The following is a 72089-nucleotide window of genomic DNA, read 5'->3' on the forward strand; positions in this document are numbered from 1 at the left end:
AGAAACTTCCTTCCAAGAAGACTCAAAAGTCTTTTACAAGACTTGTAATGATGATAATTAACACCAATTATTATAAGAGTGAAAGATTATGATTTACAACTGATACTTCTTATAATGTGATGTTATAAGCTATATTACTTATAAATAAAATAGAGTATCAAAACTATTTTAGATATATTGATGAGATTAATGCCAAGATGATCTCTACTATATATTAGATCTGCACTTCTATGATAACAATATGAATTATGTGAAGTCTCTTTCTAATTGATGCTATTTGTTTCTAATATATGAATATAGGATATATGACAATTATTCTCAATGTGTTGATAGCCAACTCTAATATGACACTAATATGCTGAAGTCTACTTTTATTGCTTATAAAAAAAATGTATCTTGTTGTTCCTAATCTATCTTATAAGTACACTAATATCTCAATATCACTTATAGCATTGATATAGTTGTTTCTTATTTTTACTTGTCTCCAACATCACTTATAGCTATGATATTGATAATTCTGATCTATACCTTATATGTATGCAATTGTCATCAATATTGCTTATAGTAATGATATTGTTATGTCTACCTTGTGTTTGAAAATATACAAGATAGTGAGCTCTTCATGATTATTTTCCTTCAGTATTTGCAAACTAATTTTTCAAAGGCAAGTACTCCCTTGAGAAATCCAATAAGGATAAATGGATGATAATAAATAATTGATAATGTCTTTGACAATGTGATTGATTCTTATAATAGATCTCATTGTTATGGGATACTTGCACCCATGGGTTGTGATAGCACCTTTCTTTTTTAGAAATGGGAATTTAATGGTCAATCATAATCATTGCATAGTTCTGAATAATCACTACTGACTAGTTTGTTTTGTTCACTTGTCATTATTTGATTAATCTTCCATATGTTGTGATAAATTCCATATCATGTTGATTATTGATAATGTGACTATCTGTATGTTGCTAGGGAACTACATATATATGTACACACACACACACACACACACACACACACAACTATGGATACATTTATGTTGTTTGATGTCAACATGGGAACACTTGAATGGTGTGACAAAATTTTTCCTTTGATGTTCAATCTTCCTAATCAATACCTCTTGTAATGGTTATAATTGATGGATGATTATGATGATCATTTGAGAAATACATAAGGTAATAATCTTGATATGCTTGCTAACTGATATGTCATGGATAACATTACCATATATTGTAGATTGGTTTGGTAATTTATGCTCTATTTGGTTATCTCCTTAGTGATAATAATTGTTGGATGATTATGTTCCTTGATAAACTTTGTTGGATAATGAAAGAACACTATTTTAAGTAATTATCTACAAATGTTGCATATTAATATTGATATTTATGTCATGTTAATGAATATTATTATTTATTAATTAAGTCTTGGTTAGTATTATGCATAAATAAATTTTATATCATATTAATGAATGTTATGCAATTGTATTGATTGAATGTTATAGTTTATAATTGGATGAATGAATTAATGAAGTATGTAATTAGATGTTAATGGGGAATTTAGATTAATATTAGGGTGGGGGGTGAGGCCAAATGAGCTTTCACCTTCATGTGGTTAGCCTTGTTAAGTAGAGAATATTAAAGTGTTCTTGAAACAAAGTGAAGCTCAAACTAACATACCTTCATTAATTAATCAATTTCATTCATTGTAGGTCTAGAATAATGAGATTATACTCTATGGTATAGGTATGAATCTTCTAGAGGAAGATAAGGTACTCGATCTTCTAGCTTCAACAACTTTAGTACTTGCCTCATTTTGGGTCTTGCAACTAGATCTTGATGGGAGCACCACAACCCTATCCCTACTAATTGTTTCATTTTAGCCTTCTCAAATTCCACATTTAAGTGTATATCAGCAAAATCCAGAACTTAGCCTTGACCATAGGTCTACTTCTCTCATTCAAAATGCTTAAGTGGATTCAAATTGTATCTATAATTTCCAAGATTTCCTTCTTTAAGATGGTTTAATTAGTTTCCAAAAGAAAACTAGAACTCAAAATGATATCTATTCTATTTATAATATCTTAGCTTTCCTCACAACTTTAAAAGCCAAAACATTTTCTACTTTTTCTTAGAATTTTTGGATGATAGCTTTTCAATGTGAGATATGATTTAATTTCATGTGGATTATCTATCACAACATGGCATGGAAGTTTGTTGGGTATAATAAATACCCAGAGAGGCTTGTAGAGAGGTAGAAATAAATGTTGTTCATTTACACATTTATTTTATTATCATAAAAAGTGGAGGTCATATATGTTTATCTATCTATCAGTGAAGGTTTTATATGTTTATCTATCTATGAGTGAAGGTCTTATATGTTTATTCCTCTTTGCAAAACTACAAAAACTTGGGTGTTGTGTTATGTTTTTATGTTGTAAATATAGTTGAGAATTTGTTTCCAAGCTTCTTGTTGTGGATGTTATCATCACTACAACAAATCCATTCAAGGAGCCCACATTGATAAATGCTAGTAGAATTATTTTTGTTCTTGCACTTGATTATCCAGTAGAAAAATTTGCTTGTTATATCTCAAATGATGGTGCATCTTCCATTAATTTCTACTCTCTTGTAGAAAATTTGAGCTTTGCCAAAAAATGGGTACCATTCTACAGAAAGTTCAAAATAAAGAATAGGGCAGCCTTTATGTATTTCTCCAAAGAAAATGAGTCATCTAGTCTTGATTTTTTCTGAGAATAGCAAGATATGAAGCTGATGATGATGTGATTAAAATACAAAAATAAATAGTTCTTGTGTTACTAAAACATCATGCCTCCCTAACATTGTTAAATGATATTTTGTAGGATGATTATGAAGGTTTCATAGAACATTGGAAGAAAAACAAGTTTTGCTTGACTTTACATCTCATCATAGTGTCGATGGTTTTGTGTATAGAAGCTCAAATGTTAGAAACCATACAAGTATAGTATAGGTGATAGGGAGAGTATGAAGTTAAATGATTATTTACTATGTTTTTGCATTATAAACTTTAATCAAGATAGTAAAAGTTTCTCTAGAGGATGAATATCTCACACTATTATTTTTTTACATGTACAGGTTATTCATTAAAAAAAATGGTTCATGACAAGAAAAATGATGCTCTACCTCACCTGATATATATTGCTAGACAGAAACACCCCAAGGTTAGCCATGATTATAAGGATGGCATCACAAATGTCATGGTATTTTTTTTTTAGATTAAGTTAAAAGCAGGTTTTGAAGGGGCCCCAAAACCCTTTACAATATAAAGAAATATTTACCATGAAGCTTTAAATAGACCTGAAACCAGTTGAAAAAATAGACCTGAAACTAGCAGAACAATAGAACCAGGTAAAGGACCTGGAACCATCAGACCCAAGTTAGGGACCTAGAAAGATAGATTGGATAAACCAGAGAAACCTCCCAAACCAGAAAAGCAAGGACTAAGATTTCAATTTCACTCCCTTTTTATGAGAATGCAAAATTATATCAAATTGAGGGTGAGACTTTTTAGATATTTTCATTTTTATAGGTATCCATCCCTCCTCAACCAACACAACCTTTGACTACTACTTTTGAGCATCTAGAAAAGTTAGAAAATCATCCACACTATGGCTAGGACTAGCCATCACTACATCCAACAATCTGGAGCAGCAACCACTGGATTGAATACCAGTTCCAGCAACAACATCAAAAGGACATACATCTTTTTGACTAGGGAAAACTACCTTCAAATAATCCACCAATTTGGGACCAATATTCAGAGAACCAACATAATCACATAGATTAGATACTTTCACTTTTTTTCCAAAGTCAACATACACATTATCTCGACCAGATTAAGAAATAGGGGTACCAGAAATAGGTCCATTATCAAAGATAATAGAAATAGAGTGTACCAAGCCCATAGCAACCTTAGAACCAAAGTCTTGACCTAGTTCTAGTATGGGATCCAGAACACTATTAACAAGACTAGAATCTACACCAGGAGGACCAGAACAGCCATCTTGGGCATCCACCATGGAAGCAAAAGCATTCACCAGCACAGAACTAGAATCCCCATCTGTAGGAGAGGATTTGTAAATTGTATAATGCTGATCTAGAACACCCTTCCACTAGGAGGAGGGCCTTTTGTTTTAAGAGTTCCTATACTCACACTTAGTAGCCAAATGACCTGTATTGAAACAATTTTTACATCTAAAAGGGAGGCCCTCATAATCAATCAACTGAGTCCAAGATCCCTTTGAATGATGTAAAAGAATCTTAGCTGGGAGACCCTTAGAGAAATCAATATCAACTAGAACCCTTGCATAATTAGAATGGAAAAGCTCAAAGGATTGGGGATCAACCATACAAAAATCCCCTAAAGCCTCACCAACTTCCTTAAAAATAGATTTCACCCAAAAATGAAGAGGAAGATTAGGTAACCTTACCCAAGTGGGGATTTTGAAAGTCTCCATTTGAGGGTAAAAATTTGCATGCCATGGTTTAACCATTAAAGGATAGTAGTTCTCCCAAAAAAAGACCCTATCACACATAATAGCATTCCTGTCCTTTGGATTAATAAAGGTAGCAATGAAAAAACCTTTAACCAAAGGGTAAATCTCAATAGTATTAGTAACATATGGATCCCAATTCTTAGAAATCCAAGCATGGACCTCTGATAGAGAGGGAAAATAACCTTTAAAATGACATATAATAGAATCCTTGGAAAGATCCCTCGAACGTTCTTCAATTTGTAAAAGTGCCTTTTCCTCTAGAGTAAGAGAAAAAGGCTTACAAGGGATCAAAGGGGATACCAAAGATCTGCTTCCAAAGCCAGCAACATTGCCAGAATTGGATGCCAACCCATCTTTGATTCTAGAAATCCTAGTGGCCTTGCCAGGTTTAGAAGCCACAGAGACCCTAGCACCCAAATACCCACATTTGTTTCCAGCGACCTTTGCAGAAGCATAAGCTACCACACCACCATTTCCAGAAACCCCAACATCATCCTTGTTGTTACCACAACCAACTTCCTTTCCAGAAATGACACCTCTACCCAAGAAACCAAAAGAAGGGATGCCATGGATGAAAATTCTAGGATTTTGATTAGGACCAGGAGCAGATGATCCAAGAGTATGAACAGGACCATGAGCAGAAGATCTAGGAGCTCAAACTGGACTAGAAACGAGGGGTCTAGGAAAATGAACAAGACCAGAAGTAGGAGGTCCAAGATTTCAAATAGGGCCAGAAGCGAGAGAACCAGTATTTTGAATGGGAGCAGCAACCATTCAAATGGCTATTTTTCCTAGAAGCCTACCTTGCCATGTTATTTTTGTTATTTACCTTTCTAGAACTTATTTACAAAGTTTCTAGTATAAATTGTGATTGGAAATTTTTTTGAATAATTGCTTTGAAATTTTAATAGTAATGTTGTTAGGAAATAATAAAATAGAAATGAACTAAAATTAAAGAATTATAAATTAATCCAAGAGAGTTTGTGATGAATATAATTACCATATGTTAAAGAGCTTTCCAAGATCAACAAAAGAATGGAGGCACATATTTTGAAAGGGGAAAGAAAAGAAAACCCCTTGTGAATTATATGAATGAGGCAAATGCCTAAGAATGAAGAAAGAGAGAGAAGGAGACAATGTGGAGCCATAGGGCTCATTGCATGAACTACATCATGATTGTGTGTTTAGAATGAGAGAGAAGCATCTCTTATAAAGAGATGAGAAGAGGAATTATTTGTAACTCCCATGTGAATGATTGCCACATTCATAAGTGTGTGCATGACAAGTGTCATAATCCTCTTAAGGAGGAACAAACTATTTTCCTTAATAAAGGAATTACAAAAAAGACTTTTCCTCACATGTGGACTAGAGGAAAAACAACATAAGGGATACCTTGGTTTATCCCAATTAATAAATACAACCAAGTAAAGATTACCAATTCTAACACTCCCTTTAATCTTTACTTGGGGAAATTACATCAAAGGGTATTAAACCCAATTTTTTAAAGTGAAATTCTAAATAGCAGCAACTTGATCTTTGAGAATGTCTTCAATTATGCAAAAGGTCTCTTATGAGTTTAGGTAGATCTTTGTAGAGCCAACAGAGAAGTGGATAGGTCATTTGAATGTACACAAAATAATATTGTCTTGTATGTGCCTGGATGGATTACCTGGAAAAAAACATAGACACAAGAAACACAACAACTATCCACAAAGAGTATTTCATTTTATATTCAAATTATAAATCCTTTTGAATAAGGATAAAAAAAAATTCATAGAGAAACAAAGAGGAAGATACAACATGTTACCACAAAGGAATGGAGTTAATCTAATATCAAGATAAAGTATATGCTCAAAATATTATCAATAAGTACAAAAAAAGTTTCATTAGTGTTCTCATGAAAACTATATTATACTAATGTACTAATGACCATAGACAAGGCCAACTAATGATACTTGTGTCAACATTGCATCAATCACGTGGATATAGATAGTCCACTTAATGAATCATGCCACTGCAAGTTAATGGGTGATCAATCCATAACATGCATGACTCATGATCTAAGCGATAAATTATGCAGATCATTATCACATTAATATATGAAAATAAAGTAAAAGGAGAGAAATGCTGATCAAATTTGTATTATCATGATTTTTGTTAGGATACTCAAAGGAATGGATTATGAGGATTTAACAATATATTGCCTTCAAATTGGATCAAATCATCTAAATTTGGAGGGAAATAATCCGATAATAACATCCTCTTCACTGAGGAACAAAATGGAACAACATGGAGGGAAACTCCATAAATATCAACCTTTCAAAGTAGAGCATATAGAATCAAATGGAGAGAAACTCCATATAAATATCAATCTTTCAAAGTGAACCAATAGAACCAAATGTAGGGAAAATCCATATAAAATGAGTGCACACCAATATAGGATGGAGGGATACTCCATGGGCCAGATAAGGAAACTATGTATCAGTTATACTGAGGGGACCTACATAGTTAACCTTGAAAAATTGGCTCCCTATGCAACTCAAGAAAAAAATATCATATAAATCATGTAGATCAATGGTATAAAACCATAAAGTGCCAACATGGTCATAGAATGATGCTATAAAAGCATAAAAGTGCGACTATATGCACATCAAAATATCACAATAAAGTTGAAGGCAAATGGATAAGATAACTCATAATCCAAACAAAATTGAGGTAAATATAGAGATCCAAGAAAGATCAATGAGAAATAAACAATATACGGATATCAAGTAGAAAACTCCATTGAGGGTAAAGATGAGTACTTAATCCATTTTCTGAAGGAATATACCAATTTTCAAATCATCATAGTCATAAGAAATTATATATTTATCTAAGCATATATGTGTGCACCCATATATACTCTAATAAATATACCCTTAAAAAGATAAAAACAAATAACACACAATGATTGAAAGAACAATAATTCTAAGTGTAGCCATCATAATATATGGCTCTTTAGATCAATTACCATATTGCAAGAAGGACTTGAATCAAAAAATGTTTACCTTGATGTTTACCTTGAATCAAAAGTGATATGATCTCAAAAAAGTGAAAGCATATTTTAAGGAACTAGAAAAGACATATGTTATAGTATAATCAATTCTAATAATTATTAGTGTTAAAACTATAATGCCTCCAAAGATCTATGAGATATATAACAACATCATTAAGAGGAAAAGAATAATAGGTTGATATTCATCAACCAAGATAAGTGCATATTAAAACATCTTGGATGGAGGGATACTCCACATATCCCAAATGGTTACTAGGTGCAACTAAAGTGTCATCCATAGTTAACCTTGAAAAGAAGGCTCCCTACACACTTACCAAAAGATGCAACTAAAAGCACATATAAATAAATGGTATGAAAACCATAAAAGGTGCAACAATGTGAAAATATATATAGAGAGATCAATGTTAAGCCAAAGTATCATTTAGAGAAATTCATTGTAATCAATCAAATGACACTCATGAAATCCTAGTTGAGAGATAACTCATGACAAACTATAATTTTGCACTAGCAATAACATTAAGTGCATTGGATCAATCATATTCATTACATGCAACATTAAATTTGAATCTATAAATTCAAGAAAAAACTTTCCTCATTTTACCAACTTATCTCAAAATTGAAATCCAAAGCTAAGAGTAAATTGCAATAGATACTGATTTAACTACATAGACATGTAATAATAAATTCCAATGCTATAAATTGGATATCTCAATTCGATACACATAAATGTCTTAAGAAATGGATAAGAAAAAGTCCATAAAAGGATTAATCACTATGATGTGTGAAGCAATGTGTTATGAAAATAGGGAGGGATGACAAAAAAAATAGATTGAAAATTGCTTTAATAATGAACCAATTACCTTCATTAGAATCCAAATAACATAAAAGTACTTAATATAAAATAAGATAGATAAAAGAATTATGTTCATTTTCTTTGTTAAGAGAGACTATTGTGACTTTAAAAACTTTTAATTAAAATCATAAAGAAAAAAATAAAAAATAAAAAAGGAGTTAGATTTTTTAAAAAAAATTCTTAACTCAAACTTAAAAGAGGTGGAAAATTACATTTTAAGAAAACAAAAAAGTTTAAAAGCAACATTTTTGTTTTAAAATAATGAACCATAAAACTTTCGTTTCAAATCTTTCAAAAGAAAGGTTAATATTTTTGAATTAAGCTAGTGCATTATCAGCATACATTGAAATGTTTTCCATTGTATAATATTAAAAAAAAAACATTTAGAAAGCTATATAAAAACTCTATCCACATAGAGGAGTAAAGTACTAAAACAATGAAGGCAAAATTCTTAAAAGAAATGAAATGGTAGAAAGAAAATGTTGAATTTGTCGACCACTCCACTTATATTTAATTCAATATTAGTAAATTTAAATGTTTTTTATACAAATACATAACATGAATGTGTAAGAGGAATTGGATGGAAAAAGAAGAACAAAAGTTTTAAAATAAAGTGAAATTAAAAAAAAAAAGCCTTTGAAAAACGCTGACAGAGATATAATGATTCAATGTTCTAAACGTTACAAGAGAATGATAATGCTAAAAGACACATGTAAAATTATGAATGGATGGTGAATGAGCATAAGAGAGAAGACATCCAAAACATGAACCAAACTAGAAATGCTAAAAAAAATGGCAGAGCTAAACTAAATAAAATAAATGCAGTGTTTGCATTGCTAAATTAGATATTTTTTGCTCTAAATTAAGTGCTAAAAGAAGAAAATGATAAATGAGACGTTACAGACAAGGATACGTAGAAAATAAGAATAAAATAAAAATGTTTCATGAGAAGAAACCCAAATTTCATAAGACGACAGAGGGTTGGTCTGAAACAATGCAACTTAAAAGAAGCATCGGATAATTTGGGTGACTAATAAAAAAAGAAGAAAAATGTCAGAGTCTCAAGCGGATACCCACAGACGTTGATAAGGCAGAGGAGGGGCAGCCATAAGGCAGAAAGCCTTTGCAAGAGGAGGAGGCTCGACTACGAGAGGGAGGGGAGCAACAGCCGCAAGGAGTGAGAGATGGCAGGCAGAAAAAAAAATGCAAGGGGAGAGCAGCATGACATGGAAGGTCACACAAGTACCCAGAAAAAGGCTCAGTAGGGCACAGATTGATCAAACAATATAAATCTCTTTTGACGTGATGCAAAAGATCCAAGATTCATTTCCTTAGGATGTAGGCCATTACATGCATTTAAATCCTCCATATTTGCCCCATGGTTCTGACCTCTAGATCCAAAAGTCTAAAGCTTTAAGAATGGAGATGAGGATTCTACTGCTCGAGGAAAAATATTACTTCTATTCCATTGCCCACTCTGACCTCTTCAGCAGAACAAGCAATGATCACATGCAAGGCATTGTAGACCCTAAGCTGAGCTTTTTCGATTCCTGCCACCCCAGATTCAGACAACATGTAGCCTTTTTTTTAAAGGTCACAAAATAGGAAGATACCATAGAGGGAGGGAGCGATAGCATTACAGATGTGGAGAATATCAATTTTTTGATTAATTTTTTTTTATTTTAAATATTTAATAAAATGTGGAGAATATCCAAGCAAACGCAGAGGCATCAATGGCCAATAGCACTAAGAAGGAGTAGGTTGACAGGTATGTTGAGTACTCCAACAAGATAGTCCAAGCTTCAGCTCCTGTCATCAGGGCATCTATGGACAGTAGCTTATAGAATAATAGAACAAGGACTCATGCAAGCACAAGCTGAAAGATGAATAAGGGAGGCTCACGCAATAGTTAAAAAGAACAAAAGGAAAACAAAATAAGAAGAACAAACAAAATAACAACATGAACATAAGAAGAGTGAAAAAAAAAATACAAAGAAAGAATGGAGGAACGATTTAAATAGCTGAAAAAAAGAGAGATAAATCAAGAGAAAAGAGGAAAGTTTCTAAAAAATTAGAAACTAACAAGAAGGTAAGTCCAGAATAGAAGTTTCTCAAATGACTAAAAAGAATTTTAAAAATGATTAAAATTTTAAAAACAAAAGAAATATTTAAATTTTCAACAATAATATGAATAGGTTTTGATATTGAATAAGAATTTAATCTTAAATAATATTTTTTTAAGTGATCTTTGGAATAAAGAGTTAGGGAAATAATAATTTAATTTAATTTTGTGATTTTAAAATTAATCAAAAAATAATAATAAAGTGTAATTTTTTATTAAATATTTAAAATAAAAAAAAATTGCACACTATATAATTAATTAATTTTTTTTTTGATAAATGCTACTTGTTTTGGTGGCAGGCCTTCCAAAAAAAGAGCAAAAATAAATAAATTTATATTTAATTTTTTTAATAGAGATACCTAGGTAGAAATATGTTGTGCTCTAAAAAATGACAACTTTCATCACCAAACTCAAAACAAGGATTAGTTAGCTCTGATACCATGTTAAGAAATAATAAAATAGAAATGAACTAAAATTAAAGAATTATAAATTAATCCAAGAGAGTTTGTGATGAATATGATTACCATACGTTAAATGTTAAAGAGCTTTCCAAGATCAACAAAAGAATGGAGGCACATATTTTGAAAGGGGAAAGCAAAGAAAACCCCTTGTGAATTATATGAATGAGGCAAATGTCTAAGAATGAAGGAAAAGAGAGAAGGAGATAATGTGGAGCCATAGGGCGCATTATGTTAGCTTAAAGAATAAATTTGACAACTGAGTGTCAATACACTTAACCAAGATCAAGAATAAGTCTCGAGTAATATGAAGTGCCGAGTGTAACAAGTGTCGAGTGTCAATAGGTGCTGAGTGTCAACAGGTGCCGAGTATTAACAAGTGTCGAGTATTAATAGGTGTCGAGTATTAACAAGTGTCGAGTATTAACTGGTGCTGAGTATTTACAAGTGCCAAGAGTAACAAGTCTTGAGTGATACGATTTTGTTTAGGTGCCGAGCTATCCAGAAAATAGTATGTGCTGAGCATCAGTAATTCTTCAGGAGCCGAGTAACACAGAATATTAGCATAAAAGTTTGAAATTGCACAAACTTTGATGCAAATAGTTTTTTTTTTTTTGCAGTCGACATAAAGAAAATCACAAAGGATTTAATGATGAGATCGAATCTTTTATTTTTCCTATGCAATCTACATGCAGCCAATAAGAAAAATGATAAAGGCATGCAACCAATTAGTAAAAGACACGTATTGAGCGGGAAATTGAGACTCAATATGGATCGTAGATCCATATCTAACCTTAAGTCCTTGAAGTCTTTATAAGGAAGATGAAACTTCATTGTAAATATATGAGTGGACACACAAGGGTGCAAAAAGAAAAACTATTTTCAGAAGCGAGGGTTATTAGATCACAAAAGGATCAAGATCAGAGAAAGCAGAACAGGTGCCTACATTCAGCAATCAAGGATTGTAAACTATTAGGTTCATTATACCTAATACTTTCTAGCAATTGTATTAGAATGAAAATCCTATGGTAATAAGTTAGCTTAACAGCTATTTCATCAGATCCTTTAATTAGGTGATTAAATCCTTTAATAGGGTGACACTTCATGTTAAGTGTTTGTAAAGCCTTTAACCAGGTCACTATTGATACAGTGTAAAGTCTTTAACAGGGCAGACCATCAGAAGTGGTTGAACAATATTGATGCAGTAATTTTTGTGGGTATCATCCCCACCCTAGTTTTACCTTCTTATTCCTGGAGGGTTTCTGGGTTACCAAATTCCAGTGTTATGAGTTGTTGATGCATGTGCTTGATTTCATATTTGTTTGATATATTTACATGCATGCAATTTACTTGCAGTTAAAAGTTTTATTGGCTAAAGTGTGATACTTATGATTCACCCCCCCCCCCCCCCCTCTCATAAGTACTCTTTCCATATTTGAATATTCCAACAATTGGTATCAGAGCTTATACAGGTTCTCACAAGGAAAAGCCTAATAGCTTGGAGGAAAAGATCTAAAGATGGAAGCTTTCAAACTTGGAAAGATCATTGAAAATCAGGTGATAGATGTGCAACTTGCTCTGCATAGCTTGGAGGAATTTAGAAACAAGTTGAGAAAATTATTAAAAAAAAGGAAGGATCTAGCCATAGCTAAAAATGAGATAAGCTACAAAGAGATTGATACCACAAACATATTTTCCAATAGAGACACTAAAGAGTTTGATGCAGCAATAGCAGAACTGATGGAGAAAAAAAAAGCTCAAACAGAGGAGATAAGATCTCTCAAGATGGAACATGAATCACAGGACATAATGATATGTGAAATTACTAAACAAAAGAAAAGAGCAGTTGATGATAAGGTCATGATGGAAAATGACAAAAGAAATCTTGTAAAGAGACTTGAAGAAAAATGTACTGAATTGACAAGGATCTCAAACATGCAGATGGATACACTTGCCCAAATGATGAACCTTTATCATGAACTCAATGTGAAAGATATTGAGATCTCTACTTTGACGATACAAAATGAACAAATGCAGAATGAATTGAATAGAGAAAGAGAGGTGGTAGAGAATCTCAACAAGTCAAGTGAAGCCATCAAATATTTTGAGCAAATATTGAAATCCCCAAGATCAACCCATGATACATCAGGACTTGGATACAAAAGCACTGAAGTTGGAGAATCATCAAAGAGTGCAGAACAAAGAAGTGATAAGGGTAAAGATGTTAAACCTACATGTCATTTTTGTGGAAAGAAAGGACATACATCTAATGTATGTAGAAGCAAGAATGCCCATCAGCACGATAAACCTAAAAGCATAAACCATTGTCATATATGCAAGAAGCAAGGTCATCAAGCATATGAATGCAGAACTAAAACTACTAAGACATCAAGATTTGATGGAAATTGTTATAATTGCAAAAAGTATGGACATAGAGCTTTTGAATATAGATCAAATCCTATGTGGACAGTAAATCAACTAGCAAAGACATCAAACCATGAATTTTGGGATTACAACACTAGGTACAGTTGTCACTATTGTCAAGAATATGGACATATACCACAGAACTGCATAAGAACACATTTTAGAGGGAACTACAATAGATGGTTGAGTCAAACTACATGTTTCAGTTGCTTAAAAATTTGTCATGTCAGCAGGAATTGCCCAACAAGGTCAAAGGCATCAAGTTCTGAGTTCAGCAATGGAAAGGCAAAGATAGATGTTGGACATATCAGAAGTGAAATGAATAAGACATGGAAGAAGAAAGATGAGTATAGAACATTAAGTGCAGAGATCACTTCACCTAATAGGTCAAGTGATCACACCTCATCAAATTAAGCAAGAATAAGTGTAAGGGATTGATTAACCAAGTTACATCATAAATCAGTCCCAAGACATAAAAGAACTACAAAGAAAAAATCAGCATAAGCAAAGATGCTAAGTCAAAACTGAGAACTTTGCAAGATCTGTCAAAGTTCTCTTTAGATGCCGAGTTGCTAACAGCGATCGAGTTGATAGATGATGTCAAGCTATGAAATATCAATAGGAGTGGAGCAAAGTGAAATACAATGGTTGTCGAGTTATGTTGAAACCCTTCAGGTGCCGAGTAGACAGTTGGCAGCACACTAAGCATTAATTAGTCTATTTTGAAGGGTACATAAATTCAATTTTCGACCATTTTTCCCACCATTCAAATGAGAAGCAAAGCTGAGAAGAGTGGAGAAGATCAAGGTCAGCTCATAAGCCATTTGTGAAGATTTCAACAGCGATTCAGGGAAAGTTTCATCGATTTGAGGTATTTTACTTAAGTGCTGAGCTATGTAGAGTTTATAAACTTATTTAAATCGTAAACCCTAGTTTGGTAAACAATGGCATTTGGGTCAGGAACCACTAAGGGTAGAGAGAGCCATGAGATATAGTTGGTCAACAATGAAGTTAAACAACCTAATTTTAAGCCCATTCCAGAAGTAGCATACAAAAATGATCCTGCAGGTGCACTATCAGTTATTCCGGATAAAGTTGTTATGGTCCAAGATGTTCATAGATGTTATAACTATAAAATTGGAGCTATAGGAGATTTAGAAATTTATAACACATATGATAAACTATGTGAGAACAAAAGACTGAAAGATGAGTTCGCAATAATAGAAAGAAAAGGATTAACCAAAACCCTAGATTTTTTGATTGTTTTCAAAACTAAATGGGTATGAATAGTTTTGAGTAGAATACACGATGGAGCTTTTTGGTTAGAGTCAGGGCCAATAAAATTCACCAAAAAATTTTTTCATAGGGTTACTAGTATTCCAACCCTAGATCAGCCAAAGACCCTATGAAGGGAAGTGATAGAGAAAAATACAGGTGCTAAATGGAACAATAGAGGAATGACTATTGACACAGTCACAGATCCCCTACTAGATTTTGCTGTGAGAATCATTTCACACAAATTCTATCAATCAAGCAGGTTAAATAGTGTACCTTGTATAGCAGTTGATGTTGCATACAAGATAATAAAAAAGGATCACACTTATGATTTAGTGGAGCTCATGTTTCAACAAATTAATGAAAATATGGGAGCTATAAGGAAGAGCAAGGGAGCTCAATGCAAATTTGGATCAGTTTTGATGTGCATGTTTTTCTATATAATGAAAGAATTCCCTTCTGTGGGTAAGGTATGATGTAGTCCAGATAAAACAATTTTTGAACAAATCAATGGATACATTGAACAGATGGGTGAAAATTTTGATGCCCAAATGACTAGTTTCTTTGAGGACTTCAAAAATTCCATGAAACAAAGAATGAGGATTCTAGTCTCATTGACTGAGAAATATGAAAAGGACATTTGTTTTCTTGTAGATATAGATTATACCTACATACAAGCAGTTATACCTAGAGTAAGATGGCTTAGGCCACTAGGTTATGAACTTGATATTGATCAAGCTTCTACAGAAATAACAGCCCTACTTGCAGAAGAAGCTGATAAAAATGCAAAAACTTTTGGAACCTACGATGTTGTCAAATCAAGGGTGATAATAGATTTGAAGACTGCTTCTACAGTAAAGAAGAAAGAGAAAATGGTGAGACAAATTAAGAGAAAATTTTGCATTGAAGAAGAAGGAATAGTAGAAGAGGAAGACATTGAAGAAGAGGGAGATAAACCTCAAGGTCTCACTCAAGGGTTAGGAGAAGATAAAGAGGAAAGTGCTGAGGAAGAAGAAGCTGAGGAAGCACCAGTTAAAAGAAAAACCACAACTCCTCCTGCTCCTCAATCCAAAGGGAAGAAAGTAGCTGCTCCTGCACCAAAGAGACCTACCACAAGGGCTGCAGCACAAAAAGCCCAAGAGGAGGCAAAAGGAAAGAAGAAAGACTCAAAGAAGACTGCTGCCGAGTCTAAGAAAAGAAAATTTATTCCCCAACCTGAAATAGATGAGGAGAAGACAGAGTCAGAGGACAACAATCAATTTCAAGTGGTAAGACACAAACCCCAGACTGCTGTTGATAAATTATGTTCAAAAATTAGGAATGATGATTTGAAAGGTTTAAAGAACCTAAATTTTTCTAAACTCACCAAAGAAGAGCAAAATAAATTAGAGGAATCTGTGTATGCTATGATGTCTGAATATAAGCACACACCTCTAGAATTAGATGAATCTATGCCAAAAGAATTGTATAAAATTATAGAGGATAAATGGCATTTTTTTTTACAAATGGAAAAGGAGATAAGGGAGTCTACATTAGCTAGATTGTTGACTGATTTGACTAAAGATCAAGTAACAAATGCAGTAAAAAGGCATAATAATAGATTCACTCCCAAGCATAGAGCATTCAACATATTGCATAATAAAATTGAAGAGGTAGTTACTAAATCCACAAGATTGTGGAAAATAGTTTACAAGAAAATAGAAGATGTGTATAATGAAGAATATCAGGCAAAGGCAAGTGCCAAGACAAAGGAAAAGAAGGTGTTAGGAACCAAAGAAAAAGAGAAGGAACAAGTGGAGAAGAAGAGTAAAGAAGAGAAGGAAGAACAAGCACATACAAAGGAGAAAGAGGAAGAGAAAGATATAGCTAAACCACAAGATCAAAGTATGCAAGACACATAGGTATCTCCTCCTAGTCCTCCTCATGCCACCATCACACCTGCAGATATTATAAAAATAAAAGATGTTACAGACACTTCAAATCCAAACATCAATCCATTAACTACAGAGGATTTAGAAATCCTTGACCAATCATCACTAGTAGCAAAATTAAGTTCAAATCCTGTATTGGTCAGTGTTGATGAATTACAGAATCTATAAGTTAAAACAGAGATAGTCAAGGTAAAAGTATAAGTGCCACCTTCGACCATACAAACTACTGGTATTCTATTTCTTCCACCACCACCTCCACCAAGTGTAGTCACATATACACTTCAAATGCCGAGTATAGCAGCAGGGGAAATAAAAGAAACATCTGAACAACCAACAAGTTCAACCCCACCTAGCGATCATAAAAGGGATACTCAAGCTGAAGAAAAACATGAGACAAAGAAGAAGGAGGAGACTGCAATACAAACACTGGTTGCATTACCAAAATTTGGTACTCCAACACAGACTCTTCAGCAGCCAAGCACAGATGGGCTATAGCTACAAATCAGGACACCAGGCTCGAGCTCATCAAAGGTAGTCAGGAAACTTCACTATGGAGTTCCTGAACTTGATGAAGAAATAAAGATCCCATACTATGAATCTACCACTCTTAATAAAGAAAAGATTAATGAAATTCAAAGTGCATTGGACAGAAGAAGGAGACAAGAAGCACTAAGAAAAGAACATAAGCATAAGCTTATGCTGAATGAAATCAAAGACATATTCATAGAAGCTTTCTGCTTACAGTCTCTAGATGAGTCAAGACCAATTATAGAGCAACTATCTAATATAGTTGATCAGGTGACTAGTGAAGACCACGAAACAAATGCTAGATTGCTCGAATAGTTAGAAAGGAAGTTCCAAGGCAAGGTAAATAGTAAAATATCAGGTGATATAGCACTGTCACAAGAAGAACTGGCAAAGAAAGTTATAACAATTAAAATTGTACTAGGAAACATCTTTTCCCTATACAATAAGTTGTGTGATTTTTCTACATTCACACAGGACACTAGCCAAAAAATACTGAGCTTGGAGAACAATTTGAAGATTTATAGTGAGAAACTCCCCACAAATCTAGCTCAGAGTGAGAAGCATTTTGCCCAATCGCTTCACACACAAAGAGAATTAGTTGTCTTAGCAGCAGAGGAGGCAACCACAAAAGTTAAATCGATGCAAATTCAATCATCAATAACTCCTCATTTGGAACTACTTCACAAGGAGCAAATAAATGCAGAGACAGTCCTCAAGAAAGTCCCCAATCTTTCTTCATCTGATGGACTTGTACACCTAGCAGTAGAGATTTCCATCCAGCATAAGACATTAGATGCCACACTAGCAAATTGGGATGCAGCTCTGAAGGTACTTCTTGAAGTAAATAGTACATTTTTTGGCCAAGTATGGCATTTCTTTGTAAGACCCTTGACATAAGTGTCAAAAAAGGGGGACAATAAGATAACAGGAGTAATAAGAAGAGATTAAGTATGGGGGAGTTAAGTACAGGAATGAAATGATCAGTAATGATAAAAGGGGGAGATAGCAAATTTTTGGAGCAAATTTTGAGATAGCAAATTTTGAACAGGACAGAACTCACTGAGTGTACATATAGGATCAATTAATAAGGAGTCACAAGGATCTTAGTTAAGTGTTTTTGCCACTCATGTCAAAGGGGGAGATTGTTACCTTAAAGAATAAATTTGACAACTAAGTGTCAATACACTTAACCAAGATCAAGAATAAGTGTCGAGTAATATGAAGTGCCGAGTGTAACAAGTGCCAAGTGTCAATAGGTGTCGAGTGTCAACAAGTGCCGAGTATTAACAAGTGCCAAGTATTAACAGGTGTCGAGTATTAACAAGTGCCAAGTATTAACTGGTGCCGAGTATTAACAAGTGCTGAGAGTAACAAGTGCCGAGTGATACAGTTTTGTTTAGGTGCCAAGCTATCCAAGAAATAGTATGTGCCAAGCATCAGTAATGCTTCAGGAGCTGAGTAACATAGAATATCAGCATAAAAGTTTGAAATTGCACAAACTTTGATGCAAACATTTTTTTTTTTTTTATAGCCGACATAAAGAAAATCACTAAGGATTTAATGATGAGATCGAATCTTTTATTTTTCCTATGCAATCTACATGCAGCCAATAAGAAAAATGATAAAGGCATGCAACCAATCAGTAAAAGACAAGTATTGAGCAGGAAATTGAGACTCAATATGGATCATAGATCTATATCTAACCTTAAGTCCTTGAAGTCTTTATAAGGAAGATGAAACTTCATTGTAAATATATGAGTGGACACACAAGGGTGCAAAAAGAAAAACTATTTTTAGAAGCGAGGGTTATTAGATCACAAAATGATCAAGATAAGAGAAAGCAGAACAGGTGCCTACATTCAGCAATCAAGGATTGTAAACTATCAGGTTCATTATACCTAATACTTTCTAGCAATTGTATAAGAATGAAAATCCTATGGTAATAAGTTAGCTTAACAGCTATTTCATCAAATCCTTTAATTAGGTGATTAAATTCTTTAACAAGGTGACACTTCATGTTAAGTGTTTGTAAAGCCTTTAACCAGGTCACTATTGATATAGTGTAAAGCCTTTAATAGGGTAGACCATCAGAAGTGGTTGAACAATATTGATGCAGTAATTTTTGTGGGTATCATCCCCACCCCAGTTTTACCTTCTTATTCCTGGAGGGTTTCTAGGTTACCAAATTCCAGTGTTATGAGTTGTTGATTCATGTGCTTGATTTCATATTTGTTTGATATATTTACATGCATGCAATTTACTTGTAGTTAAAATTTTTATTGGCTAAAGTGTGATATTTATGATTCACCCCCCCCCCCCCCCCCCCCCTTCTCATAAGTACTCTTTCCATATTTGAATATTCTAACACATTACATGAACTACATCATGATTGTGTGTTCAGAATAAGAGAGAAGCATCTCTTATAAAGAGATGAGAAGATGAGTTATTTGTAACTCCCATGTGAATGATTGCCACATTCATAAGTGTGTGCATGACAAGTGTCATAATCTTGTTAAGGAGGAACAAACTATTTTCCTTAATAAAGGAATTACAAAAAAGACTTCTCCTCACATGTGGACTAGAGGACAAACAACATAAGGGATACCTTGGTTTATCCCATTTAATAAATACAACCAAGGAAAGATTACCAATTCTAACAAATGTCAACAATGAAGAATAACTTGAAATATATAATATTGTATTGTCAACTATGATAGGTTTTGATGGTATTAACAACATATATTGTTTCTTAACATAATTTTTATTACTCTAATGTGGTGTTGGGTTTTCAGGCAAGAGTCTTAGGATTGATGACACATGCTCCTTTCACACTAAATTTTGATAGTGACATGCATGTCAGTGATTGCAGAGATATACAAGATGCTATGTGTTTTTTGCTTGAACATAAATCAAAGAAATAATGCAGTTTTGTTCAATTCCCTCAAGTGTTCCATGGAAGTGTCAATGATGTTCCCTTTGGAAACAAGTCGAAAATACTCATAGAAGTAAGAAATAATTTACTATCTTTTATGAACTAATTATTCAAGAGCTTTATAGCACTTTTGGCCTAGTTATTACATGATTATAGATGTAACAATGGATATGTTGGGTGTATGTAGACTATTGGGAAGGGATCAAATGCACTCCAAAGCCCTCTTTATGGAGGAACCAACTTCTTTCATAGAAGAAAAGTCTTGTATGGGTTGCTAGCTGATATTGATCAACACCCCAAGAAAGGAAGTGAAAGGCAAAGACAAGGTAATAGAAAATATTTGGCATTAAATTTCTTTAGAGATTGAAATTTAGTATATGGCATGTTGTTTTTCCAAATTAAAATATTTTACATGATGTTGGCTCTTGAATTAATAGCTTTTGAATAACCCAGTGATAAAAATGAATACACCTAGGGGCAACTAATTCCCATGTTCAATGTACCTATTTAGAGACTAGGGCCAACTATAAGGCTAGTCAATCTCCTTCTTCTCTTTAGGCTCTGCAAGACCTAGGTGAGTGGACCACAAATTCCTTATATGGTACTAGTGTAAAGGCATATAACTGAATCTATATAATAGATAAAACCCTTGAATCTTCTATGTTTATGTAAACTTTCATGGACACGAAATAGCTAATAATAGGGCACATCTAATAAGACAAGTGAGGGTAGCTCTTTTCAACTCTCAAACATAAAGGGAAAGATATTTGATTAATGATTGAATCATCATAACCCAGGTATGCAACAAAAAAAAGATGTAACCTATAAACTAACTAGTCTCTTATCCATTGGGCATTAACTAATTATTAACATACACATGGATACCCAAAATATACTCATATACTCAGATATCTAATCTATTGGATCAATCTGCATTGTAAATAAATATATATTTTCATAAGAACTCTCATACTTATTGAATATCCTCCTGGTGAAACCTAAAATCTTGTCAATGTAAATAAGTATTTACATGGCTCTTTGTTCCAATAGAAAATCTATCTAGACATACAACCTTAAGGGATTGAAACAGGGTCTAAGCTCCTTGTTCTTAAAAAAAAAATATTGTAGACAACAGAGGAAGGAGATGAGAATCAAAATGAAACTAAGAGAATGAAGCTTTTGTATTAATCTCATTGAAACCAATATATCATCTATATGCCAAAACTCAAAGAATATACAATGAATGACTATATCTTATGGATACTTCGAAATAAATTACATGTTGTTGTTGAAAATAGATAAAGTGTTGAGGAATATGGAATCATAGTTATGGAAGAAATTTTAATTTGGCTAGAACCAACAGAGTAGTCACACAACAATGAAAAATGTCTAGAACCAGAACCAACTATGGTATCACAATAGTTAGAAAATTATCCAACACTGGAACTCTTACAATGAGAAGAGAAGAAAGATTTATAGAGAAGAATAAGGCTTCTAGATTAGTTTTTGATTTTGACATGTGTCCTATTGAAACCCTTCATTTTTGCTACTATAGAAACTTCTTTCTTCATCTACTAATAATCAAAACTGACCTAAGTGTTGCTGAAATATCTTCTTCAAAATTAACAAGGAAACCCCTTTTTGTAGGAATACCAAATATCTAATAAGATGTGTAGAAATTCAATATGATTTGGCTTGTCATGTTTTTCCCTTAGCCGGGAAAATTTTTAAACTGCCTCCTACCGACATAACCTTATCACTTACAACTGCTTACTTAAAACATTCAAATAATCTTTAGATCTATTCAATGCATTTGATCCTATAAAAATCTAATCCAATCCTAATCTTATTCCTTCTAAAAACATTAAATCTACATTTATAGTAAGGATGTCCCAAAAATTTAAAACTGCCTATAGCTTCTTTTGATGAATACCTATGCAAAATCTAACTTCAGAAATGGAAATTTTGGATTATCTTGGCTCTGATAGTATATAATAGTGCACATTTCTAATAAACGTAGCACCCCTAAGGTCAATTTGAAAAATCTAGCCCTGGCCCATGAACTGAGTATTTAAATGGAAAAAATTAAATGAACTATATAGTATAAACTATATAATATCTGAGATTTAATTCAAATCTTTTAACTCATGAATGTGAGCACTTGACTAGGAATATTATATTTATTACATTTTTAACATTTCACTTTATCCCTATTTCACCTCTCCAATCCCCAGGCATCACTTGTCAATTTGTCATTCATCAAAATGCTCGAGTGGGACCCACATCACTTATGCATTATTTGAAATCCATTTGAATTTGTCTTTCGATCTTACAATCCTACAATTTATGATGAAATCATAAAATCTTAACATTGAAATTATCCTCTTATGATCTCCCTTCAAATTGTAGCACTGTAAGCCTTATGTTTCTCATTCCTGACCTTATGACTACTGTCACATTGTAAGTGTATATATTAGGCTTTATGATATTATACTATTAAAATCCTATGACAATTTCAGCATCCTCCATAACATCTTAACACAAATATTTTACTTCCCTAATATGATGATTCCTATGTTTGGCGTATCATCTTATCTCCATGTTATTTGCCTTATGATATTTTGACACTCACATCATATCACTTCAATCTCCATCTTGTGATCTTACAAGAATTGTAGTATCTTATCTCTATTGGTCCTTATATGGTTTTGACATTTGAGTGTCAACAAACTTAATCACTTTCTATATTGAAGCTAAGTACACTATGTATGCTGAGCCAAAGTGTGTGTCGAGTCCAATTTTCAACAGGTGCCAAGTGACTTCAAGTGCCGAGTAGTATATAAGTGCCAAGTGATATATAGGTGCCAAGTCATAGATGACGCCAAGCAAGTTAGAATGCTTCATGTGTTGAGTGAGTCAGAATCATACATGTGCTGAGAAATCCAAGATAGTATGTGATCAACATTAGTAGTCCAATATGTGTCGAGTAATATAGAATCAACATATGAATTTTTGCCCTCACAAACTCAGATGTAAACCATTTTTGGAGCGAGCATAGAAGGATTTCAAAAGATAAAAGGGATAAGGATGAATCTTTTACATTCCTAATGTGATCAACATGCAACCAATCAAAAAATGGAGAAGGCATGCAACCAATGAGGAAAATACAAGGAATGAGCAGGAACTTAAGATTCAATATGGATCATAGATCCCTACCTAACCCTAAGTCTTCACAATCTTTAAAAGGAGGTCAAAAAATCCATTATGTATGAGGATGAGAATGGTGTATGGGGAGATTATAGTAAAATTCAATGTGAAGGAAGTAAGAATTAGAGGAACAGAGCAACAATTATACATCAAGTTGATTAGAATAGTATAAGGGATAAGGGACATGATCAGATATAAGATCTCAGAGGATCAAGATTAGAAAGACCAAATCAAGTACATGAATCCAACAATTAGAGATTGCATACTATCAGTTTCATTGTTTTAATACTTTCTTGCCATTATATTAGAAGTTGAAAATCCTATATTGATAGGTTAGCTTAACAACTAAGTAGGAGAACCTTTGGAGAAGGTGATTAAAAATCTTATTGTATTAGGTGGGTTTAACAACCTATTGTAAATTCTTTAAAAAGGTGACACTTCATGTAAAGTTTTTGTAAATCCTCTATCCAAGTCACTATTGATACAATGTAAAGCCTTTAACAAGGTAGGCCTTTCATAGGGGATGTAGTGCCTCTACCATTTGACTTATGTAAGTCATCCTGATGGATGCAACCTTGTTGATCTTTTTTTGTGATGGAGCATGATTGTAACCATGAGTGCTCTACACCATTGAGGTGTTTGGATTTATGTTTCTGTATCAGTTTCTTTGATTATTCTTTTGACTAATCTATGAGATTATGATATGATTTATGGTTCACTGAGGTTTTTGCCAGTACTTACCAGGATCAATGTGGTATTATGAGGTTGTTTCGTGATTACCCTAAGATGTGTGCAGAGGTTACACTATGTACTATTACCATGCTACACTGGACTAGGTTCCTGTAGCAGTGGATAGTCATGTTTATGACTATGCTTGATTATGTGTTTTAAGTGCCTTTTAATTTTGTTTAAAAAATCATTATTAAATTCTTAAGTAATTAGAAATGGATTGTTGATGTTGGATTATTTGGTTATGTGCTATAGACATTTACCTTGTTATATTTTGATCTGAGAGATATCTCTTACTTATGTGATGTTTTATATTTGAGAGGACCTGAGGGTCAGATGTTATACTTTGATTTTAGTATCATAGATGTTAGACTACTATGCTATTAAGTTGATCATTTTGCATGATGATGCCTTTTTGAGGTGATAGTGTGTTTTATGATGATATATGGTTATCTGGTATTTGGACATACCTCTTATTATGTTATGTAATGGATTTAATGCTATGGTTATTTGCTTCATTCCTACATTGTTATGCTTTATGTGAATGTGAATGATGTAAATAGATTATTTTAATATAATTAAATAAATGGTTGAATTAGGTGATTTAGTGCATTTATTGCTTTGGCTATGTTATTATATTCAATTGCACTTGATCGTGTTGTTTAGTGTGCAGGATTTATATCCTTGGCAATGGCACGTGGAGTTAGTAATTCAGCCATACATATTTTACCAATGTCGTCCCTGTATGGTCGATGTATCTTTATTTTAATTGTTTAATTAATCCTTTTAGTGATTATTAAATCCAAACTCATTTTCATTATGTGATTAGACCAGTAAGCGTGTCTATGCATTTAGAAGTTTGTATTATCGAAAAAGTTGTTAAGAAAATTTATGTGTTTTTGGGTTTTTAGGCTTTTTAATTGATTTATTTTAATTTCTAGCAGCTTTACCATAGATGAATTCCTATTTCTAGGAATAGCCTATTTTCATTTGGATTGATTTAGGGTTTAACTAGGTTGGCTAGTTAATTGCCCTAATTGATTATTCATCTAAAAAGTGAATAAATATCCAAAAAGGAATTTAATTCCTCACTTCTCACTTTTGAATTAGAAAGTTGGAGAGTAAAATCCAAAATCCTCTTCATGAGGATTTACTGTTTTGTTCGTTGTGGGAGCTATAGGCATTGGATCGTCATGAGGTTGAGCTTGTTGGATCTAGCTTAGGGAAACCTTGGATTGTCGCGATTTTCAGTTACTTCTGCAAGCTATTTATTTTATGGTTCATATTCCTATTTTTCCCTTTTGGCTGTGAGGTAGGGATTTCCTATTTTATTGTTTCTGATTTTTTTTTTGGTAGTCATTTTTTTGGAGGCCAAGAACTAGTGTTCCCCTTTGTTTTTGTATGCTAGTTCTACCTAGTTGGGTGGGTACGAACATTTCTCTATTTTTCGAGATGAGGGTTTGGGTTTTTATGCCATTATGTTGGCCACTTTTGCATACGATGTTCGAACTTGATTATTTTTTAATTTTTGGGATTTTTGTGCCCAAAGGCCAAATGGGTTTTAATTTTGAAGTTTTCCAAATATTGGGGTTTTTACCTGATTTTGTTTGCCACCCTATTTTCTCAGGTTTTCTTGGCACAATGTTGGTTGTGGAATTTGATGATTCATTTGGATATTAGTCAGACCACTATTGCACTTTTATGTTGCATTGGGGTGCATGTCACATTCGTACTCTTGAAACTGTGGTTGGTTGAGTGATTTTATACCTAGCTTTATGGTTTCTTTTAGACCTTTGTTTTTGTTTTGTGGACACTAGGATTCATGTAGAATCCATACTCTTGGATTGAGGCTAGTTGAGTGAGTTCATGATGTTTGGTTTTGTTGCATCATTGAAATTCATGTAGAATCCATACTCCTAGATTGAGGCCAGTTGAGTGATTTCATGATGTATGGTTTTATTGGCTTTGGGATTCATGTAGAATCTATCCTTTCCATGTTGCTTTAAGTTGGATGTTATCTTTTGCATTGTGTTCTCATCCTATCCTTGTGTTTTGATCTTTGTCATGTTGGTGCATCACACAAGTACATGTGAGTACATTTGTCGGGTGACTTGTGAGGCCCAATCTTTTGTGGTACTTCCAGAAGTTATGATCATTGGGGTTGGCATGGGAGTATGCATGCCCACAGGCACTTGTCATAGGATAAGCATGGGTAGGGTAGGGTAGCATATGGAGAGGGCTTCTATCTCATAGCTTGGTGATCATTGTGCCCAGAGGATTGGCAAAGGAATTTTTTAACTCAATGATAACTAAATAAAATGTGTGATTGGTAATAAAAACTTAAGATAGAAAAATGTGGGGTGCTAGAGCCTTTCCGTTGAGGGATGTTGAATCTGCACAAGTTCGAGCTTAGGATTTTTGATGCCAAGCAACTCTCCATGATGTCAGCCCCTACTTAGTAGCCTATTGAGTGTCTAACTAGGACCTGTACTCCTTGTATTATCTTAGGTTCTTGGTTATAGCCATCATACTATATAGCATGATTGTTAGCCATGGATGTTGTTTTGTGTGTTTGTGGTTGGATCATTATCTCTATCAGCATGGTGGGTGTGGACCTACGAGTGCCACATGGTTAAAAGGAATAGCTACCTTCACCACTACTAGGGACCAGTGTATAGAGACAATCTCTTATCCTAGTGCGACCATTTCTAGATGTTTTCACTTGGTGCTTGAGGTTTCAGAGTATGCTTTCTTGTGATTTATGCTTTCATTAGAATGCTTGGATATCATGTTTAGCTGATGTTAGTTTATTTGTTGCATTCACATATTATGATGTTTAGCATATGACTAGATGATATGAATTATTGTATTGGATTATCGATTGCTTCTTGGTTAGCATGGTAGATGTCCTTATTATGCTAATCAATAGGTGATAGGTGATGTTATCTACCTTGTAAGATTATCTTATGCTTTACTACTAGCATGTTAGATTTCCTTATGCTTATATTGTAGCATGCTTTAGTAGTGCCATCCCTATTACAATAGTATTGATGATCTAATTAATGGCTTGGGATGTTACGCGTGGGGGATGGCTAGGATCCATGATGTTCTTATGATGCTATTGATGGTTGGGAGGAACTGCGTACTTAGTTTGGTTATTCAGTAATCGTGATGTTATTTCTGTACATTGCAATGTTATTTATGTTTATTGCAATGTTTCTTTCAATACATTCTATGATTTCTATGTTTTAGATGGATAGATGGTTCCTCCTTCTTGATTCCTTGGCATTTTGTTGATTATGCACTCAAGTGTTCACTCCTAGATCTATGTGGATCTGGTACTCCCTAGTGTGGAGGTTCTGACCTCATTTTTTCTTTGTTTTTCCCCTTTTGTGTTTTCTTTAACAATTTTTGTGTTTCTATGGGTGACATTTTATTAGCATGGTGTGACACAAAAATGTATCACATGCCCATTGAAACTTTTTCGTGCGTCCCTTGATTCTATCACACACTTTTTGGAGAAATATCATGCGATGCTAGAAAATATCATACCTCCTTGGAAGATATGTCACACAACACCCTTAAAGTGTCACATGCCTTAAGGAGAAGTATCACCTTATCCCTGAAGGTGTAGCCCTTCTTCTTTAGAAATGTTGCGTGACACTTTTTTATGTTGTATTAAAGTATCGCCTTGTTTTTGTAAAAACCTATTTGGACGGGTAGCGAGCACTTTTTGGTCTAGTCCAAACTTTTTGAGAGTTGATTTGGATACCCTCTTCGGTGTTCTTCAACCCTTTGTTGTTGCATTTTGATTTTAGTTGTGTGTGTTTTAGTAGTCAGTCTCTTGGGGTTTAAAATATATCATTTAAGTATATGTCAACTTATACATACATCAACTTATACTTAAGATATATTTTTATATATGCAACAAATCTTTTGAGATAGGTTTTAGACCTCTCGGAGATAAGACAAAGATTCTAGGAATTTTTAGGGTTTCATAAATCTAGACTTAGCTAATTTTTAGGGTTTCAAGATTTCAGACTTAGCCAAATTTTAGGATTCTACATTCTACCCTAGCTTGGTGTTTTGTTGATGTGTGGTTGTTTCTTCAAGCCCTCATCTTGTGAGTGGTCATTGTTGGCTTTTGTTTGCTTTTGTTAGTTTGGTAGTGGCATTTGAAGATTTGTTGGTTGGCAAGATTGTGGTGAAGTCTTTAGTTGCGATCTTTGTGATTCTTGTATGATGTCTTGTGCATTCATACTAGTTGAAAAAAGAAATCTTGGCTTGCATTGAATCCTTGTTCCAAGGATCTCTGGGTGGGGCATTACAAGGGTGACCATTAAAAGTGGTTAAACATTTATTGCTATAGTAATTTTTGTGGGTATCATCCCCACCCTAGTTTTACCTACTTATTTCTTGAGGGTTTCTAGGTTATCAAATCTGTTGTTGTGTTATTGCATGTATTTACTTTATGTTCATTTATATGTTTACATGCATGTAGTTTACTTTTTAGTTATAATCTTAAAGGATTGAAAAAGGTCAAAAGTGTGGTAATTTTGACTCACCCCCCCACCCCCCTCTCTCAAAAGTACTCTTCCCATTTTCAACATTCCAACAATTGGTATCAAAGTTAAGATTCTCACAAGGTAAAGCCTAATAGCTTAGAGAAAATATCTGAAGATGGAAGTCTTCAAACTTGGGAAGATCATATACAATCAAGTGATTGATGTACACCTAGATCTACCCAAAGTCGAAGAAGTTAGAGAAGAATTGAGAAAACCCTTAAAAAGAAGGAAGGAGATAGATACCACACAAGTGTTTTCCAATGGAGATTCCAAGGAATTTGATGCAGCAATAGCAGAACTAATGAAGAAAAATAGAGCGCAAGCTAAAGAAATCAGATTGCTCAAGCTTGAACAAGAATCACAAGCCATAATTCTTTGTGAAGTGACTAACCAAAAGAAGAGAGCCATTGAAGATAAGGCCATGATAGAAGATGACAAGAGAAATCTCACCAATAGATTAGAGGAGAAGACAATTGAGTTTGAAAGGATCTCAAACATATAGCTAGACACCTTAAGCCAGATGATGAATGCTCATCATGAGCTAAACATGAGGAATATTGATATTTCCACCTTGCAGATGCACAATGAACAATTGAAAAATGAGTTGAAGAGAAAAAAGGAGACAGCAGAGAGTTTCAATAAATCAATTGAAGCCATCAAGTACTTTGAGCAACTACTAAAATCACCAAGGGCTAGTAATGATACTTCAAGACTTGGTTACACCAGCACTGAACAAGTAGAATCATCAAAGACTATAGAATAAGGGAGCAACAAAAGTAAGAACACTAAACCTACTTGTCATTTCTATGGTAAAAAGGGACATACCTCTAATGTGTGTAGGAGAAAGAATAATCATCAACATGATAAGCTACCACTGCAAGCTTTTGTCACAAGTGCAAAAAACAAGGACATCAAGCACATGAATGTAGAGCCAAGACCATGAGGACACCAAGATTTGAAGGTCATCGCTACAACTGAAAAAAATATGGACATTGAGCATTTGAGTGCAGATCAAAGCCTATATGGACATCTAATCAGCCTGCAAGAGGAAGCAATCATGCACATCACTACAACTAGGATTACAATACTAGGTATTGTATATGAGCAATGTTAGTATGCTAATAGAAACCAAATTTAAATAAAGCTTCTACAAACTAAACAAAATTCATAAACTTCAAGATAGACTAAGATGAGCTCTCAATTGAAAATATGAGCCATTAATGGGCTCTCTCAATGAGAAGCTCTCTTGTTGAGTGGCTTTATCTAAATGGATAGGATGTATGCTCAATATGCTTCTAAAGGCTTCAATGGATGATTGTGGATTTTTGGTGTGGATAGATGGCTTTAGTATGGATTTGGCTCTCAAAATAGCATTATAACTTTACTTCATGGATTGTGTTATTTTGCAAAGGGGAAGGATCCAATTTATAGGCAAGAGGCTTGAGGGATTGAGGGCTAAGATGCAAGGATGGGAAAAAGCTCATGGAGGGCTTAGATTGCATGAGAGGAGAGCACATGGATTGTGCTTCCTTACAACCAATCAAGGAGTGACACATGTCACATGGTGAGAGGATGGAGGAAAGGGGAAGGATGAGTCAACAAAGGAGGCTCAAGGGATAAAATCTTCATAAAGACCCTTCATAAGTGCTTTGTAAGAACATTTATGACTTTGTGGACTTTATAAAGTTTTGTGGTTGAAGATATTTGTGAGAGATACCATGAAATTCGAATTTGAGGGTTTAGGGGGGTTTTAAGCTTGCTTAGGGTTGTAAAAATGATTAGAGGAAGGGTTAGAGATGGCTTAGGACTAGGCAAGTGGATGGCAAGTGGATTGCAATTAATGAGGGTGGGTGAAGGAGGAGATATTTGTTAGCTTTGGCTTGGGTTAGTAAGTTTTAACCCATGTTTAGGGAATGTGACAAGGTTAGGAGGGGATTAGGATTAGGTTTTAAGACATCTTCTAGAAGAGTCAAGACTTTGGATGAGGATGAAGACTTTCTAGAAGAGTCTAGAACTTCCTAGGATAAGATTTTAAGAAATAAATAAAGTTTTATTTATTTCAAGGGTTTGGGTTGAGGAGATATTTATTAAAATATTTTTAATAAACATGAGGATTTAATATTTAATCTTGATTAAATATTTTGAGTTGGGATTAGGGGTAGGAAATGATGAGATTAGCCTTTAATCGAAATTAAAGAAGGATTAGAAGATTTTGGAAGAGGTTATTGGTCTTAAAGAAATTGGCCAACTTTTGGGAAAAAAATTAATTAATTATTTATTTTGGGATTTTTGGTCAATTTATTAATTAAATAATTAATAAATAAGGAAATAATGTTTAAATAATATTTAAACATTTTTGGGAGGGATTTCTTAATTAAATATTTTTAATTAAGATAAAGGGATTTAATGGCATAAAAATAAATAAATAAATTAAATAATTAATTAATTAATAAATGATGATGTCATTAGGAATTTTTTAGAAAATAAAAATACTTTATTTTCTAAAACTTTTTTAGGTGTCTACATTTTGCCCCTCTTTGTTGTGATGCCGCAAGTGGCATGACATCAAAGATAAGAAAATAAGATGCCCAAGGCTAGAGCAGAAGAGGAGAGAATGGACTATGAGATGCCCCCTCAAGAAGGCGGTGGGGAGAGAAAGTGAGGCTCAATGACTTCTTCAAAAGTACAAGAATCCGAGATGAGCAAGAAGACTCAAATTTGCTTAAGAGAAGAGGTTTGGTTAGCTCAAACTCTCACTACAGGAGAATGATAAAGGGAGAATCAGAGGCAAGAGAGGAAGCAAGCTTAAGATCTCAGGGATTGCAGAAGATGAAGGAGCAGAGCGCTATAAAAGGAACCCAGGATAAGGAGATGGATGAGGGGATTATAAAGCTGATGCAACAGGATTTCAAAGAGTCGGATTGGTGGAAGATGGGTTTCAGAGATCCCTAGGACTAGGATTGTGGATCTCGAAAGATGAGGCTTGGTGGATTGATTTGGATTGGTGGATCCCTAAGACTAGGATTGTGGATCCCTAAAGCTAAGAGTGATGAGTGATTCAAAGAGATACTGATGCATAAGCTGGGGTAGGAGAGACGGATGCTGGATATGGATGGGGGATAATGGAGATGAAGGAAAACCATTGAAGCTTTTTGAGCGGGGGGGATACTTCAAAGAGAAGTACCACCATGTAGTTGAGCACTAGATTTGCTATAGGACTGTTGGTTAATTGCCAAGGTTACCAAGAACATCAAGGCCTTTTCACAAACTATCCAAAGGACTGACAAACTGACTCAAAATAAACACGCAAGGATTGCCCCAGTATCACACATGAATCCCAGAGGAAGCAGTGTGGAAACGACACTAGGTAACCCACAAGCAAAAAAGAAAACAAGCAAAAGACATGATCAAGACCTTATGCTCTGATTGCCCCATTCACAGTATACCATGATATGGAAGATCGTGGCAACCTTGAGGAGGGAACAAGGAGATTGCTTGGAAAAGCTATTTCAAGACCCAATAGGGAAGAGTCCAAATCAAAAGAAAGCAAAAATCCAAAAGAGAACCGTTTGCCAATGAGATGGGTAGGACAAGGTACTAACAGACCAAGATCAGACATGAGGAAAGCTATATCCTGCAAGGACCTATCAGAGAGCACCTAAGCTAGTGGATTTGGATGAGTGATGCGTCTGGCAAGCTGAACTAAGAAAGATAACACTTTGGTGATAGGAAATCTAGCTAAAGGATGCATTGGAATAGCTAACCAAGATGTGCGATGGGTGCAAGATGCTGATCAAGGATGAACTGACACGAACACTAGATAGATGCGATGGTACTAAGCTAAAGAGGATGTACAAGCTGACAGACCAAGATATTTACAAGTGAGCTAATCAAGATACGGTACAAACTAACGGACCAAGATAGTTACAAGTAGGCAAAAGCTCAGGATGATAGGATAGCAGGATGGTTCGATGTTGTGCAAGATGCGAAAGCTAAGGGTGGGGTGATAGCAAAAGATATGGATTTGGCAGGATGCATCCAATGATGATGTGAGATTTTGTGACCAAGGATAGCTAGAGGAGCAGGATGAGATGGCTGGATAGGATGGTAGATAGCTAGGATTATGATGGATATAAAGAGATGACATTGGGTTTGCATGAGGATAGCCTAGAGCTAGATACCAATGACAAGGGAGGATGGACAAGACAAGATCTCCAAGGAATATAGTTCCCCCAATCAGAAGATAACATGTGGAAGGAGGTCTTATGATGGATGTGATAGGATTGAAGCTAGGATGGAAAAAGCTGAAGGGGCTAGGGAGATGGATGATAGCTGAGATGATTGGCTGAAGCTGCATAAGATTAGTGGATGGTGTGAGATGGAAGCTGGAGGATGGAGGATAGGTGGATAGATTGGAAGATGGAGGTGGATGTCAAGAGATGACCAAAAGCATGAGGGTGATAGGCTAAGCTGGGGATGGAAGGATTACGCATGATGCTTGTTTGCCAAGTTTTCATCATGGTACTTGTCCAAGGTGCTTGAATTGCCAAGTTTTCACCAGTGGATGCTTTATTTTTCTTTTCTTTTTTGACTTTTTGACTTTGGACTTAGCTAGAATGATTTTGGCTTTCTTTAGCTATTTTGGCTTTTTTGGGATTTTTTACTGGCTGTTGGAATGTTCAATTTTGTTGCTAGCTATTGGTATACTGGATGTGTGATTTATGCAATAGATCGGATTAGATGGGATTGATGGTAGGAGATGGAGGGATGAAAATGCTAGAAAGGAGCATGAGATGGGGATGCTTGCAAGAGCAACATTGGCACATGTTGGAACGGGTGTGAAAAGAGCATATTGGGGATAGATGGTAGATGCGGGCGTGATGGAGGATTTGTGGAAGTGTGCTTGGGGATATAGGCACCCAAGATGGAGTTAGGAGATGGGGGACATGAGTCACTAGATGGGGGATTAGCAATGGTGGATGCCATTATGCATTGGGTTTCAACTTTTTTCTTGGGGATCCACATGGTTTTGGATTTTCTTTTCATAGGCTTTTGCATTGTTTTGCATTCTTTGATTGGATTTTGCCTTTTTGGAGTATGTCTTTTAGAATAGACATATGATTTCCTAGGATGTGTATTTTTAGCTTTATGCATTTTGAAGTTGGCATTCACATTGTTGTGGTAAGCTTTGGGAAGATGGTTAGGAGAAGCTTTGTGAGATGGAGAGGATATGAAAGAGCATGTAGGGGGATGATGATGGATAATGTGCCCTAATATGTGCCTTTGTTGATCTTGCATAGAAATGGATGGAATAGGATTTTTATGATGGCTAATAGGAGGATGGAGGATGGTAGATTTTGGGACATAGGGACCCAAAATGGATTTAGCGGATGAAGGGGGGATATGGTAGGTTGTTTTGGGTTGCAAAGGTGGTGGAGGGGGGATGACATAAGATTTCTTGAAGGAGTGATGGGAGGCTAGCATGGTGGGCTTGGAGATAGGCTTGGTTTGGGGGTGTGGTGTACCAACACCTTTAGATGGTGAGCCTTTGGATACATATCCAAGACCATGAAATCCTAGATTTTTTTGTGCAATAATAGGCTCTCTGATTCCTTGCTCTTGTCGTCCTAAACCTTGACCTTGATAATTCCATCGATTGAGCATTTGAACAAGCTGAGGAAACTTTTTGCTTGCAGAAAATGGTAGAAGTGATTTATTAGGTGTATTGCAATGGGGAGATACTGTTCTTAATTCTTCTACTGAGAGAGGGCCACCGTGGATGAATGTAAGTGAACCAAGAGGGTAGATTATAGATGGTGGAATAGCTTGGATAGGTGGTAAGATGGAAGCATGGAGCAGGGGAGATGGAAGGATAGGATCTTGATGTAGCTATTGGGATGACAAGATATCTTGTAGTGGAGGAGATATGGCTTAAGGTTTTGGAGATGGAGGAGATGGTGATTGCACTATGGATGGAAGACATGGTACGATGATATCTTCATTTATGCTTTGGGGGATGTCAACATGCTTTTGGTTAGGATCTTGATAGGATTGGTTTGGAGTGGATGGTGTGATAGGAGATGAAGGGATGGATTCTTCAAATGCAGCAGATGGATAGATGGGGGATTCAGTAGTGGAGATGGGTGAGTAGAAGATGGATGCATAAGGGTCATTACGAGAGATTTGGGAAATGCTTGGAGGCGATGTGGATAGGATTTGGAGGGATTTGACAGGTGGTAGGATTTTGATGCTTGCGGGAAGTAGAAGGATTTTAAGCAATTTGATGGATGGTATGGGGATGATAGCTATGGGAGATGGAGGTGATATTATAGATGGGGAAGCTTCATCACTGACTACTTCACATGGTTGGATTAGATGACATGGCTTATCGATTGTTGGAGGCAACTTTTCTTGTATTTCCTCTAGGAGATTCCTTGGAGACTTGTGTGTCGAAGGTGGAGGTGGATTGACAGGAATAGCTAGTGTGATGGGGGTGGAAGATTGGAAGCTTGGTTGATGCGGTGATGGAGGGGAAGCTGGAATATCAGATTGCATGACTAGATAGTTTGGAATAACTCTTGGATTTTGGGGGATGCTTGGGGGAATGTTTCTAAGGCTTTCAATATACCCATCATAGTCAACAAGATTTTCATCATCATTGGAATAGGAGGTGGCAGGAGCAAGGACAATGCGACCAAACACATCATGATAGGATTGGTACTTCATGCTTTGATGATGATTTTGATGGGTATGGGGTCTTTCATATGGATGAACACGGAAGCTCATGGTTGGATTTGGATTAAGCACAGATTTTGGATTGGCTGATGAAAGATTTCCTAGGGAGAGTCAAAGCTGTATGACAGACCTAAGGAGGATTGGCTGGAGATTTTTGGCTTTCTTGTGGGTGGAAGACTTCAAGGGTATGCTATCAAAAAGTGAGAGTTTTTCTTTCCTATGTGCAAGATTCGTGGAGATTGTGTCAACCTAAGAATAGACTAATGATCCTATGGGCATGACACGAGATTGATCACTTGTGGATCCCAACCTTTAGCTCAAGGTGATGTGGGATAATAGGTGACAAAGCTAGATTACCCTAGACAAAGCTTTGTCAAAAGGATAACCATGGTGAGGCTGGTGGATTGGTCGGATTGATTGGATAACAAATTCTAGCAGAAGTGACAACAACTCTTTAAAGGCTTGGGTGATTTTGGATTCGGTTGCTAGCTAGCTAGGGGGATGATTTGGATGGACTTTGGATTTGGGATTGTTCTAAGGCAAAGAACTAGATAGATTTGGTTGCATCAGGGAGCTTGGATGATTTTCTGATAAGGCAGTGACTACGCTAAGTATGCCTTGAATTGGGAGATTTCTGCTTTTCTAGGATTTCAAGCAAAATTGGCAAACATTCATTCAAAAGCTATGAACAAAATAGCAGACAAAAGTTTTGAACAAGCACGTCAAACAAACCAACATCTTAGGAAGCTTTCTACAAGGATGAAATTTGGTTTAGCTAGGGAGTCCTCGATATACACAAGGTACGTGAGGCCCAAATCTGTAGATGAAACCAAAAAGATGTCATACAACTGAGAGGAGCGGTAACCCACTTCTCCTCTTTCACTTCTCAAGGGTATAAAGTTCCTTGAGGCTTAGCCCGAGTGACAAAATTTTGATCCCAAGAGAGGTGTCTTTGGATTCACCTCCCGATCTTTATACTCCGCCGGAACGCTGGAGTTGAGGTCGTCCCAAGGAGTGATGAAATCCCCAAGCAGGCCTCCTAAAAAGCTAAGACAAGATTTTGGATCCTAATCTTATGCACCCAAGATGGCCTCGAAAGATGACAAGGGGAGAGAAGACTTGGATGATCTTGGGCTAAAAAACATGCTTGTTCTTTTACCAACTGACGCTTAAGTTTTCTGATCTAGACTTTGCAAGCACTCATGTTTAAGATACAATGTTTATTCCAATTTTGAAGCGTCGACAAAAATAAAATTGATCAAAGAATGCAAACAAGAAGAAGAGTTAGGGTCAACAAGAAGGTAAACTCGTGCGCCCAGAGGCCCTCCACGTCAAGTATCGATTGATTTTTCTTTAAGGCATTCAAGATTGAGTGTGAGCTTATTTTAAGCCCAAAACAAAGGTGTGTGAGATTCGATTTCAAGCACGCGCCCGGAGGCCCTCCACGTCAAGATTTGTCCAATTTTTATGCCCAAATGAAGTGTGAGCGAGATTAATGCCCATTCAAGGAATTTTCTAACTTAGAAAAACCACTAAAAACCCAAGTGAGTGGAGTTTGATTTGTGTGGAGCACTTAACACCCTCTTAGGTGGACCCATCCCCATAGATGGCACTGAGATTGCAACCAATGGTTAAATTGATGGGTGATTAAAGAGGGTGAGTCCAATGAAAAACTCACTCAAAGCATTTTTATTTGTTTTTATAACTTAAAAGATTACAAAAATGTAGATTCTTTTTATGCTCCAAAAGATGATTATTTGATCTATGACATTCAAGATTGGATTTGTTTTTTTAATCATGCATTCATAAAAAAAACAAACTTTTATTTTAATCCATGGCACTCAAGAGTGATTTTAGCAACATGCATTCAAAGACAAGTGATTAAACATTCAAGTTTTTTCCTTTGAGCATTCAAGATTGAGATTTTGTGTGTTGTTTTAAGAACTTTGAAGTGCTTTGTTTTAACCTTAGATCATTCAAGATTGTTTTTGGACTCAAAAGTGAAAATGACTCTTTGGACTTTGCTTTTTATTCAAAATTATGTGTTCTAGTTTGCATGTTTTAAGCCCAAAAATGATATTCGTAGATTGTTTTGATGCATAAAAAACCTAAGAAACATTCAAGATTTTGCAACAAGACATTTGTTTGCAACAAATAACAAAGCTTTTTAGGAAAATTTTGGCAACCATTTAGGACTCTTAGTTTTCATGAGATTTTTAAAAGAACTTTAACATATTTGCAAATGAGGTTCATTTTATCCTTGATTGATGCTTTGAGTTTGATTTAGATTTTAGTGTGCACTTAGTGTTGATTTTGAACCTTTTGAAATGGAAACTTGAAGTTCTTTTTAAATTCCCAAAAATGAAGTGTTCCTAACTTTGCATGAATGCATCTAAAACCTTGATGTTGCAAGGATGCAAATGATTAGATTGGTTTAGTTTCACTTGTTAAAATATTTTTTCTTTTTTGCAAATTTTTAATTTTTTAATGTATTTAAGTATGATTTGGGGGTTCATTTTAAGCACTAAAAAGAAGTGTGTATGATTTTTCTTCCTTAAAAAAAAAAAAGGCCAAGATCTCCCACAAGAAGAAGAAGAAGAAGTAGATGGAATAAGAAGAATATAGACAAGAAGAGGAAGAAGAATTCCAAGTGCTTTGTCCACCTATAAGCTTGAAAAATCTGCAAATACTATGAGATAGACTATGAGTTCCTTTGTCTTCTTCATGCTCATGTGGACCTACAAAATCAATTTATACAATCCTACCAATCACAAAAACAAGCAAAATTAGCCAAAATCAGCAAATGACATACAAAACTTGACTAAAAAAGCTAATGAAGATGACCCATGCGGGGTCCCACCGGGCGTGCCAAAATGTATATGAGCAATGTTAGTATGCTAATAGAAACCAAATTTAAATAAAGCTTCTACAAACTAAACAAAATTCATAAACTTCAAGATAGACTAAGATGAGCTCTCAATTGAAAATATGAGCCATTAATGGGCTCTCTCAATGAGAAGCTCTCTTGTTGAGTGGCTTTATCTAAATGGATAGGATGTATGCTCAATATGCTTCCAAAGGCTTCAATGGATGATTGTGGATTTTTGGTGTGGATAGATGGCTTTAGTATGGATTTGGCTCTCAAAATAGCATTATAACTTTACTTCATGGATTGTGTTATTTTGCAAAGGGGAAGGATCCAATTTATAGGCAAGAGGCTTGAGGGATTGAGGGCTAAGATGCAAGGATGGGAAAAAGCTCATGGAGGGCTTAGATTGCATGAGAGGAGAGCACATGGATTGTGCTTTCTTACAACCAATCAAGGAATGACACATGTCACATGGTGAGAGGATGGAGGAAAGGGGAAGGATGAGTCAACAAAGGAGGCTCAAGGGATAAAATCTTCATAAAGACCCTTCATAAGTGCTTTGTAAGAACATTTATGACTTTGTGGGCTTTATAAAGTTTTGTGGTTGAAGATATTTGTGAGAGATACCATGAAATTCAAATTTGAGGGTTTAGGGGGGTTTTAAGCTTGCTTAGGGTTGTAAAATTGATTAGAGGAAGGGTTAGAGATGGCTTAGGACTAGGCAAGTGGATGGCAAGTGGATTGCAATTAATGAGGGTGGGTGAAGGAGGAGATATTTGTTAGCTTTGGCTTGGGTTAGTAAGTTTTAACCCATGTTTAGGGAATGTGACAAGGTTAGGAGGGGATTAGGATTAGGTTTAAAGACATCTTCTAGAAGAGTCTAGACTTTGGATGAGGATGAAGACTTTCTAGAAGAGTCTAGAACTTCCTAGGATAAGATTTTATGAAATAAATAAAGTTTTATTTATTTCAAGGGTTTGGGTTTAGGAGATATTTATTAAAATATTTTTAATAAACATGAGGATTTAATATTTAATCTTGATTAAATATTTTGAGTTGGGATTAGGGGTAGGAAATGATGAGATTAGCCTTTAATCGAAATTAAAGAAGGATTAGAATATTTTGGAAGAGGTTATTGGTCTTAAAGAAATTGGCCAACTTTTGGGAAAAAAATTAATTAATTATTTATTTTGGGATTTTTGGTCAATTTATTAATTAAATAATTAATAAATAAGGAAATAATGTTTAAATAATATTTAAACATTTTTGGGAGGGATTTCTTAATTAAATATTTTTAATCAAGATAAAGGGATTTAATGGCATAAAAATAAATTAATTAATTAAATAATTAATTAATTAATAAATGATGATGTCATTAGGAATCTTTTAGAAAATAAAAATACTTTATTTTCTAAAGGTTTTTTAGGTGTCTACAGGTATAGCTATCACTATTGTTAGGAGTATGGAAATATTCCTAAAAATTTCATAAGGACACATTTTAGAGGGAGTTACAACAAATGACTAAGCCAAACTACATGTTTCAGTTGCTTGAAGACTGGACATATCAGTAGGAACTATCCTACAAAGTCAAAAGCAGCCAAGGGAGAAGTCAACAAAGGAAAAAGGAAGGTTGATGTTGAACAAATAAGAGGGCAAATGAATAAAACTTGGAAAAAGAAAGATGAGTGTAGCACATCAAATGGAGAGATCACTTCACCCAAGAGGTCAAGTGATCACACTTCATCTAACTGAGAAAAATAAAAGTGTATGTGACTGATATATAAAGTAATATAATACATCAATTCCAAGAATAAAAGAGTACTGCAAGGAAAAAATTTGGATACGCAAAGATGCTAGGTCAAAATCTAAAGTTTTTACAAATATTGTCAAACTATCCTTAGATTCTAAGTAAAGCTCCAATGGATGCCAAGTTCCTAATAGCAATCGAGCTGATAGTTGAAGCTGAGTGAAGTAGAAGCCTAGTGGAGGTTGAGTAAATAAAATACAATGGGAGCCAAGTCATATTGAATCCTTCAAGTGTCGAGTTTACAGCTATATGCATGAAGCATTTAATGCTAGGTCTTTGATAGGTATAAGGTTGAATTTCTTTCATTTTCATGCCATTAAAATGATGAGAAAATATGAGAAGAGTGAAGAAGTGATCAAGAAGCAACCTAGCAGCCATTTACATGGATTCTAACAACAATTCAACACAAACTCATCAATTTAAAGGTAGTTATCAAGTGTCGAGCTACATAAAGTTAAAGTTTTAATATATTTAAACCCTAGTTCAGTAAAATGGCCTCTAGTTCAAGAAACCCTAAAGCAAAGGAAGGTCATGAGATTCAATTAGTTAGCAATGAAGTAAAACAACCCAAATTTGGGCCAATCCTTGAAGTTGCTTATAAAAATGACCCAGCGGGTGCATTATCCATCATTCTGCCTAAAGTAGTCATGGTGCAAGATGTGAGAAAATGTTACAACTACAAAATTGGTGCCATAGGTGATTTTGAAATATTCTAGGCTTATGAAAAATTATGTGAGAACAAGATTTTGAAAAAGGGTTTGATCAGTGCCCTAGTCTACCCTATAGGATTCAAAACTGAATGGATAGAAATTGTTTTGAGTAGAATTCATGATGGATGCCTATGACTAGAGATAGGATCTATAAAGATTATCAAGAGAATAGTTCACAGGGTTACAAGATTCCCAACTCTAGATCAACCAAAGACCTTGAGAAGCAATAGAAAGGAGGTCATTGAGAAAAATATAGGAGCCAAACAGAACAATAGGGGAATGACCATTGGTACTATAACCGATCCTCGTCTAAATTTGTCTATGAGAATAATATCTCACAAATTTTATCAATCCAGTAGATTAAACAGTGTGCCTTGTTTATCAATTGATGTAGCCTACAAACTGGTGAAGAATGATCACACATATGATCTGTCAGAGCTCTTGTTGCAGAAAATTAATGAAAACTTAGGAGCAATAAGGAGATCAAAGGGTGCACAATGCAAATTTGGCCCAGTTATTATGAGTATATTCTTTTATGTGATGGAAGAATTCCCTTCTATAGGAAAGGTAAATTGGAACCCCAACAAAATTGCTATTACACAAATCAATGAGTTCATTGATCAAATTGGAGATAACTTTTAAGCACAAATGATAAGTTATTTTGAGGACTTTAAGAAGTCTATGAAGTAGAGAATGAGAATACCAGTCTCATTAGTAGAGAAACATGTCAATGACATATGCTTCTTGGTTGACATTGATTACACCTATATTTAGGCAGCCATACCAAGTGTAAGATGGCTAAGGCCATTAGGATATGAGCTTTACATAGATGAAGCCTTAGCATCAATCACAACATTGCTTCCAAAAGAAATAGATAAGGTAGCTCCTCACTTTGGAACATATGATGTTGTAAAGTCCAAAGTTGAGACTGAATTGAAAACAAATTTTGTTATAAAAATGAAAGAAAAAATGGTAAAGAGGATAAAGAAGCAATTTGGAGCAAGCATTGAAGGAGAAGCAGGTGAAGAAGAAGAAGAACAAGAAAAAGAAGATAGTGAGGAAGAAGAAGAGCAAGGGCAAGGCCTAGTATAAATGACACAATGCTTAGGAGAAGACAAGGAGGAAGGTGCTGAGGGAAAAGAAGCCGAGGAAACACCTACACCTACCAAGAAAAAGAAGGGAATGGGAAAAACACAACCTATAGCTTAGCCCATGCCTAAAAAGGTCACTAAGCTAGCTCCAGCAATAAGGGCCACTACAAGAGCAACCACTCAAAAGGCTAAAGAGGCATCAAAAGAGAAGAAGAGAACTACTAAATAGCTTGCTGAAGAGCCAAAGAAGAGAAGAAGGTATGTGGCATAGCCAGACATAGATGATGAAGAGAGAACTAAATCAGAGGACATCAACCAATTTAAAGTGGTAAGTTACCCTCCAAAATCTGCAATTGATAAACATTGAAATAAGATTCAAAATGTAGATTTGAATTATTTAAAGTCTCTTAATTTTAATAAGCTCAGTAGGGGAGAGTAGAATAAAGTAGAGTAATTTGTGTATGCCATGATGGTAGAATTTAAAAACACACCTCTAGAACTTTACAATACTATGCCCAAGGAACTATATAAAATAATTAAGAATAAATGGAATTATTGTCTAAAGATGGAGAGGGAGATTAGAGAATCTACCCTAGCTCAAGTAAAGCCTGATATGATAAAGGATCAAATAACAAAGGCAAACAAGAAACATAGTGGCAAGTTTGCACCCAAGTACAGAGCCTTTTGCATTCTTCAAAACAAGATTGAGGATGTTGTAAATAAATCCACACAATTGTGGAAAACAATATGTAAGATAACTAATGACAAGGTGGAGGAAGAAAATAAGGTAGAAACCAGTGCCAAAGAGAAGGTAGAGGAAAAGAAAGTAGAAGAGCATAAAGGAGAGGTAGAAGCAAAGGAAACAAAGAAAAAGGAAGAAGAAAAGAAGGAGGAGGAAAATAAAAGTGAGGAAGAAAAAGGAGAGGAAGAGAATAAGGATAAATAAGAGGAGGAATCAGCTAGAAAAGAAGACATGGAAATAGCTGAACAACAAGAGTAGCAAGATGAACAGAGTGTGCAAGACACACAAATGCCACCTCCTAGTCCACCTCATACAACCATCAGACCTACAGAAATAGTAATCATTAAGGATGCTCCTGACAACTCTGCTTAGAACATCAATCCCCTTACTATAGAGGATCTCTCCAAGATCCTTCACCAATCTACTTTATAGGCACAGTTATGCACAAGCCCTGTATTGGTGAGCATTGATGAACTACAAAAGGCAGTAGCAGCACCACAAAAAAGTAAAGGTGAAAACAAATGAACCACCTTTCACCTATAAAGCTACTAGCACTAATATTTGATGCTTCCACCACCACCTCCACCAAGTACAAAAAGTGATACTATTCAGATGTCAAGTGCAGAGGAAAGGAAGTCAAAAGAAAGAGAGGATACCTAAAAAGAAAAGGAGTAGGCCACCATTTAAACATCAATAGAACTACCAAAGACTGGCACTCCTACAAAGACCATTCAAAAGCCAAGCACTAAAGCCATTCCTTTGCAATTATCAACTCTAGTCTTGAGTTCAATTAGAGTGTCAAGGGTACTTCATTATGGAGAACCTAAACTAGATGAGGATATTGTAATTCTTTCCTATGATTCCAAGACCATTACAATGGCACAAATGAATGAAATGAAAAATGCATTAGATAGAAGGATGAGGTAGGAAATACTTAGGAAATAATTCAAACATAAGTAGGCACTTCATGACATTAAGGACATCTTTATGGATTCCTTCAGCTTGCAATCACCAGATGAAGCAAAGCCAATAATAGAGCAACTATCAAATATAGTTGACCAGGTGACCAATGAAGACCAAGAAACTAATGTCAAACTCATGGAATGGTCAGAAAGAAAATTTCAAGGGAAAGTGAATGAAAATATATTAAGTGGCATAGCACTTGAATAGGTAGAGTTGGCTAAGAAAATAGATAAAGTCAAAGTTGTCCTTGAAAACATTTTTTCATTATACAAGAAGTTGTGTGTTTTTTCAAATTTCACACAAGAAACAAGTCAAAGAATATTGAGCTTTGAAAGAAACTTGAAAATATCTAGCATGCAATTACCTAGAAATCTAGCTCAAAGTGAGAAGCATTTTACACAATCACTTCACACTCAAAGGGAGTTAGTTGTACTTAAAGAAGAGGAAGCCAATTTTAAGGAAAAATTGATGCAAATTCAGTCTTCTATAACCCCTCATTTAGAAGTCCTCCATAAGGATAAAGTGTATGCTAAATTAGTTTTAAAGAAATATCCAAATCTTTCTACACTTGATGGACTTGAACACCTTGCTGTAGAGACTACCATCCAGCACAAGTCACTTGACATTACTTTGGAGAATTGGGATGCAACTCTGAAAACAATGATGGAGGTAAATATTAATTTTTTTGCTAAGTATGATATTACTCCTTAGAACCCTTTGACATAAATGTCAAAAGGGGGGAGAAAAGATAATAAGAAAAGGGGGAGATATTTTAAAATAACTAAGGGACATAATACCCATAAATTTTGATAGCCAAGAGAGGGAGATACACAAATTTTGGCAATTATATTGACAAAACAACACACATGTATAGAATGTAGGGATAGTGCAAAAGACAAAGAGTATCAAGCATATTAGCACAGAAGTTTGGTTTCAAGAATGTCAAGGCACAATAAGCTCAGGGAGAGTTACAAGGTATTTTGAACAAATTTTGAAATTTTGAGGATTAGGTAGTCATAAGGAAATATTAGTAACGTTTAGTTTAGTTTTTTTGACACTTATGTCAAAGGGGGAGATTGTTGGTCCTTAAATGGTTTTGGTATTTGAGTGCTGAGTGATATATAGTGTTGAGTCACAGTTGATGCTGAGAAAGTTAGAATGCTTCATGTTTCAAGTGAGTGAGAATCACACATGTGCTGAGTGAGATAGAGTGTAATAGGTGTTGAGCAATCCAGGATAGTATGTGTTGAGCATCAGTAGTTCAGTATGTGTTGAGTAACACAAAATTGGCATATGAGTTTGTGCCCTCACAAACTCAGATGTAAACTATTTTTGGAGCCGACATAGAAGGATTTAACAGGAGAAAAAGGATAAGGATGAATCTTTTACATTCCATATTTGATCAGCATGCAGCTAATCAAAAAATGGAGAAGGCATGCAACCAATGAGGAAAATACAAGGAATGAGTGGGAACTTAAGATTCAATATGGATTGTAGATCCATACCTAACCCTAAGTCTTCATAATCTTTAAAAGGAGGTCAAAAACTTCATTAGGTATGAGGATGAGAACAGTGTATGGGGAGATTATAGAAAAAGTCAATGTGAAGGAAGTAAGATTTAGAGGAAAAAATTAGTAATTATACATCTAGTTGATCATAACATTATAAGGGAAAAGGGACATGATCAGATATTAAATCTTAGAGGATCAAGATCAAAAAGAGCAGATCAAGTACCTCAAACTAGCAATTAGAGATTGCATAGTATCAGGTTCATTGTTCTAATACTTTCTTTCCATTGTATTAGAAGTTGGAAATCCTATATTGATAGGTTAGATTAACAACTAGGTAGGAGAACCTTTGGAGAAGGTGATTAAAAATCCTATTGTATTAGGTGGGTTTAATAGCCTATTGTAAATCCTTTAATAGGGTTACCTTCTTATTTCTAGAGGGTTTCTAGGTTACCAAATATATTGTTATTTGTCATTGCATGTGTTTACTTTATGTTCATTTATATGTTTACATGCATGCAGTTTACTTTTTAGTTATAAGCTTAAAATATTAAAAATGGTCAAAAGTGTGGTCCTTCTGATTCACCCACCCCTTAGAAGTACTCTTCCCATTTTGAACATTCCAACAATCTCCTCATCTTGCTCCTTTTGATCCTACAAAGACCTCAAAAATTTATCCACATCATCACCTATCTCATCGGGAGTGTCTAAAATTATATCCCATGTTGGACTAACTTCATACCTGACCACATGTGAGCTAGCCTTTCCTTTTGGAAAGGCTTGTGTCTTAAAGACACTCAACTATATTGTGCTCTTTTATTTAAAAACTACTGGGCATTTGAACATAGGGAATGTGGGATATTTTTAATATCCAATGTTGATTCAGAAATGGCTCCTCTAGCTGGTGCATGTTTTGTAGATCTGATGTAACCTCTCCATTTTTATGGAGCTCTACTCCTTCCTTATACATGGAGGTTTTCTCCTCAATTCCAAGGCATGGGTCATGTGAAGACCTCTGCTACCTCTTTGTCATGGACTGTTGTTCTAGTTCCTCCTGATGAATGTTGTCATTCATATTTCCTTCAACATCATGGGTTCTCCATGGGCATGTAGCTAGATTGGAGAATGGTGCATTCTAATTTTAGAGCTCAGGGAGGAAAGAGGGTGTGATCTCATCCTCTTATCAACACACATCACACAATTCTCATGTCTAGATCATTGCGCATGGCTCTCTAGCTTACAAATGGAAGAATGGTTGAAACAAGAATCACTCTATTTTCATTACTTCCTATGATTTAGAGGAGAGATAGATGGGGAGAACTTCCTATACTGCATATCTACTAACTAAAACTCATATTTCCTCCATATTGTTGATGTCTCCCCTTTCTCAAGGTTTTCAGCTTCCACAATCATTTTCTTTCCATAGCATAATAAACTCTTGGTTTTTTTTAACTTGATGTTATTCTTGTTGTCTTTGTCATGGGTTTAATATTTCATCTATGGATTTCTCCTCCCTTCTTTTTTGTGCCACACTTTGCAAAAATCCTCTGCCCTTTGACATGTGTCCCTTTCTCTTTAGCTTGCAAGGATCCCAAGTATCTAGTTCTCTAGTTTAATTTGGGCATCACTATATGATCAGAATGTTTATGATATGTTTGAAACCCACAATTGTGGATGTTATAATCTTCCATGCAAGTCCAATGAGCTAGGTCTCTACCATGTTCCATTAAGATCTTATCTGTTGCTAAACTTTGAGTAGAGTTTCTTCTACAAACCTCAATAATCCTACCTCTCTAGAAACTATGATATTATATGTGTGACATAGCAAAGCTAAGGCTTTACTCATTTTCCTTGACATGAGCATCGAGACACTTTAACAATGCATAATTGGGCTACTCCATCAACTATTTCCATAATACTCGAACAATACATAAGCCAATTTTTTATGGGCGTATGGCCTCCATGCTTTGTAGAGAATAAGAAATAAGCTTCACCAACATTGGGATGCCATAAAAACATAATAGTCTCTATCAATTTCTCAGGAGGTCATTCCTTCTTCATCTCTAATCTAATGAAGACACAATTTTTAGCAAGAAACCATCCACAACAATGGCTATCACTTTAGATGATGGGAACTAGAATCATGTTAGATTTACATTACACACTCATCACTATAATCATATCAGATCCTCAAGATGCCATAAAAACTTGGTGAGATCAATCTAGCCCCAAAATGGGTTTGACTAAAAAAAAATTCAAACTAAAACTATTGACCTTCCAAACCAATCCATTGAACTCAATTTACTGACTGAAAATAATTTCCATAGGTGATTTAACCTTTAAAACTCATTTCTAACCCTTTTCTGCAAATTGTGACTTTTTGCCCTTAAGGCCTCTGGGTTGGATTTAAAAATTGACATAAACACTCATCTGAGCCCTAAAAAATGACACATTGATACTTCATTTTTCATTCCATCACCTTGTTAGATTTTCTCTCATGAAGGCTTTGGAATCAAAAGATATTGACTGTCAAAATAGCATAGTTAAAATTGCCTGCAACCAAATATGTTAGAAAACAAGAAAGTGCATTTGGTTTTGGCTTCAAAAATTGGGCAAGTGGATACTTAGGAGCTTGAAAATTGGGGTTTTAGTTCATTTTCATGAGGGGAATATAATTATGTAATTTGGGCTAATGATGAATCACAAGACACATTTGGCAAGCGACCGAAGTTAGGTACTCAGAATTTCAGGATTGGAAACATTAGTAGGAATGTGGTTTTCACAAATGGAAAGGACTTAGGAAAGTGTGTAGATGGATTCATCAAGACTAGAAAACTAGTGCACTTGATGTATCTTTGGAGTAGAACACAATGGCACAAAGGCTTTGGTTTCATCTATTACAGATTAAGAGTTATGACATCCCAAATAGGGGTATTGATCATTCTACATTTTAAGACACTAGTAAAAAGTTATAAATTGTATTTGGAATCGCATTTGAAAACTAATCAAATAGATTCATCATAGGCTAAAAAATAGAATGTAGTAAGTGTGTAACCTCTAAAAAGAATGCAAAAGGAATTGTCTCAATATGGTCAATAGAGTCAAATTTATAATCAATCAAATAGGGCCTCCTAGAATTCAAGGCATTTTGCATCAGCATGATTGAGATAATTAACCAACTTTGAGGGATTCAAAAAATAATGAAAACATATCAAAATGACATGAAAATTGAAAAATAAGTTCACCAATATGCATACTTAAACACTCCCAAAGAAGCAACTCATGAGACATAACCGTGTGCAAGATATTAAAATGTAAACTAGGCTTCCTATCTCTATTGGACACAGATAAAAATCTAGAACTAAACATTGCTCAATATAGAACTTCACAGAATGACACAAAGTGAAACTTTATCATCATGTGATACATGGATATGCTGAATGCAAGGTGTTAGAAACATAAAACACCTTATAGACCTTAAAATGACAACCCAATATACAAGCAACAAAATGTGCTTATAGGGCTCAAAATGACTGAAAAAATTGGTATAGTACTCAAAATGGGAATGCAATTTTGAGTCCCATCACATGAAATAATGATATATATTACTAAATGTATTTTAATATCTTAATGTTCATAATAGTATTATATATTAATAGTAAATGTTTAATTGTTTTTATATTTAGGTATAATCTTGATATATTATCTGTTTTTCTTTGTTATTGTCTATTTGTTGTGCATTGACAACATTGTAAAACTGTGGGAATCCTTTAGAAAACTCCACAAACCTAATGAAAAGCCAATAAATTATAATTTCAATCCTATTTGAAGCAAGCTTTCTAGAAGTTACTTTTATAATTGTACACCACTTTTTTTTTAGGTGCACGACAAATATAGTGTCTAGTAGATGGTTGAGGCAATTATGATAAGGACTCCTCTTTTTGACTTTCTTTTATTTAGTAAGATTTTATTGCAATCAATCATTTTTTAATTGATTGTTTTTTAAGAAGCTTCATCTAATAATACATTAAATTATCTTTTATTAAATAAAATCTGTTTATAGAAAATGAAACATGAGGAACAATCATGTTGACATGTGGTTAGAATAGTGTTTCATAAAAGGCTTATAAAATTTATTTTTTTAAAACTTTAAATATTCAATGAATAACATGTATGATGTTACCTAAGAAGAGATTCTAGACCTTGCATCATCTTGTTCATCTAAGACATTGAGGAAAACATTTGGAGAATCACATTCCCTCGTTGAAGTAGCTTGGGCTATACTAAGTGGCATTCCATGCAATAGCCATACCCTTCCTTCCTGTTCATAGAGGAAGCTTTGAAGGTTTCTAGTTGCAACTATGAAACCAAAAATTCTTGGGGAAAAGTGGCAGAAGATGCATGACCTTTTTTTTTCTTAAAAATAATTCCTATAAAAAATTTCCCATCATCTTATATTAATCTAATCAGATGTCCACTATCCATTTGAAATGTACATTTTCGTTTTTGGATTTGATTCTGTATTTTTTTTAGAATCAATTTTCCAGATTGCACTCCACAATCCATCATCAAGATAAGAGAAAGAAAGAATGGAAAAGTGAAATATGCAAACCAATCCTCTTTTTCTTTTTATTTCCCTTTGGTTGGGCTTGGTCTATATATTTCACTTTTCAATGCATTCTCTCATCCTGATGATGGATCATGAAATGTGCTCTAAAACATTGATGCTTAAAAAACATACACAATCAAATCCAAACACAAAAATTTGCATATCACCTTATATATTTGATATTTGATGTAATCCACAAAAATATTCCATAACATAGATGCTAAATCACTTTTGACTTGTTGCAAGTGGGATGGATGTATGGAACTAAAATTGAGCATGTTATGACACAAATGAAGATTCATAGTCTAAGTTGGCATTCCAATAGTGTTCAACCAGAGGAACTAGCTTTCATGGGATGTACAACAACCACTAGTCTAGATACCATTGTTTAGCAGAAGAGATGGACAATAGAACTACTTAAAATATTGTAAGAAAAATCTATCCTTTCATTGGACTCAAAAGAGACATTAGCTAGAGCTAGAGAATGCTTTATGCTTATTTCCTCCTATGGGTTGTTTGGTTATTACTAGTTATCTACCATGCCTTACTTCTTTCCATGAGTCTTCTATATCATACATCATTCCTACCCAAATTTATTATAATTTCATTTTATATTAATATAATCTTATATATTCAAATTGAAACACACTATTAACTTATTAATTAGCCACTGGTCTCATCATATATTTGTGGTGTGAACAACATATTATGTGTTTTGATTTAGATCATCTTTAGGACAAGATAAGTTTTGAAATAGGAAGTCAATTTTGACTATTTAACAATTAGACCTTAGTGTGTGATGTTTAAGCCACCCATTTGATTTGTTAAGTTGGTGCATCTTTAATCATATTAGTAAATGAGTGTATGTCATTTTAGTTGAACAACCAAAACAAGTCAAATCATAGAGTGCATAGCTTAAATTATATCATAAAGATGGGTGATGAACAAATCAAACAAGTCAAATCTTGGAATGTGTTGTTTAAACTATATAAAAAAGATGAACTCATTTTTATTTAGAGATTTTTATATTGTAATTTTCATTTTTTAACACTAGCTTTACTACTAATGCAAATTATAGAGGTTTCTTTTCCAATTGCACTGGCACTCTTCCTTTCAGTCTATGGATATTAGCTTGTGTAATACATTATTTTTGGTTGTTCTGTGAGAGAGTAGTGGAATAACCAATTTATGTGGCTCATTATGTGCACATCTTCATGGTTTGTTTCACTATTTAATGTTGCAGTGAAGTTGTCGAGATTGTTTGAGATAGTGTTTTTTGTGACTACAAAGGGGTCAAAGGAAGAAGAGAATGGTGATGAGGGAAAGTTTACATTTGACTCCTCTGCATTGTTCACCATAACAACTACAATATTATTACTAAGCTTAGCAATCCTTGTTTGGAAGACTATTTTAGATGTGGGTAGTGTCAGTGAGATCAAAGAGAGGCTATTTTTAGACTATTTGTGTAGTATTTGGGTAGTGATAAATCTCTAGCCGTTTGTAAAAGGATTGGTTAGAAAGGGAAAGAAGGGAATTCCTTGGAGTTTTATCATGAAATGTTGTGCTTTGGCTATTTTCATATATGCTACACTAGCTTAATCCAGTGAAGGGTGTTTTTCCTATCTGCCAATCTCACTTATTTAAATTGTATGAATCTTCCTAGAAATATTATTCTATCACATAATGATTTATCTTTCACCCTTTCTAGTAAGGAACTCTTCTTCCATTAACAATATGTTTATAGTTTCATACCATTTCTAAATATATATTTTTGTGCCACTGAATTCTTTGAATAAGGACAATTAGAAAATGAATATCTTTATAATTCAAATTTAAGTTGGAGAGGTTCTAGGTACTTGATATGTATGTTGTGTGTGGAAATTACAATTGATTGTTATTTTCCCCCTTGTGAACATTTCTACAGTTCCTTTTTCAATAGTAGACATGCAATATTTTTTCTTGTGTTACTTATGTAGGTCTTTTGTAGGCATTTCTTAATAAGCTTGACATGATTTTTCATTTTAAAATATAAATACCCTCTCTTCTTTTTTTGTATCCATGCTACAATATTTTTCTACTTTTAATAAATAAAATGTGAATAGTTTAAAATGTAAATTTGAGATGATAAGTTGTTTTCTTTTAGTATTTTGTTAATTGTGAACTAATTTCATATAGCTTTTAAGGTTTTTTTATAACTAACTCACCATATTCCTTTTTCTATTTGATTACAGGGAGACAACTTCTAAAAAAGAGAAGGTAAACACTTGTACTTTACTATTATTTGATTACTTAATAGCTTGTGTATCTCTTAAGTCTCATCTTAAAACATACTCCCTATAAAGTACAATATGATCTACATCCAAAAACCTTCCTCTTTCCTTATTCTAGATTGGGATGCTTGTAGGGATGTTGAATGAAAAGATAATACTCCTATAACTTCAGGTTTGAGTGCCCTATTCTATGAAGTGCATGTACATGAGATAACTATAGATAGTTTACCTAGAGTTCTATTAACCTTTTCTAATATCTTTTTTGGGTATATGAAGATACCCATGGAGCCCAATGGTTATAAGCTAACCCTTTTTATTAATGATACTTGATGTAGTAAAAATATACTTGAACTCTTGAGATAACTACCTATTATAAACTGCATCTATCTTATTATTCTCTAGAATAGTACAGACACTCAATTTATTTAGAATTTAGTGTCTAGTTAAAAGATTAAACTATATGCATCATAGTGAAGAACACATTAAATAACTTGGATATGTCAGGATTGTTGATATATGATTGAAAAGTTCATTTGAGTTAGAAAATTGTTGTAAGAAGTGTTTGCAATCATTATTTTGTCACTGATGTCAAACTTGCTATATGTTGGTAAGACAATTGCTTATATGTTTCAAGCACTATCACTTAGTTGATTGATGAAGAGTATTTGATCAACAAGATGTAACAAAAGTACCTAGAGGAAAGGTTGAGTTATGATTATGTATTGAAGTGCAAGAATCAGGTAAGACAATGATAACATAATGTATTGATAATCTACTTGGGGTTACAAAATGATTGGAAAGTTCAGAAGAAAAAGGTTGGATAAAGTTCATTTTCTAAGCTTGACCAAGTTGATAGAAGGTGTCGAGTAAAGTTAGTGGAAGCTAAGAAAAAAGGCAGTTGGAGCTGAGAGATGTTGAGTGTTTTTTAGTATGTGTTGAGCACCAATAAAATTGAGTTGATGCCAAGTGATTTTACAATAGATGTCGAGTAACATAGTATATGCTAAGCATCAGTAAATTGATAATGCCAAGCTATTGCATTATGAATAAGATCAAAGATTCACCAAATGAAATTCGACATGTTTATTTTATTGAAACTTGTGAATTAGGAGGAAGATAAGAGTGATGATTTGGAGGTACATAATCTTATGTAAACTATTTTGGAGGAAAATTCAAATGGATTCTAGGAGAATTTTCTAGAGAAGACAAGATATGTGGTAGATACATTGTATCCTACCTAATCTATGAAAAACCTTAATTTTTGAGAGGGATAATGTGCAAGAAAAAGAGCTCTAATTCCCTATATCTAGGGATGCTTGGTCATGAAGCAAAGGTTGAGAGGTCAGAGATTTTTTGGATGCAAAAATATAACAAAGTGAAGGAAGAGGGTTTTGCTTCATCAAGTGACCCAAGAGGAGAAGTCTACAAATGGTGAACTAAGAAAGAAGGCTTAATGAGGATGAATGCTTGAAAAGGTGAGCAAGCTATCACAACTAAAAAGATTTGCAACTAGGCATAGATGAGGACTGAATAGTGATCTGTAATCTACAAGTAAGGTTGTAAGTTGTATTAGGTCAAACTCTACTATTACTCTCTAACAATTGTATCAGATTAGGATAAAATCCTTTGGAGAAATGTTGACTTAAAAATTATTAAAAAATCCTTTAATAGGGTGGCATTCCAAGTGAATGACCTAAAGTCCTCTAACAAGGCTCACTTTTAATAGGCTAATTGAAATCCCTTAATCAGGTCACATTTGGCAGTGTGTGTGGTAACCTTTAATAGGGTTGTCTTTTAACAAGACATCACTTCAAAAGAGTGAGAAAGGAGTAGCATGTTACTTGTGGTTTTTCCCAAATTGGGTTTTCTTAAATCATTTTGTCATGTGTACTGATGGATGTGTTGTTTTTTATGCTTTACATTTCTGCATTATTAGTCTAACAGTGACATATTAGTTTTGGTTTACACACAATAAATGCATGCATGGTTAAGAAAGTTTTATGGGTTCACTGAGTTGTAAAAGTTTTATTTGGACATCTATACCTTGAATAACTAATTCACCCCCCCTCTCAGTTATTCTAAATAATTCCAACAATTGGTATAAGAGCATAGTTGCTTAAGATGATTAGTTACAAGGTACTAAAAGTATAAAGATCAAGATGTCAAAGAGAGAGGTACCCAAGCTAAATAGAGATAACTTTCCTACATGGAAAAGTTTGATGAAGCTACATCTTGGAGGACTTGGAGACTATACACAAACCTGCATTACACTAGAACATGTCGATCTAGCAAGAGCTCTAACTACCGAAGATTTGAAGAAAAGGAAAGAGCACAATCAAGTGATGTTGGAGATTGCCTCTACCCTAAGCTATGCTAAGTTTGATGACACAAGAATGGAAGAAGGTGAAAACATTGCTCAATATGTTGCTAGAATAAAAGAAGTTGTTAGTGCTATAAAAGGTGCAACTAGTAAAATAGATGATGAAACTATGATAAGTAAAGTCTTGAGAACATTGTTGCATGTATATTCCATTAGATTGTCTACAATTCAAGAGTTAAGATGTATACCAAGAAATGATCTAACCCTTAAAGGTATAGTGGGTAGACTCACTACATTTGAGTTATCTAATTTTGACAAATACAAACTAGAGAGTATTGAATCAAATTTAAAAGCCAAATTGTTACTGAAGGATTCTGAGGAGGTGAAGCCAAAGAAGAAGAAAAGAAAGATAAAGTATGCATCCAGTGATACCAATACAGATGAAGAAGACATTGAATAATTGGAAGTATTTCTAGATAGAAGATTACAGAAAGGAAAAGATAAATTTGAAGGTAAGCTACCTATTATTTGTGTCAATTGCAATGAAGTTGGTCATATTTCAATAAGATGTACACAAAAGAAGAACTCTAGAGAAGGGAACAAGTACAAAAATAGAAGAGAAGATGATGGAAGAGACTATAGAGATAAAGGCAAGAAGTCATGCTACATTGATGATGAAAACAACTATGATGAAAATGATGATAAAGTGGTATATGTTGCAATGAAAAATGAATTAGATGAGGATGAGGCTACTACACTTATGACTTGTGTGAACAAGAATGACAAATGGATCATTGACAGTGGATGCTCACATCACATGATTGGAGACAAAAGTAAGTTCATAACCTTAACTTGTTATGATGGTAATACTATAAGATTTTGTAATGATGCACCATGTTCAATAAAAGGAAAAGGGTCTATTAAGCTTATAGACAAGATCTCATGTGACAATGCTTATTATGTTGAAGGATTGAACTATAATTTGTTAAGTGTGTCACAATTGAACAACTTGGGGTGCAAAGTTGAGTTTGGAAACAAATCAGTCAAGATATATGATAAAAATGGAAACTTGATTGGAAAAGGTGATCAGACTAGGACTAATCTATTCTATTTGGATATAGAAGATGCTACTTGTCTTATTGTAAAATTTGATGATGTATGGATTTGATGATATGATTTGTATAAGTAACATGAAAAGAGTTAGAGGTTTACCTAAATTGATGAAACTAGAAAATATAATGTGCAAACAATGTTAGCTAGGCAAGATGACAAAGCCAAGCTTCAAAAGTAAAGCTTATACCTCTAAGGAAATACTTGAAATTGTTCATATTGACTTTTGTGGACCTATTGAAGTGAAAACCTACAAATGAGACATGTATATAATGTTACTTGTTGATGATTACTCTAGAATAATGACCGTCATGTTTCTAAAAAAAATTTAGATGCCTTTCAAATGTTTAAATGATACTTGGCAAGAGTTGAGAAAGAAACAAGTAAGAGCTTGAAATGCTTGATATTAGAAAGAGGAGGTGAATTCATTTCATATGAATTTGAAGTGTTCTATAGTGACAAAGAAATCAAGAGATAGACATCAGCACCAATGACTCCCCCACAAAATGGAATTGTTGAAAGAATAAACAAATCTGTAATGGACTGTGCCAGAACACTAATGATGGAGAAAAGTGTTGCCTTGAAATACTAGAGAGAAGCTATAAATACTACAGTATACACTATGAACCATGTGCAAGTAAAGAAAGGTACTCACTCAACACCTTTTAAACTATGGTGTGGTCATCCACCTAATGTGAAATATTTTAAGGTATTTGGAAGAAAATGCTATATTCTCAAAGATTTTAGAAGTGGAAAGTTTGATGCAAAGAGTGAAGAAGGTATATTCCTTGGTTACTCCACAAGAAGTAAAGCTTACAAGTATTTAATTACTAATAATTAAAAATTGTGGAAAGTGGAAATGTGAATTTTGATGAGTTTATAGAAGCACATGAAGCTGAACTACAAAAGAACTAGAAGATTACAAGACATTTACATACTACTATGAAGGAATGCCTACTGAAGAAGATGTCACAAATCATGCAGCAAATCAATAGCAAGTTTCAACAACTATCGAGTCATATCTTGTGAATGCTGATTTTTATTTAGATGTCAAGTTACAAAATGAGAAGAATGCACAATTTGACTCTTGGATTAGCACACATGATAGAGATACTCAAATACCTAACAGAGATGTACATAGTGATACTGAAGTTGAGAGACGTAATGTAGCCACAAGAACTGAGCCTAAACTATCCAAATATGTCAAAAGACACCATCCTGTAGATCAAATCATTGGAGACAAGGATGCAAGGACAATGACAAGAAATAAATTAAGAGATGAATCATGCTTGCTAAGCATGAAGGAACCTAAGATAGTGAGAGATGCATTGGAACATGATGATTTGTACAAGGCTATGGAAGAGAAAATTCAACAGATATAAAAGAACAAGACTTGGAGCCTAGTTCCTACACTAAAAGACAAGAATGTGATTGGCACAAAATGGGTATTCAAGAACAAGCTAGATGAGAATGGTGAAGTAAGAAGAAATAAAGCAAAACTAGTTTGCAAAGGGTATGCACAACAAGAAGGAATTGACTATGGTGAAACATTTTCCCCTGTTGCAAGAATGGAAGGAGTAAGAATTATGTTTGCTTATGTTGCTTACAAAAGTTTCAAAGTTTACCAGATGGATGTCAAGTCTGTTAACATCACAATGTTTTTGACACTTGAGTTCCAACACACTTAATCATATTCCACATTGGATGCTGAGTGAAGATCAGATACCGAGTGAAAAATAAATGCCGAGTGAAGATCAACTGCCGAGTGAAAATTAGATACCTAGTAAAGATCAGTTACCGAGTGAAATACAAGTGCTAAGCAATACAAGGTGCCAAGTGTTAACAAGTGCTGAGTGTTAATAAGTGCCGAGTGGTAACAAGTGCCGAGTAACATAAAGTGCTGAGTAACACAATTTTGTTAAGGTGCTGAGCTATCTAGGAAACAACATGTGCTGAGTATTAGAAATACTTCAGGAGCCGAGTAATTCAGTAGATCAGCATAAAAGTTTGTAATTGCACAAACTATGATGCAAATAATTTTTATAGCTGACATAAGGTAAATCTCAAAGGATTTAATGATGAGGTCAAATATTTTAATTTTCCTATGTAATTTGCATGCAACCAATCAGCAAAAGATAAGTATTGAATGTAAAATGAAGATTGAATATGGATCGTAGATCCATACCTAACCCTAAATCTTCAAATGTCTTTATAAGGAAGATGAAACTTCATTGTAAAATGCAAGAGATGAGAGGTATGAGAAGATATACAAGGGTTCACAAGGAATTCTATTTTCAGAAGGTGAGGATTATCAGATCACAAAAGGGATCCAGATCAGAGAAAGCAGAACAAGTGCCTGCAATCAGCAATCAAGGATTGTAATCAGTCAGGTTTATTGTACCTATTACTTTGTAGCAATTGTATTAGAATAAAAATCCTATGGTGATAGGTTAGCTTAACATCTATTTCAATAAATCCTTTAACTAGGTGATAAAATCCTTTAACAAGGTAACACTTCATGTTAAGTGTTTGAAAGCCTCTAACCAGGTCACTATTGACACAATGTAAAGCCTTTAATAGGGTAGGCCTTTAACAGGGAAAACCATCAGAAGTGGTTGAACAATATTGTTGCAGTAATTTTTGCGGGTATCATCCCCACCCCAGTTTTACCTTCTTATTCCTGGAGGGTTTCTAGGTTAACAAATTCCAGTGTTAAAGTGTTATTGATGCATGTGTTTTGTTACATGTTTATTTGATGTATTTACATGCATGCAACTTACTTTCAGTTAAAAGTTTTATTGGCTAAAGTATGATACTTATGATTCACCCCCCCTCTCATAAGTACTCTTTCCATATTTGAATATTCCAACAATTGGTATTAGATCCTAATCTAGGTTCTCTTAAGGAAAAGCCTAACAGCTTGGAGGAAAAAGATCTAAAAATGGAACCTTTCAAACTTGGAAAGATCATTGAAAATCAGGTGATAGATGTGCAACTTGCTTTGCATAGCTTGGAGGAATTCAGAAACAAGTTGAGAAAGTCATTAAAAAAGAGGAAGGATCTAGCCATAGCTGAAAATGATATACACTACAAGGAGATTGATACCACCAACATATTTTCTAGTGGAGACACTAAAGAGTTTGATGCAACAATAGCAGAACTGATGGAGAAAAACAAAATCCAAGCAGATGAGATAAGATCTCTTAAGATGGAACATGAATCATAGGCCATAATGATATGTGAAATTACTAAACACAAGAAAAGAGTAGTTGAAGACAAAGTGATGTTGGAAAATGATAAAAGAAATCTTGCAAATAGACTTGAAGAAAAATGTACTGAACTGACAAGGATCTCAAACATGCAGATGGATACACTTGCTCAAATTATGAACCTTCATCATGAACTCAATGTAAAGGATATTGAGATCTCTACCTTGAAGATGCAAAATGAACAAATGCAGAATGATTTGAATAGAGAAAAAGAGGTAGCAGAGAATCTCAACAAATCTAGTAAAGCAATCAAGTATTTTGAATAGTTGCTGAAATCACCAAAATCTGCTCATGATACATCAGGACTAGGATACAATAGCACTGAAGTTGGAGAATCATCAAAGAGTGCTAAACAAAGAAGTGATAAAGGTAAGAATTCAAAACCCACTTGTCATTTCTGTAATAAGAAGGGACATACAACTAATGTGTGCAGGAGTAGAAGATTCAATCAATCAAATGTACACAAAAGTTTCTGTCACAAGTGCAACATGCAAGGACATATGACACAAAATTGCAGATCCAATGTCACAAGGACTCAAAGATTTGATGGAAATTGTTATAATTGCAAAAAGTGTGGACATAGGGCATTTGAATGTAGATCAAAACCTATGTGGAAATTAAATCAGCTAGCAAAAATAAAAGGGAATGGAAGCCCTTATCATTGGGATTACAACACCAGGTACAGTTGTCACTATTGTCAAGAATATGGACATATACCAAAAAGCTGTATAAGAACACATTTCAAAGGAAACTAAAAAAGATGGTTGAATCAAACTACATGTTTCAGTTGTTTGAAAATTGATCATAGTAGCAGAAACTGTCCTACAAAATCAAAGGCACCCAAGACTGAAGATAACAAAGGAAAACAAAAGATTGATGTTGAAAAGATGAGAGGGCAAATGAATAAGACTTGGAAAAAGAAGGAAGAGTGCAACACATTAAGTGGGGGGATCACTTCACCCAATGGGTTAAGTGATCATACTTCATCAAACTAAGTACAAGAAGTACGCAGGACTGATATACAAAGCTATATCATACATCAGTCCCAAGACAAAAAAAAGGAGGCTAAGAAAAGTATAAATCTACATGAAACAAGATGTCAAGATAAAAACTAAATGTTGATGCTGAATTACCTTTGGATGTTGAGTCAAACAGATGTCGAGCTCCCAACAGCGACCGAGCTAATAACTGATGCCGATTTAGATAACTCCAATAGAAGCTGAGTAAAATGGAAATAATGGAAGCTGAGTTAGGTCAAAATTTCTTTAGAAGCCGAGTTGGCAGTTGAGCATTCAATGCGATAAAATTAGGGTATATTATCGTGATTTCAATCAATTTTTAAAATTGTGATCAAGAAGCAAAGGAGAAGAAAGAGAGCTGAGTGACTTCATAGCAAGAATCTAGTATTTCAAGTAGATTGCAACCTCATTCAACACATTTTTCATCGATCTAAAGGTATTTTCATTTGTGCCGAGCTACACAATTTTATACCCATTTTTTGTATAAGCCCTAGTTCGCAATAATGGCATCAAGTTCAAAGAAAACCCAAGAAAAATAGTCATTTGAAGTCCAGTTAGTTTCAAATGAAGTGAAGCAACCTGATTTCTGCCCTATTCTCGAAGTTGCCTACAAAAATGACCCAGCTGGAGCTCTCTCCCACATTCCCCCAAAATTTGTAATGGTTCAAGATGTGAGGAAATGTTACAATTGCAAGATAGGAGCTCTAGGAGACATGGAAATTAGACAAGCTTATGATAAACTATGTGTAAATGGAGTACTAAAAGAAGAATTTAAAATTGTTGAAAGGAAGGGTTTCACCCGAGTTTTAAGTTTTCCCACCATATTCAAAATTGAATGGATTAGACTTGTACTGAGTAGAATCCATGGTGGAAAGTTGTGGTTAGAAGATATGCCCATCAAATTGACAAAGGAAATTATACATAGAGTAACAGGGTACCCAACCCTAGATTGGTACAAAACCCTAAGAAGTGAATCAAAGGAGGTCATTGAAAGGAATACTGGTGCACAATGGAACAAAAGAGGAATGACAATTCATACCATACAGGATCCTCTAGTAGAATTTGTTGTTAGAGTCATTGCTCACAAATTCTATCAATCCAGTGGACTCAACAGTGTACCATGCATTGCAGTAGATGTAGGTTACAAATTGGTGAAAAAGGATCATACTTATGATCTTGCATAATTGCAATTGTAACAGATCAATGAAAACCTAGCTGCCATAAGAAAAACAAAGGGCACACAATGCAAATTTGGAGCAATCCTAGTTTGCATATTCTTTTATGTACAGAATGAATTTCCTTCTTTTGGTAAAGTAGCATGGAGGAAGGACAAAACCATCATTGCACAAATTAATGAATATATAGAGCAAATGGGAGAAAATTTTGATACCTTGATGACAAGCTATTTTGAGGATTTCAAGAAATCCATGAAACAAAGGTCAAGGATACCAGCTTCATTAGTAGAAAAGCATACAAATGGCATATGTTTCTTAGTTGACATAGATTTTACTTACATCCAAGCAGTAATTCCAAGGGTAAGATGGCTAAGGCCATTTGGATACAAAATCAATATTAATGAGGCATCGGAAGCAATAAATGCATTATTGGTAGAGGAAGCAGATAAAAAAGCACCACATTTTGGCACTTATGATGTGGTAAGATCAAAAATAAACATGGAATTAAAAACTACTTCTACATTGAAGAAGAAAGATAAATTAATCAAGAAGATCAAGAAGAAGTTTGGCAAAGAAATTGAGGCTGAGGCAGAAGAAGAAGAAGATGACAGTGAGGATGAAGATGAGTAGGAACAAGGGCCAATAGAACTAACCCAAGGTCTTGGAGAAGACAAGGAGGAAGGTGTAGAGGAAGAAGAAGCCAAGGAAGCACCAACTGAAGCCAAGCTGAAGAAGAGAAAGGCAACAAAATAGCCTTCAGCCAAGCCCAGAACGAAGAAAGCTGCCACTCCATCAGCTCAAAAGCCAACAACACGAGCATCAACAAGAGCCTCTACTCAAAAGGCTAAAGAGGAAGTTACCAAGAAGAAACAAGTCAAGGAATCTTAGGAAGAGCCAAGGAAAAGAAGAAAGTATGTGGCTCAACCTGACACTGATGACGAAGAATAAACAGAAGAGGTAAGCAATTCATCAGTTGATACCCTATGTAAAAGGATTGCAAGTGGTGACTTAAATAATTTAAATAAAGTTGATTTTAGTAAATTTAATAAAGAAGAACAAAATAAGATAGAAGAAACAGTGTATGGAATGATGACACAGTTCAAGTACACCCCACTTGAACTAGATGGTCAATTGCCAAAGGAGCTGTAAAAAATTATAGAAGACAGATGGCATTTTTGCTTAAAAATGGAGAAGGAGATGAGGGAATCAACCTTAGCCAGTGTATTGCCATATTTGACCAGAGAAAAAATTAGCAAAGCAGTCAAAATTCATAATAACAGGTTTACACCCAAATATAGGGCATTCTTTATACTTCAAAACAGAATGGAAGAGATTGTTCAAAGAACAATGAAATCATGGAAGAATTTGTATAAAAAGATTGAAGATTTTCTTGAGGAAGAATATAAGGAAGAAGCAACTATACCAATAGAGGAGAGGAGAAAAAGGAAAGAAGAAGAAGAAAAGAAAGATGGAAAGGAGGAATAAATACAAAAAAAAGATATAATGGCAACAGTTGAGCTAGAGCAAAAACCAAAACAGAGTGTGCAAGACACACAATTGCCACCCCCTAGCCCTCCACAAGCATCCATCCCACCTGCAGATACTATAACAATTACTAATGTTCTTGATACTTCTGGTCAGAATGTCAATCCATTAACTGTAGAAGATCTGAAAAGAATTCTTGACCAATCAACACAACAAGCAATATTATGTATAGAACCAGTATTGGTCAGTATAGATGAGTTATAGAAACTAGTAGAAAGTACAATTAAAGATAAGTTGAATAGACAAGAACCACCTTCTATCACAACTACTAGTAGTCAATTTGAAATACCAACTAATATAATTAATGCTGCAAGACAAAAGCAAAGTGCAGCTGTAGAACAAGGAAAAGAACAATCAGGACAGACTATTACATCTGATCCTACAACACAAATACAAGGTGCACTTCCACATATAACAATAATTGATCATGGTAGATAGAAGGAGGAGGAAATAGTAAAAACCCCTAAAGAACAGGAGGCAATTCAAACATTAATAAATTTGCCTACCTCAGGAACTCCTTCACACCAGCCATTATAGATTTTAGTACCATCATCCAGTACTACCAGAGTTGCAAGGGTACTTCACTATGGAGACCCTGAATTAGATGAAGAGATAGTCATACTGAGCTATGACTCAAAATCAATAACCATTGATCAAATCAATGAGGTGCAGGATGCACTAAATAGAAGGAAAAGACAGGAAATACTCAGGAAAGAGTATAAAAATAAGCAAACACTTTATGAGATCAAGGACATCTTTATGGATGCCTTTAGTTTGCAATCACCGGATGAGTCGAAGCATATCATAGAGCAACTAATAGATATTGTTGACCAGGTGACAAATGAAGACCTAGAAACTAATGCAAAACTTATGGAATGGTCAGAAAGAAAATTTCAAGGGAAAGTGAATGAGAAAATATCAAGACAAATCGCACTTTCACAAGTAGAATTAGCAAAGCTTATTGATAAGGTGAAGAAGGTACTTGAGAATATATTCTCACTGTATAAAAAGTTGTGTGATTTTTCATACTTCACACAAGAAACTAGCCAAAAGATACTGAGCTTGGAAAGAAATTTAAACATTTCAAGCATGCAACTACCGAGTGATCTAGCTCAAAGTGAGAAGCATTTTGCTCAATCGCTTCACACTCACAAAGAAATAGCTGTCTTAACAGTAGATGAGGCCAATATTAAGGCCAAAGTAATACAACTCCAGTCCTCCATTACCCCACATTTAGAGATACTCCATAAAGAGTAAGTATATGCTAAAAATGTACTCAAGAAAGATCCAAATCTTTCTACATTAGATGGACTTATTCAACTTGCTACCGAGACTACTATCTAGCATAAGTCACTAGAAATCTCTTTGAACAATTGGGATGCAGCTCTCAGAATGATTATGGAGGTAAATAGCACATTTCTGGCTAAATATGGTCTTAACCCTTAAACACTCTTTGACATAAGTGTCAAAAAGGGGGAGATATAGATTATAAAGGGGGAGATATGGATCAATAAGGGGGAGTTACAAGAACAGATACAAAGGAGGAGCATTGAAATACAAATAATATATAGATAAGGCACAATCAACTCAGGGGGAGTTACAAAATTTTTGAGGTATTTATTGTAAGATTGTAAGTCATAAATTTTGATCAAATTTTTCAATATGTACATACCAATCAGATTAGTAAATGTACTTATAAGGTCAGTTAAGTGTTTTTCTCACTCATGTCAAAGGGGGAGATTGTTAACATCATAATGTTTTTGACACTTGAGTGCCAACACACTTAATCATATTCCACATTGGATGCTGAGTGAAGATCAGATACAGAGTGAAAATCAGATGCCGAGTGAAGATTAGCTGCCGAGTGAAAATTAGATGCCGAGTAAAGATCAGTTACTGAGTGAAGTACAAGTGCCGAGCAATACAAGGTGCTGAGTGTTAACAAGTGTCGAGTGTTAATAAGTGTCAAGTGGTAACAAGTGTCAAGTAACATAAAGTGCTAAGTAATACAATTTTGTTAAGGTGCCGAGCTATCCAGGAAATAGCATGTGCCGAGTATCAGAAATACTTCAGGAGTTGAGTAATTCAATAGATCAACATAAAAGTTTGTAATTGCACAAACTATGATGCAAACAGTTTTTACAGCTAACATAAGGTAAATCTCAAAGGATTTAATGATGAGATCGAATCTTTTAATTTTCCTATGTAATTTGCATGCAGCCAATAAGAAAAATGCTAAAGGCATGCAACCAATCAGCAAAAGATAAGTATTGAACGGAAAATGAAGATTGAATATGGATCATAGATCCATACTTAACCCTAAATCTTCAAATTCCTTTATAAGGAAGATTAAACTTCATTGTAAAATGCAAGAGATGAGAGGTATGAGAAGATATACAAGGGTTCGCAAGGAATTCTATTTTCAAAAGTGAGGATTATCAGATCACAAAAAGGATCTAGATTAGAGAAAGTAGAACAAGTGCCTACAATCAGTAATCAAGGATTGTAATCAGCCAAATTTAATGTACCTAATACTTTCTAGCAATTATATTAGAATAAAAATCCTATGGTGATAGGTTAGCTTAACAGCTATTTCGATAAATCCTTTAACTAGGTGATAAAATCCTTTAACAGGGTAACACTTCATGTTAAGTGTTTGAAAGCCTCTAACCAGGTCACTATTGACATAGTGTAAAGCCTTTAACAAGGAAAACCATTAGAAGTGGTTGAACAATATTGCTGCAGTAATTTTTGTGGGTATCATCCCCACCCCAGTTTTACCTTCTTATTCCTAGAGGTTTTTTGGGTTACCAAATTCCAGTGTTAAAGTGTTATTGATGCATGTGTTTTGTTACATTTTTATTTGATGTATTTACATGCATGCAACTTACTTTCAATTAAAAGTTTTATTGGCTAAAGTATGATACTTATGATTCACCCCCCCTCTCATAAGTACTCTTTCCATATTTGAATATTCCAACAAAGTCTACATTTCCAAATGGAATATTAGAAGAGGAGGTCTACATAAAACATCTAGAAGGATTTGTGGATAAAAATAATAAAATTATGGTATGTAGACTACACAAAGCCCTATATAAATTAAAATAAGCACCAAGAGCATGGTATGAGAGACTTCATACTTATCTTATCAAGATTGGATTTGAAATGATAGATGATAACGTCAATTTGTACATGAAGATAGATAAAAAAAGATGTATGTTATTTTCCAAAATTTTTGTTCATGACATTATATTTGGAGGACAAGATGCTTTGTGTAAAGATTTTGCAAATCAGATGAAGCAAGAGTTTGAAATGTCAATGTTTGGTGAGATAAATTTTTTTGTGGGATTACAAGTATATCAAATGAAGTATGATGTATATATTACTCAGTCAAAATATGTCAAGGAGATATTGAAGACTTTTGGACTTGAGGACTCAAAACTAATAAGTACACCTATGGTAACAACACTCAAGCTATCAAAGAATGATGAATAAGTTGAGGTCAATCAAACATTGTATAGATCTATGGTAAATTGCAATATGTAGTACACATCAGACCTAATATTGCATTAGCTATGGGAATAGTTGCTAGATTCTCTACTAACTCTAGAGAGAATCACTTGATGGCAATGAAAAGGATAATGAGATACTTGAAAGGAATAGAGGAGTATGGTTTATACTATAAGAAGAATTAAAATTTTGAGTTAAAAGCCTACACTGATGTTGATTGGGCTAGAAATATTGATGATAGAAAGAGCACTAGTGGAGGAGCATTTTTCTTAGGCAAAAGACTTTTTACATGGATAACAAAGAAGCAGAGTTGTACTTCTCAATCTACTATTGAAGCAGAGTATGTTGCTACTGCTATCAATTGCACAAACATTGTATGGATGAAATAGTTACTAAAGAGAATGAAGGAAGAAATCATTTAACTAGTGACACTTTATTGTGATAGCACAAGTGCTATAAATATATCAAATAATCCTATTATGCATACAAAGACAAAACATGTTGCAATAAAGTCTCATTATGTAAGGGAGTTGGTTTAAGAAAAAGAGGTGAAGATGGAATATATCAACACAAAGGAGCAAATTGTTGATATCTTCACCAAAGCATTACCTAAGGATGCTTATGAGTATCTAAGAGGTAAATTAGGGGTGATACCCCTATCAAAGGCTATGTGAAACATAGAGGGAGTATCCTACATCAAACATATTGAAATTCATTTCATACAAATTGATGCAGTGGATCTTCTTTTAGCAAACTGCCTAAAGTAATCATAGAGCTAGAATTTCAAATTAGTCACAAGCAAGGTGACAGAGGGAGAAGATTGCAGAGCCTAAAAAAACCTAAGTCTACATAAATAAAGATGCCAAGTGTTGAGAACATTTCTTTGACATTGTTGTCAAAGAGGGATAATGTATAGTAAATTGATCTCAAGTGTTTACTAATCAAAAGGGAAATTAAATTGATCAAGTGTTTACTAATCAAGAGGGAGATGATCAAAGTAGAAAATCAAGAAAGAGGGAGAAAGAAGAAGATCAAAAGAAGGAGATCTTCTAATATTCTACTAATTAATGACATTTGATAATAAATAAGTGAAATTTTGTAACCTAAAAAGGAGTTGTTGATAGAAGGTGAAGTTTCATTCACAAGCTTTTTCTTGGTATTGCCTTACTGTTTAACCTAGTTAGTTTGATGTTTGATTGGTTGATCAGTTTGGTTATCCATCAATGTTGAAGAGGGAGATTGTTGATATATGATTGAAAAGATTATTTGAGTTAGAAAATTTTTGTAAGAAGTTTTTTCAATCATTGTTTTGTCACTAATGTCAAACTTGCTATATATTGGTAAGACAATTACTTATATATTTCAAGCACTATCACTTAGTTGATTGATGAAGAGGATTTGATCAACAAGATGTAACAAAAGTACCTAGAGGAAAGGTTGAGTTATGATTATGTATTAAAGTGCAAGAATTAGTTAAGAAGGTGATAACATAATGTATTGATATTCTACTTGGGGTTACAAAATGATTGGAAAGTTCAAAAAAAAAAGGTTGGACAAAGTTCATTTGCTAAGCTTGATCAAGTTGATAAAAGGTGTTGAGTAAATTTAGTGCAAGCCAAGCAAAAAGTTAGTTGAAGCTGAGTGTAAGCAATTTCTAGTGAATTCTGAACAAGTTCGTGGATGCCAAGTGTTTTTTAGTATGTTCCAAGCACCAATAAAATCTAGTTGATGTTGAGTGATTTTACAATAGATGTTGAGTAACACAGTATGTGTCAAGCATCAGTAAATTGATAATGTCAAGCTGTTGCATTATGAATAAGATCAAATATTTTCCAAATGAAAGCCAACAAGTTTTTTTTCTTGAAACTTGTGAATCAAGAGGAAGATAAGAGTGATGAGCTAGAGGCACAAAACCTTATGCAAACCATTTTGGAGATGAATTCAAATGGATTCTAGGATAAGTTTCTAGAGAAGACAAGATATGTGGTAGACACATTGTATCCTACCTAATCCATTGAAAATCCTATTTTTTATGAGGGATAATGAGCAAGAAAAAGAGTTCTAATTCCCTATATCTAGGGATGCCTAGTCATGAAGCAAAGGTTGAGAGGTCAGAGAGTTTTTGGATGTGAAAATTTGACAAGCTGAAGGAAGAGGAGAAGTCTAAAAATCACAAACTAAGAAAGAAGGCTTAATGAGGATGAATCCTTGAAAGGGTGAACAAGCTATCAAAACTACAAAGATTTAAAGCCAAGCAGAGATGAGGACTGAATAGTGAATTGTAATTTGCAAGTAATGTTGTAAGTTGTATCAGGTCAAGCTCCACTATTACTCTCTAACAATTGTATCAGATTAGGGTAAAATCCTTTGGAGAAAGGTTGACTTAACAATTATTAGAAAATCCTTTAACAGGGTGGCATTCTAGGTGAATGACCTAAAGTCCTCTAACAATGCTAACTTTTAATAGGGTGATTGAAATCCGTTAACTAGGTCACATTTAATAATGTGCGTTGTAACCTTTAATAAGGTTGGCCTTGAACAGGGCATCACTTCAAAAGAGTGATAAAGGAGTAGCATGTTACTAGTGGTTTTTCCCAAATTGAGTTTCCATGTTAAATCATTGTGTCATGTGTACTAATGGATGTGTTGTGTTTTATGCTCTACATTTCTGCATAATTAGTCTAACAATGACATATCAATTTTGGTTTACACACAATGAATGTATGCATGGTTAAGAAATTTTTATGGTTCACTGAATCGTAAAAGTTTTATTTTGACATTTGGACCTTGAATAACTGATTTATCCCCCCTCTTAGTTATTCTAAAGAATTCCAATAAGGATATTTCTTGTAATTTTGTTCATATGATTTAAGTCTAATCATCCTCACATGCAAAAAGAAATTGGCAACATGCATATGTTGTAATGTCCCCTATAGAATAACTTAAATTATGCCCTCAATCTAAAAGATCTAAAGGGATCCAAGGTTTCAAGCAACCAATAATTTCTAAAGGTTATATAAAATTATATAACTCGTTATTGAAATTTGCTAGTTCACCCTTGATTTTATTCAAATTTGAACTCCTTTACACTAGAATTTATTAATGAACACCTTATACATTGATAGAGGAAGGTAATAGATAATATTATCCACACCCAAGTCTACACCCTTGGTTTTATTTGAATTTGAACTAATTTACACTAGAATTTATTAATGAGCACCCTATATGTTGATAAAGGAAGGTAATATATAAAATTATGCACACCCAAGTTTGATATGATTTAAGCTAATCTATTTTGGGCACTAGGTCGATATTGAGAGTTGAAAAGAGTATGAAGTTGTCGTTTTGGATATATTTTGATGTGTATAAGATAATACTTATACAATTGTTGTTTTCTAGTTAAACCTTTATATTCTACAATGGCCTACTAATGATTTGTCTGATATAATATCATTGTACTAGTGCATGCTTATTCTGGTCATAGATGGATCATGTACACTCTTCACTAAATGTGTGCTAGCTTATGAAGCCTTTCCTATTTGAATTCTTCAAATTTGTAATTGATGATTCTCCTCTAATCTGCTAGCTTATATATATATATATATATATATATATATATATATATATATATATATATATATATATATATATATATATATATATATATATATATATATATATATATATATATATATATATATGATCTAGTTTTCTTTCCTCTTTAATATGTTTCAATGGCCTCTTTCTTGATAACATTAAGTGAATTGAAGAATGTGTGAGTACTTTTGTTTTGCATCATTGCTACCTTGTACAAGTCATGTTAACTAAAGCACCAAAGTGAAAACATTGTAACCCTCATTCAACAAAACATTGGTGGGTTGATATGAAATAATGTCTTTATCTTTATTCCTATATCTTTAGGGGTGGATGGTGTAACACACTTGGATAGTATGGTTACAAATGTTGAGTCAATGGGTGTTGCACACATTGCATAATATTAATATATTGTATTATTTTATTTTATTATGTAATGTTGCATCTAGGAGCACCTAGATGGATGCGCAACATGGAAACATTTACATGGGATATACTTGATGAGTTATACTGTAACATTGTGATAATATTTCATGTAATTATTTAATAGTGGTGAAAAATAATTAAAAATCCAATATTAAATGTGGGGTCAAGGGGTTAGGTAGCACATGGTTTTAGTACATGGTTTATGTAATACCACTTGGTGGTTTTGTGGGAGTTCCTACTATATAAGTAGCCACAAGGGTAGTTGTAGAGACAAGTGACAAGATAGAAGGGAAAAAGGAAAGAGTTGAGTGGGACAAGGCTTGATAGGTTAGCGAAGGGAGCATTTGTGAAGGTTGTAAGCATGGCATGGAATGTGTGAATTCATGCTTATTCACATGGATTGCTTGGTTGTGGCTATGGAATTGAAGGCTTCCATGGTTGTATTGCAATGATATTTTTTGCTAAATAATGCATGGTTGTGGATGCTTTTGGAGGTTGGGTTTTTCCCTCAGTGAGGGTTTCCCAAGGTATATCTTGTGTCACAAATTTTTGTGGGTATGTTGTCTATTCTCTTGCATGTGGATTTCAATTGCCTATTTGTTTAAGATCTATTATGGGTTGTGTGGAAATAGTTATATTCTTTGTTGCAAGTTTCCTTACAAGTGGTATCAGAGGTATGGTTTTGCTATTGTAACCCTAGATTGAATCCATGGGAATGTATGAGAGGATAAAAGAAAGGGCAAGATAAATGAGTTGTTTATTGTAGATCTAAGGGTTTTGGGTTTGCTATTATGCTAAGATATTGATAGATTTTGGGCATGTGAAACTGTTGGACAAAAGGTTTTTTGGATGTTTCATTTAAATGAGGTTTTAGGGGGAGCTTGTAGAAATGACCTCCTAGGAAAAAATAAGCCTCACCATTGGATATGGGTTGATGTTTCCATAAATTTTGATATATATTATATCCTAGTTTTGCCATGTTCAGAGGAAATTATAGAGTTTTTTAGCTTCAACACGTGATGGCCATCAAATTTAATCCTGTCAAAATTTTATAACAAAAAAAAAATCATAATGAAAATAGTAAAAAGGTTGTCTTAGTAAAACGACCGTAACTTTCTCTCAGAATATTAGATTTCAAACTTCTTATATGTTTTGAAAAGATAATTTAGAGCACTACAACTTGTTATAGGTTTGGTTTTTTTATTTTAAAATTTTATTAGGTTTTAAGAGCCCAAAAGTTAGATGTTGTTAATTTTGAGCACAAATTAGGGCATAACTTGGGCATACTGAGTCAAATTTTGGACTTTGAGTAGTCAACAGAAAGCTCTTAGAGATCTCTAAACATTGGTTAAAATTTGGTGTAGGTTTGGCATGATTTATTTGGTGATATATTGATCTAAAAATTTTATGGTATATATTGACTATGGTAGCATTGTGACTTTATGACATTGTATGTTTGGAGAATTAAGATTTGATGTCATTCTATACTTAGTTCATATTTCAAATTGGTCTCATGATGATATGGTTATCAGTATTTGGTTTGGATATGTATGATGACATATTGGGTCTACAAGTTGTGGAGTGTTGTAAGTAGTCTATACTTACAGGTTGTATTTATAGCTTGGTTATGAGGTGCCTTTGCCCATTGATCTTTCATTACTGATGCATATTCAGATTGGTGGCTTGGATCTAGTTTGTTTATGTCCTAAGTCACATGACTTTCTAAATTTTTTTCATGTAGAAGGGATGAGATGTTGTTAATAGTTACAATCATGGTGGAAAATTGTGAATGACTATTTTATGCTGAAAGGTTGGACATATTGTGAGTTAGTTGCTCGGTTCATGGATGTGATCATGGTGCCATAGATTTTGGTATGACATGATTGGATATATAGATACATCCTTATTGTTCACTAGTTTTGATTTTTAATTTAGTTATGGTGGTATATTTTCTTGGTTGAGGATAATGGTTCTTTGGTTTTTTTTGAAGAGCTCATGATGTGCACTATGAGTTCTTTGATGTTTTGATGCCTTGGTTGATTCTCATGGTTAGAGGATGGTTTTTTCATGATGTGTCATGGATAGCATGGATACACAGTTTAGTGGGAGCTTGTGATAGTGATGAGGTGACAGTGCAAGATTAGTTCCTAGTTTTGATTTGTATCTTCTTAATTTTGGAGATCTTGGTTTCACTTGGT

General features: G+C 34.2%; 1 pseudogene; it reads left to right on the forward strand.

Moving 5' to 3' along the window:
• Window positions 1–2146: 2146 nt before the first annotated feature.
• On the forward strand, window positions 2147–51252 carry LOC149576593 (cellulose synthase-like protein H1; annotated as a pseudogene).
• The last annotated feature ends 20837 nt before the right edge of the window (window positions 51253–72089 follow it).

This window comes from Cupressus sempervirens, chromosome 1, assembly GCF_028749045.1.
Source record: "Cupressus sempervirens isolate cs-2001-9-10 chromosome 1, ASM2874904v1, whole genome shotgun sequence".
Classification (NCBI taxonomy): domain Eukaryota; kingdom Viridiplantae; phylum Streptophyta; class Pinopsida; order Cupressales; family Cupressaceae; genus Cupressus; species Cupressus sempervirens.